This window comes from Cryptomeria japonica, chromosome 11 (assembly GCF_030272615.1).
Source record: "Cryptomeria japonica chromosome 11, Sugi_1.0, whole genome shotgun sequence".
NCBI lineage: Eukaryota > Viridiplantae > Streptophyta > Pinopsida > Cupressales > Cupressaceae > Cryptomeria > Cryptomeria japonica.
In genome coordinates this window covers 30,149,124-30,221,212 of record NC_081415.1, presented here as the reverse complement: position 1 = coordinate 30,221,212, position 72,089 = coordinate 30,149,124, and the positions used below count along the sequence as shown (strand labels likewise).

The 72,089-nt window shown below is 35.3% G+C and overlaps 1 protein-coding gene across 5 annotated transcripts; it reads right to left on the bottom strand.

Annotated features, from left to right (window-relative positions):
• Positions 1-14,780: 14,780 nt before the first annotated feature.
• On the bottom strand, positions 14,781-44,961 carry LOC131036341 (uncharacterized). Of its 5 annotated transcripts, XM_057968205.2 has the most exons (10): positions 44,811-44,947; positions 44,333-44,447; positions 43,915-44,014; positions 41,064-41,241; positions 40,733-40,805; positions 40,455-40,634; positions 16,010-16,107; positions 15,735-15,826; positions 15,398-15,574; positions 14,781-15,158 (listed from the first exon to the last, which is right to left on the bottom strand). In XM_057968205.2, coding segments are annotated over exons 2-10 (1,071 nt in total). In that variant the 5' UTR covers positions 44,334-44,447; positions 44,811-44,947; the 3' UTR covers positions 14,781-14,986. The 5 variants fall into 5 exon arrangements, with proteins under 5 accessions (XP_057824188.2, XP_057824186.2, XP_059069966.1 ...); XM_057968203.2 differs by lacking the exon at positions 44,333-44,447 and having other exon boundaries at positions 44,811-44,961; XM_059213983.1 differs by lacking the exons at positions 44,333-44,447; positions 44,811-44,947 and adding an exon at positions 44,772-44,802.
• Between the last annotated feature and the right edge of the window lie 27,128 nt (positions 44,962-72,089).

The following is a 72,089-nucleotide window of genomic DNA, read 5'->3' as shown; positions in this document are numbered from 1 at the left end:
TGGAAAATTGTTGAAAATCTCCTCCAAGGCAAGGAAAGTTGAGAAACTTCAAAAAAATACTTCCAAAGTCAGAGATTCTCCCTCTTAAAGTTTTCTCTCTCCAGGGTTTTTCTCGCCAAGTGGTAGCCGAGTCAACAGACGCTAAATTAATGAAGCATCTCTTTGCATGCACCATCACATTTATGGCATTATGACAGATTCCTTCTGCATGCAACCGTCACGTTCAGGAGATGATGGTGCATTTATGGCATCATGGGCGATTTTCGCATGAGGGTACATTCATTGTATAGTGGGCACTTTTTGAATGTAATGGTTAATTAATGCTTTATGGGTGGCATTTTTGGCAAGATTGTAATAAATTGTATATGGGCTTTATGGGGTATTTATTGCTGATTCCCACCTTGTTGCGTCTTGAGTGGAGAATCTTTTAGGGAAAACCCTAATTAGGGTTTTGGATTTAGCCAAGGCATCAAGCCTATATAAAGGGGTGACCCCCCCTCATTTGAAGAGGAGGGAGCTTTGTATGAAATTGTTGCGATAAGTTTTTGAGATAATAACAATGAAATATTGTTCTCTGATGGTGTCCACTTAAGTTATTTTTTCAAAACTTGCATGGTCCAGATTTGTGCTAAGTTTGATTGTGGATACTCATTTGGATTGTGTCGTGTTGGGTATTCAAATGCACTTTCTCGATTTGAAAATCCTTCAACATCCTCTGAAGATTGAACCGGTTCTTGCGGAGTTGTAGTTAAACTTGGCGAAGCAGAGCCTGGTTTATTTGGAATTTGTCCATCGAAGCATTAATTGTTGATATCATCGCCCTTAGGAGTAGATTTAGATCCTTCTAAACCATTTTCCCCTTTATTTTCAGTTCATTTTAGTCCATTTGAAGCAAAAGCATCGCAAAATTGCCATATTCGATGATGGAGTTCCAGCCACAGCAAAGAAGTGAAAGAATTATGCAAATGTAAGGCCCCTTGGATTACCAACAATCACATCAACCAAATGAATCACGTCTGTAGCATAAAGGAACCTTGGAGTCGATTGTTTGAACTTCTTGCAATCTTAGCATGCAATCGCACTTTGTTCAAGAGAGAGTGAAGTGACCATTAGGAAACTTTATTATGTGTTCGACATAGTCATAAAAAACACATCAACAATACCCAGCATGCAAAACATAACTCAACGGGTGTACCCTTTTATCCTTGTACATGTATGCCCAAATTTAAGTTGTTCATACGTTGAAGTTTGTAGGATAGTGAGAAGTCTAAAAAATTTAGTGTTCTTAATACAATAAAGATCGATTCTTTATATATATAAGAATGGGCCAATTTGATGTTGGAGTTATTCTTTCACATTGCAAAGATAAAAAGTTTGGTGTTTCATAATTTAATATTAAATTTATTTATCAGACTTGTGCAGATGGATCTTCATCCTGACAATGAGACAGAATTATATTAGCTTTATTAGTAATTGAAAGATTTAAATTTTGATGGATGGTACAGTGGAATTTGAAAGTTTGGTCATTTAAATGTCTTTTAATCGACATTTTAAGAAAAATATAAATTATCAAAAAAATTGTTCAAAAGACATCTATCAAAGATTTTAAAATGTATTTCACTTTTCAAATTCTAGAAATTATAGTTTAAGTATTTGTCAAAGAGTCTATAATGCAATTTTGAAGCTATAGGAAGGAAGAATGGCAAGGCAAGCATGTATGAATAAATACAACAAACACTACAACTTAACCATCAACTCAACCATCACAACATGCCAATGTGGGCATTTAAAACTAGTATTATCTCAATAATACGAACAAATCTCAAATTTGCTTTGTAAGAAATTCTATCAAATGCACTACCACAAAATAGAATTTCATATAAATTTTTATTAACAAAAAAATATTATTATTATTTTTCAATGATGTGGACAGACTTTTATACAGGAAACACTATTATATTCTCCATACAAAACAGTACCTCATCAAAAACACAAAATCTGTAAATCACAATAGAATTTTATGAGATTTCTACTGGTTCATTCCTTTTAATCTGTCTTCTCAATACTATAAAGATGCAAAAAAAACAGCAGAAAAACAATTATATTATACAATTTTATATTTTTGATACATAAAAATAATAAATAAATTATTTTTTAAGCTTTTGGGACTCAATCGAATAACTTTCCATTTTAAATTGTACTGATTTTTGAATCATCGAGCCTTTTGTACTGTAACAAGCTCCTGCAATGGTTTCAACTGGTTTGCAATTAGCTTTTATTATGAGTGTGTAAATTTTCCAGCGAAAAATGCATCAGAAGTGATCTTTCTTCAACTTTATCATTTTTCAGAGATGATCTCAAGACAATATTGAAGCAGCAAAGAGATGAAATTGATCAATTCGTAACAGTCGAGGTATTGTTTTGCAATGATCAATGTCAGCTCATGCTGGAGAAAATAGTTTGCCTTGCAGTGATAAATAGGGTTTCAAGAATTTGGAAGCAAATATTATTAATAAACATATTACAACATTGTAAAACAATATCTGAACCGTTGCGAATTGATCAATTTCATCTCTTTGAGATCATCTATGACAATGAGAGAGTTAGAAAGATCACTTCCGGATGCATTTTCTCCTTAAAACATTTACACGCTTATCTTGAAAGCTAAGTGACCAACATGTTGAAAAAGGATAATTCAAAAATCAGTACAATTAAAAAATAGAATGTTGCACTCCATTCAAAGAGCGTAACCGATGCAGTCGCTCCACTCGAATTTTGAGAGATATGCACTTCCCTTTTTTTCTTAGTGTGTGCTTTCAGTATTTCAAAGAAAATCTTGTCAATTATCAGATTCTACTAGGAGGCTCTTCCTCCTCTTACTATAGATGACGGGCTTAGGCAGGGGTCCCATGGGAGGGGCTTAAGCTCTATTTTTAAGGAAGAGGCAGTCCCATGCAGATTTTTTTGGGGGGCTAGAGGATTATTTGGAATCTACTCCTGAAGAATAGAAGCTCCTACTTTTTAGGCTTCCATTTTTAAGCAGGTGAAAATGGGGTGGGGCTAGAAATTGCCCCACCAGCTTAGGAATTCTATTTGCCACTTGGCAATCAGAAAAGAGTTGAGATGAGTTTCACCAAACATTTTAGAGGAAAATAGAAAAAACAAATTATTTCATTTTTCACTGCTGCTCATGGAAACACTAGCTTCCTTCAATTTAGGGGCTTAAATTTTTAAGCAGAACTGTGCTACACATTTTATGGGACCACCGCTTTAAAAAGAACCCTAAAAAATCTCTGCAACACCCTCTCTATTTTTTAGGAAGCCCCCCTCCATGGGACCCCAGCCTTAGTATCATATTTTGTGGTTTTTAATGATCTGCAAGAACTCTTTAGTATCATATTTGTGGTTTAATGATCTGCAAGAACTCTCTTAAGTATATCTCTGTAAAAAGTTATCCTTCTTATAATATAAATTTTGGCTTTGCCTTTATTGACCCAAAAAAAAAAAAAATAGAATGTTGCAAACCATAATATAGAAATCAGTTCACTTTAAAATGGAATGTTTCTCAAACTAGTGCCAGTTTTGAAGGAAGCTTAGAAAATATTTACTATTTTGAATTGTTTTGGGTTTCTTGACATTCACATATAATTAGAATGCCTCCTATCATAATAATATGTATTAGCAATTGTACTTTGGTGTGTAATAGGTACGTCGAAGAGGTGTGAAATATATATAAGCTCCATGGATCAGCCTCGCTCAACTGTATATGGAAAGCTTGGCAAATGGTTTCCCACAAGTTATCTTAGTTTGACCAATTTTTCAGCCATGGTCTCAGCTTTGCAAAATCATCAATTTGATGGAATCATCTCATTCAGGAAGATAACAACCCATTGGCTATGATCTCAAGGTTTAAAGCTAAGTGCCTTTTTAAGAAAGGCATTCAAACATTCGTAGATCTTTGGGACTCAATTAGCTTCTCATGGAAATCATGGCATCGGCTCAAAATATGCTTTAATTTAAACTATAGACATAAAGTTGCGATGATGGAAGTCCAAAATATTGTGCCTCCTAATCTTACTATTTTAATTTCTTCTAATTGTCACTCTTGCTTTCTCAAAGACTGAAGGTGGCCTAATGGTAGTAATCTTAGATCCTTTCCTCTTAGAACTCTTTATAAGTAGCTTATGCCTGACATGCCCATTTCACGTAGACTTAACTCTATTTGGAGATGCAAGCTTAAGCGAACCAACTGAAACAAACTCGGCCTTCAAATCTAAAAAGCTAGAGTTGATGCCCAATCCCAACTCGCTGCATGGAAACTTCTTCATGTGAAACTCCCTATTGGACCTCGCCTTAAATTCCTCAACCCCCCACCTTCTTGTCCTTTCTATGGCAAGCTCAAATCCTTCAAGCAATGCTTTTGGTTTTGTCCTCACGTTAAAGTGCTATGGTGTGAGTTGTTTGCTTCATTGCCTGCCCTTTTCCACTTTCCCTGGTCTTGGAAAGCTCCTCTCCTTGGATTCTCCAAGGAACACAACTTGATTTCTAGATCTTGTCAGTTAATCATAATCAAGCACATTTGAAAATTTGGATGCTTGGTTGCCCTTTCTCACTCCTTTCCTCCTGTGGAGATTGAAATCCAGACTATATGCTACAACCTCATAACTCAAATGATGTTCATACTGAGCTCTTCAAAGGACCAAGACAATGCTATCAAGTTACAGGCAGAAGCTCTTCTATCCGAGCTCGGGCATAAGGTTTCTCCTTGAGACTTTTTAGGCAGTCAGACATTGATGGAGACCGAAAGATATGGAAAGAGGAGTAGGGGAGTGATCTTCAAATCTTTTATGGACTATGGAGGCTGCTTAAGGGAAGACAAGAATTTGCTTATTCCATGGATGAGGACGTTCAACATCAAGGATAGCAGTGACTAGATTTAATTACACAAAGCACAATGTTTTTGTATCTGTTTCTCAGTCTCAAAGATTGTATATTTGTTGTTTCATGGATAGTATGTACTTTGTTTCAAGTGTAACTTTTGTATCTCAGACTTTGAGACTATTTATTTGTTGTGGGTATTTGTCCATTTAGAGTGGATTTACTATCTATTTGTTGGATGATCTTATGTTGTTAGACTGTGTGAAACCACCTCTATGGGCAGCAACCATGTCCTCGTGTGTTGTTGTTCTGTTGTAACTTGCTTTGGCTGATGTAAAACTTGATGCATTTTTTTGCAGTTTTCTTAATCCAATATAAAAAAAGAGGTGTGAAAATATCAATTAGGGAAAATTTTAGTCTATATTTCTGCAGCAGATGAGGTCAATTGGTTTGTTAATATGAAAAAGGTTTAAATGGAAAAGTGATAGCTTCAAATCAACTATGCATCCACTTATAAGGATCCATTACCAATAGACTCATGTTCTATTTACAATAGAGAGAGGGAGAGAGGGAGGAGAGAGAGGGATAGAAAGAGAGAGATAAAGAAGAGGTCGGAAGGTTGTGAGAGGGGATGAGGGAGGAAGCCAGATATAGGGGTAACATGTATAATACTATATTAGCAATCGACTTAAATTAAATTACAATCTATAATTATTAGATTTATTTTAATTATATAATCTCTAATAATATTGTTTAATGAAGGGTTGCATTTAGATTATTCAATTAATTGTCCTTAGATGGTAGTTATAAGCACATAAAATATTTAATACTTGCAACATATACTTACAAGTCATTTATTTAAATTTTATTTAAAATATATCAGTAATTAATAAAAAATATTCATAATTTTTTTAGTTACAACTTATTAGAACGTTTGGTCTATTTAATGAGATAGAACAATTTATTTTTATAATAAAGATAAGGACAACCAAATTATGTTTACAAATTGTGTTAATCTTCATATTAAATGTGGTTTGTTATCTTTGGTGTCATTTAAGAGAAGTATATAATGGTATTTGATTTAAGATTTTTATATATGAGTGGAGCACAATTCATTTTTAGATAATTAGTTCACCAAACCAAGTTTAATTTGATTTTGAATTTGAAGTATTAAATACCTTAAATACATGCATATTTTTAAACATGAAAATATGAATATACTTTTTATTTAACTTCAATTTTCTTTACCTAACATTATTATTATTTGAAAAATTAAATATTAAATCTATAATTTATTTTTAAAAAAAAATAACATAAATTTTAAAATATAAAAAATTTAATGTATAATTTTATATATTATATTAGAAAATTTAAATTAATATGATGATGAAAACATATAAACTTCATATAAGAGATCATATTTCAAACTAGAAGAGAAAATAATTATATACCTACATTTATTAATTGAATGATGATTAAAGAATCACAAATAGATGATATTTAAAAATAAATAAATTATAATTTTTTATAATAATATTAATTTTTTAAATTGACAATAGATTACTTTAAAAAGGGCCATTGACAGTTAGAAAATTAGCTCATAGAACATATGCAGTTCATAGTCATAGAACCCATGCAAGGCCATCATAAAACATAATACTACTTGGCAACTTACATATTACTACTTTCACTATAAACATCAAGGTTGTTCCATCCAATAGAAGGATCTATCTCAAAAGTTACTTCATTGAACCTTACTATTTCATAAGGTCTCTTGGGAGTACTTATTTAGTCTCTTCCAAATCTCCAAATAGTTCCTCATGAGCTCCTCATTATCTCTCTAACAAAAGGCCAATAGCTAGCAATTTTAATTTTGATTTGTTAAATGTGCCTTGACATTTGTTTATTAGCTCGTGGAACTTCTCTTTGGAGATTTTGATGGCAATGGTGACCTATACAACAAAAAGATGAAAGAGGAGTCTTTGGGAAGACTTAGTAAGCAACCTCTTCTTACATTTGAATCATCCCCATTCCTTGATTTCTAAAGAAACCAAAGGATTTCAATAGATAAAATAGGTCAAAATAGATTATAAGCTTTATTTAGACCATTAATAAAACCAAACAAAATTCAAGCTTGGACAAATTACCATTAATCCCCAAGTTCCCAACCTAAAGAAGAGGAGAGACTAGATTTCTTAGAAAAAAACATGTCCAATGCTTTCAAGAATCTTGCAAATAGGATTGATATTATTACAACTTGAAGAAGACACAGATAGGGGTAATTTATTCATGAGCAACAACCATTGGAAGCTTGATTTTTTAGGATCCAAGACCTTAGACCAAAGATGATCGAAGACTTTAGACCAATGGTTAGGACTAAGGTTAAGTTCCAGTACACATTGAGATGCCTTATCACTTCCTGGGAGTTAACAAGTGTGTTATAAATCGGCTTGGAACTCACTTTGTATAACACAAACCATCACACCATTTGGTTTCACTAATCATGACTAAATCAAATTCAAATTGAATAGGGAAGTGCAATATCCTACAAGATTCTCTACGCACAGAGCAGGTTCTCTAGTGGGTATAAGGGATCTCAAATTGTGCACATAAAAAAAACCAACATCTCAAATTCAATTATTTTCAAGAATGTTATTAAAGTCTTTAAGGTCTCTTTTGCTCCAAAGTTTTGATGAGAAACCTTGCAATAATGCCAAAGGTTTATCCTTATGAAACAAGTTCCACCAAATAGATCTAGAACAAAAGATCTTATTGTCATCCTTATTGCAAAAGTCATAACCAACAACCAATTTCTTAAGAAGCTCCCAAGCTCTTTAAATACTCTTAAATACATTAAAATTAGAGGGAGTGATTGACAATTTGTCAAATAAAGAGTCATAAAGGTGGACATCTTTCCAAAACTTGTCATGCTTTAGAAAAGCCAATTGAATGTTTTTCTCACCAATACTTTCCATGGTTCATTGCCATCTAAGGCCTTTGAAATCCATTCAATAGCCAAGGAGACATTATGGGGCTTCAAATCTTTCAAACCCATGCCACTTGTATTAAAAAAATATTATTTTATAAATCTAAAGTTAGTTATATTTGATTGAGGAGGTCATTCTCTATTAATTGATTTAAAATTTTTATAAAGATCCTAGAATTAATTTACCTTTAAATATGTAATGTTAATAAATTTTCACCTACTATTTTGTACTCAAGTGTGTAATACAATATTATACAAAAATTATTTTATAAATCATAGAAAGTCATAAAGAATCAATACCATAAGTATGTTTTAGATATAACATCTAATAAAAAGAGAAAAAAAAGTTGTAAGAACTTGAAAATTTCAAGATGGTAGAGCAAGAGTGTGTTTGAAGTGGACAAAGGTGCTAACAAAGATGTAGATGATGAGCCAAACTTGAATGAGTGGATTGTCGCTTACAAAGATGACAATGTTGAGAGCCTCGGGGCAATTTGGTTAGAGGCATAGAGGTTTGTGCAAGTGTGGTTGTCTTCTACGTTGCTAATTTCGTATTGTTCTAAGGTTGGTGACTGCAGGTATGCTCTTTCAAGCGTTTTTTGCTTCCCTATCCTAGAAATTCTTCTCATTTGGATGTGGAAGGTATACAATAAGTTATTATTGTTGCTTGTGTGATGGAGGTTCTTGAGTGACCTCTCTTTGTTATAGTGGCCATGGCATCCAAGGACACAAATGGCTTGAGTTTAAAAGATATAAAAGCCTATTAAGTGGTTATGGAGGCGAGTTGTTGATTGAGGAGGTCATTCTTTATTAATTTATCTTTTTGATTGAGGATTTTATTCTTGAAAGCCCTCCCTAGGTTCTAACTATTGTTGATGTTATTCCTACCCTGGCCATTGGGGTGGAGCTAATACACCAAATAATCATCTCTAACTCTCTCATTAATAGGTCATTTTCTTGGCTCAAGAGCTCACTTGTTGAGAGATTATGTGGTTCTCAATGCTACATTTGTATTGTTACAAGACGGGTGCTTAAAAAATGGAAACTATGGGGATAGGTTGAGTGGTTTCTTTATAGATTATTTATTTTTTAACTTTTCATTTACCAATCTAGGTGATTGCTCAAGGATCACTTTAGGAGGTCTTTGGCTCCTTGGTAGAATACCCTTTGTCTAAAAAAATGACCTCTAGATTTTAATCCAATGAAAGAGAGCATCATCAAGTTTCTAGTTTGGGTTTTATTGGGGTTTCTATTGGAATATTAAGATGAGATTTTTATGGATGTTACTAATACTTTTGGGTAGGATATTGCATTGGATGTGGTCTCAAAATTCAAGAAACATTTGTTTGCTAGATTTTGTGTTTTTGTGGAGGATAACAAGGTGCTCCCTTCATAGATTGCCTTATCATTCAAGCTAGTATAATAGATTGATTGTTGCTTCAAAGTGGGCCATGCTAATATTGTTTTCCTGAGCAACAAGAAATACTCTTTGATTTGGAGGAAAAATGAGCAAGTGCCAACTGTTGATGATGATTGCAACATCGCCATTGAGGATATGTAGAAGCAAGTAGGAGGAATGCTCCTAAAGACCATATTGTAATGGAGACCCCTTCGAATTGAAATGGAGCTTCAAGGGTAGGAGATGGGATTGCTTTACCCTTTAGATCTTCTTGGTTCTTCCAAATAAAAAGGTGGTTTGTGCGAAAAGATTTTGGCACTAAGAATAAGATGGTTGAGGTTAATCAAAGATCATTGAAACAATTTTGCATCAAACCAGTTTGACTTTGGGCAGTCATTTATCAAGTATTATATTGCCCCTTTGTTAGCTGTTTTAAGTTTTGGTATCATTGCTTTGTTGTTGGTTTCTCATGCTTGCCTTCTATTGTTTTAATGAGATTTATTGCTTTATCCTCCTTATTGTACAAGGGTTTGGACCCTTTGCAAATCCCTATTTATCTTAATCAAAAACATTTAATTAAAATATTTTACATTATTACTTAATTCAAATATTTTTTAGTTACTTTTATGTTATTTATATTTGGAGTTAAATTAAGATATAATAGTTCTTAATTATTATAAGCATTTTGTTGTTGGAGTGACGAAAAATATAGTAACATGGAATATAATATATTTGATATAGATGATTAAATAAATGAGAAAATGAGATATAATAATATATAGAACTTCTTGCTTGGGTGGGAGTGAATTTTTTATTTTTATGTTTAAATCATAGGCTAATATTAGTAATAAAAGTAGATTTACACCATCATTTCATTGCTCCATATAAATGTTTAGTATTTGATTTTTTTAAAATATTATCAATATAGCACAAAGAATTCATGTAATGGTTAACAATAAATATTAGTAAGCAAATCAAACCTATTTTTAGTATTGCGATGGAAGTCTATACATGGTTCAACACGAGTGTTTGCTCACAAGTGCAATCCCACAAAGAAGGTTTATGTCCATATTTATCAATTGAAATGAAATAGACAGCCAATGAGTTGTTCTAGAATTATTAAAAACAAGATATGCACAACCCTACAATGGGAGGTGGGATACATCAAATGCTTCTTTAGATTCAAATTGAATGAAAAGAAGAGGAAAATTAAGAATAGATTTCAAGAGTTCTATTTCTAATAAAATAAGATAAGTAAGATTTAACATTGTCAAGTGGAATGAGATTAAGAGATTAGTTATCAAAGCTTTCGTCATGGAGGCCTATGTTTAAATCTTCAAGAAACATGTTACATGCTAGAAAACATGCAAATTTAAAATATTTATTAGGTAAACTACCACATTCAATTTTAAGTGTTGCAAATGAATTTAATGGAAGGTATACCCCCTGGTCATAGTATTTAAGCTACAAGTCACCTTATAAAGAGATAAAGCCTAATACAAATGTAAAGTGGAAAATTGGATCCTAGTGACTCCCCACCTAGGAGAGAGAAAGGAAGCCACTAGGATGATTTTCACTTGGGAGGAACTCTACATTCAAAAGAGGGTTTGAATCCACTAAATCCAAATCTGAGGGAAACAAGGATGTGAATATTGAGTGGATTGCAAGGGTTGAAGTGTGATTTACCCACTTTTGTAAATGAGAAGGTTGACTTGTTGACTATGTGGAAAAGAGAAAGGAAATGAGTGAAATGTGAGGCTACCAATTCAAGATCACGTTGTAACTTCGGATCTGAGCTAATTAGACTAATATGGATCTGCCCTACGAATTTGGAGAAAAGTCATCGGGACAGTGGCAAGAATGTACATGGTCCTCCACAATCCGCGAAACGAAAAGGGTTCTTCCGTCTCTGCAAATGAAGTCTAAACCTGCAATTGCAGCTACGCACCTGCAACCTACACAAAAAAAAGAGAGGGAGAATGGTTGTGGATAGGGGTTTGTCTCAATCAAACCCCGGTTGAACAATCAACCTTGAAAGAAAGTAATTGCAAATGCTTGAATGTAAACAATGGAAATGTATACCCTGTAAACTTGTTGATGATGATTGTTTTTCTTCTTGAATGTAATAACAAATGTTGTATGAAATGGCATGTAACATGACAAAAACCCTAACACACACACATGCTTGCAAATGAATGTTGTAATGTTGCTCCAAAGGATGAACAAAGAAGACTTGAATGCTTGAATGCTTGATGATGACCTTGAAATCTTGTATCTTCACCTTATGCTTCTTATCCCTTATCATCCGTCCATCCGTCCATCCATCCTTGAATGAGGGAATTGAATTCCTTTTTATACATGCCTCAAGGATTAAGTTTTAACCACCGAAGGCCGACAAAGAGGAATTACAAACCCCGAAGACAAGTAATGCATAGGAGACCGGGCAGACCGAACATAGGGCCACCCTAAGGGGGGGGACAAGGGTGCCACGCCCCTGTCCTGCCCTATTTTAGGCCTCGGACAAGATATAGAGCAACCACGGGTCTTGAAGGAGAAAGGGTGAAGGGATAAAAATGCAGAAATAGGCCTTGGTTAAGAAGGAGATGACGTCGCCAATGTGAGGACCTAAAATGTGGTTAAAATTGCAGGAGGCGCAATTTTATGACACTACAACAAAATTTAAAATAGGCTTCATCATTGTTGAACATTGTTCTCAAACATCATTGGTCAAAAACTTTGAGAATAGTCAATTTTAATGTGCAAAATAATTGATGAAGCTTTCTTGCATGAGAAAAACATAGGACAAAAGAAACCAATCAAGATTAAAAAATACAAGGTTATGTAAACCACAAGATCATGACCCTCAAGAAGAGCATGGAAGAGAACCCGAAGAAATATGCAAGAAAGAATTTGGAGAGCATAATAAAGACATGAGACCTTGTGGAACAAACTAGAAAGACAAGAGTCAAATAAATAGAAGAAGAAGCAAGATAAGTGAAATAAGATGCTAAGCCAAAAATTTTGAGAACCATCAATTTTAATGTGCAAAATAATTGAAGTTGGTTGTCTGAACCACAAGATAATGAATCTCAAGAAAAGCATGGAAGAGAACCTAAGAATCCAAAGAAGTGGGCAAAAAAGAATTTGGAGTGCATAAGTGGAAGAAACTCAAAAGACAAGGAAGAGCAGTCAAAAGAAATATAACACGAAGCAAGATAAGTGATATAAGATGCGGAGTCACTGAAGGTTATGACATATTACCATCCACGTCACAATGAGGCAACAATCATGAAGATATAGTGCAAAACATTATAAGAAAACATTGCATGCATATTTAGATCTAGAAGATAACAATTATATGTCTACTTAGAATTAATGATGCAACAACTATAAAAAGTTGTGCCAATGTAAAAGTAGGTACATTTGTAGACATACATGGAATTGTGGATTAGAAGCACAAAATATTTCACCATCAAGTTCATTACTAATGAAGTAGATTTACTTTGTTTGGCACTAAATATCTATCATTCTTAGCAAGCTATTATTTAGCTTCTTCTCATGTTTTTGGGACAAAAATTGGTAAAGAGGGACCACAGGTTAAGTCATTCTAGGTAGCAGTCTCTCAATAATGTAAGGAGTCAATAACCAAGGAGCATGGATCAAATATTTTTGAGCAGCTTTCCTTAGATTATGCGAGAGGTCCTAATTTGCTAATGTGATTTAGAGTAAGTGAAGGGTCACACTATGCTGATGTGATTCATATGTTTATGTTCTTATAGGCCTCATACTTTTCTTTTCCTTTTCTGGAAGTGAGATATATTCTATTATCTAGTTATATTTTTATACACATCATAGTCATAATCTGAACAAGTCATGATAGTAAACCATTATTTTAACCAATGTTGTTCTTAAGCTTCATTTCTTTATTGCCTATGAAACCATGTGATAGTGACATACCATTGTTATATGACTATTTCATGATTCTATCAACCATACATCCTACATATTCTGAATTCAATAATTGTTGGGAGCAAGATATTTGTGATGTTTAATAATGTTACTTGAAGGGTGACGTTTGGTAAAGTAAGCATTCCCTCACAAAATATTTTCCAAAGTTTTTCCATGGTAGAGAAGCATATAAGCTAACAGAATAAGGATGTCACTAACATCATGTTCCCATGCGGCTGCTTAACTCTATTTTCTGCTTAAATTTAAGTAGTTAAGTGTTCCCATGCAACTTAAAAATTGTCAAAAAAGGGATAATTTGGAATCTTTCCCTATTTTGGTGGAACAGCTATTGTTTAGGAATTAGAAATAAGCTATGGAACAAAAGGGGGGGCTGGAAATAAGCAGTGGCTGCTTATTAACAAAAATACCACATGGCTCCACAATTTTCTTTCCCTTTTTTTTAAAAGATTTTATTTCTCTTTTCTTTCCAAATTTTAAGTGCACAAATTAGTATTAATGCTATTAATACAAATTTAAGATGTTTTGCTTAAAAATAAGCAGCAAAGATAAATATTCATAAATATTCATGGGTCAGCTGCTTCACAAATAATCCCTAAAAATATTGAGCAGTGGCTGCTAGTCAAAATAAGCTAAGCAGCCGCATGGGAACATGCCCTATTATTTTCTCTAAGGTACAATACGAAATTCCAGGTTCTCTATAAGTTTTCTGTTGCTAGCAGCTTTGCAGAGCATATGAATCTGTGTGTAGCAATGAGAAGAATTGTCTGCTACCTGCCTATTAAGACACTATCTGCAACCTACATTGTAAATGGATTTTTTAATGCTTTCTAATCTCAACTCCGGTGGAAGCACACTAATTCACTCTTGCCACTTAAGGCTCTCTTAGGTCTTTATGTGTACTTGCTGATTAACTATGGAAGCAAACCAAACCTTCATTATGGAACTATAATCAAAGGGCTCTTCAAAAAAGAAAAGATAGAGAATTCTTCTGATTGATGCAAAAAACAGAAAGAGTGAAAGTTTCTACGCAACATGTATGTAAGACAACAGTGGATGAAGAGGAACTTGTCAAAGCTTCTTTAAACTATCCTATTATTTGATAAAAACTGCAAGCAAGCTGCTTTACAGATTTAGGCTAGATTGTTTAAACTTTATAATGCTTGTAATTATTTGTCATATCCACTGGGTATCACTAGCACCACAATTAAAAAATTAATTAGCACGACATTTATTACAGAGCACTGCAATGAGTTCTACGGGCTCTGTGGAATGTAGAGTTCAGTGGGATGTGGCTGCAAAGCCCTTGGCTTGTAATATACACACTTTATTTATGCTTTAGTATAAATAGGACCAAGTCTTTTGTTTATAAATGAATATTTGGGTTAAACACCAGAGGATCATACAATGATAGTTACTTAGTACTTACCCTTCTGGAAGACCCATGTACAAGAAACAAGCTAAATTTTATTTTCAGTTTTGTAAGGAAATAATCGACAGCTGAATTTCAAGTTTTCCTTTCAATTCTATAAAATAAAAGAACACCAAACAAAAAAGCAGTAATATTTTTGTGATTTTGACAAACCTAAAAAATTGAGAATTCAATATTGTTAAGAGTTTCCCAGCATTTTCAAGCTTCTAGCAGTTTATAGTTCAAATTTTTTATTATAACCTGTCAAGAGGATTAATTTTTGCTGTAAAATGTTATTTTTGAGGCATTCCGTGTTAGGAAAATGTATGTTTTGATTGAGTTACAGCTACAGAGAACCACGGATCTGTAATAATTTTGAAGCTGCAGCAAGTCCACTTAATATGGCACCTTCAACATCTGGAGCAACACAAAAGTCGCCACAAACTACCAGTCTCTTGTTCTCAATCCATAGGCACTTGTCATTATTTGCTAGTATTGATGTTGGCAAGGCACTGCCCCTGCCAATTGTTGGAAAAGCTTTAAAAAACAAGAGAAATTCATGGTCTTTTTACTTTTTTGTTATTTCAAAAAAGGTCAAACAGTTAATAGACATTTATAATCACTGATGTCTTCAAACTACAAAGCATTTATGAACATTTACTGGGGTGAAATTGATCAACAATAAGAGTTTGATACTTGGAGCCAAAATTAGTTATGAAAAATGGTAGAGATTGCAGTTACAGAAATCTATACTCACCATCGGTGTACTTTCATGAAAAATGGTGAAGGTATATCGGGGGCTGTTTTCTGAAATTCCTGAAACAACTCATTTTTCACATTGGTCAGGATATCATCTGAAGGTGGCTTCTCTAGGCCAGTCTTGCTAATGATCTCATTAGCATACTCGGCTGTTGAATGTAAAACCCAGCACTCACTGAGAAAAAACAAACTCAGGCTATGTCACTATGGCAATTATAATTAATGAGATCAATCCTATTCAACTTATATTTTGATAGATATTAGAACTAAAATGGTGATTCCGCTGCTACCTACATGTTCTAGTGCTAATAAAAAAAGTAGTCATACTCCCAAACCTGCCACTCTTGAAACGCCCTGGCTTTCTACTATCACAGGCTGCCCAGCTTAAAACCTTAGAACCTACTATGGTATAACCATTTACAGGAATCTGCAAAAATAGTAAGTTTAATACGTTCAAAAGGGCATTTCGATTGCTTATCAACCAGCATACCAATAGGGAATAATAGACAAAATATTATGGACATCTAATCATTTGTTCATAAGATGCAGAATGAAAGTTCTTTTGCATATAATATGCAACTGTAATAATAGAAGTGCATCAAAAGCTCACTGATGTCAGGGGATTGGAAAATGCCAACATCACTGCAAAACAGGAACTTGCCAAAACTGTTTGCAATTTTGGTACTAATTCTGATATCTCAGCACTTTCTGTGAATTCAACAAGCGAAAAATATTTTGTAAGAATACTGCCATTAATATATGAGATAGCTGCTACAGATGATTGTGTAGTATCCATAAATTGATTTTTTGCTCAAATCTAAAAATTATTTATTTTATACCAAAGCTTAAACAGATAAATCGGATGAAACAAACAATTCACCATTATTAGAATAATGTTTTGTTTCTTTAATGGTCATCTAGTTGTCTTAGTTAGTTTAGGAAAGTTTCCTTTTGTGCATTCTGTTAACGATTGTTTCTTTTAGAAACATCATCTCTTATAAATTCTTTATACAAAGCTTTCGTCTCTATTGTTTATTATAACATCAATTTATCATAACATGGTATCAGAGCGTGTCTATGGGGTTTTTCAGAATTTGGCAAAAATTTTAAAATAAAAATGTGGCCTCTTGCTTTTTGGCGAATTTTTTTTAAAAAAATTCATGGGGTCTTGTTTTCTGAAATTTGAGGGTTTTTCAGCCCATTTTTCATCTTCTGAAGATTTTTGAGTTTTATTCTGCAATTTGTTCGAAGAGCTTCTATTCGAGGGTTTTCGTGCATTTATCTGCGTGTGTCAAGCCCTGTTCTTCTTCCCAAGATTGGTTGCAATGTTTCCGTGACTAGTTGCAGTGATTTTTCTTTCCCCACGAAAGATTTTTTTTGGTGCGATTTGCATTTTCTCAGCGGATTTTTAAAGAGCTTCTGCGGTTTTCCAGCGGCCAGACTGCGTCGTTTTTCTTAGGGGCCGCGATTTCCTACAACTTCGGGGCTTCTTTTGTGACTTCCGTCTGTATTTTTTTCCGGCAGCTCGTGTGCGGATTTTTGCCTGCGTTTTGTTCTCTGCGACCTGCGAAAAGGGAGCAATGGGCGTGTTCTTTTTCTGGGCATTTTTGTGTTCGCGATCTCTGGCTTCCGCAAAGGTTTTCAGCAATGGATCTCGATGTCTGGTTTTATACCGTGCTTTGTGGGTTTCTGCTCTTCCTGTCAGCTAGGGTTTGCAGATTTTTTTGGTTATCAGAGTTTCTTTATAATTTTTTCCGCAAAAATTATTTTGGGGGTTTTTTAATTTGTCCCTTCAAAAAATTAATAGGGTTTATATTTTTTATCATTAAAAAATATTTGTGGGTTTTATAATTTTTATCCTAAAAAAATTATTTTATTGGGTTTTATAATTTTTTACCTTAAAAATTATTCTGTAAAGTTTATAATTTTCTCCTCAAAAATTATTGTAAGGGTTATTTTTTTTCTTCAAAAATCATGTTGAGTTTTACCTTATTTTATCTTCAAAAATCACTGGGTGTTCCTGTTTTTAGGGTTTTACCGTTTTTCCTCAAAAACCAAATTTTGTATGCTGATCCGTGTCTCGGATTTTGTGCTAGCTACTTGCTAATGTTTCAGTGTTTGGGTTTTGATCGATTTTTCTCCTCAAAAATCATGTCTTGTTTTGATCGGTTTTTCTCTTCAAAAATTGTGTCTGATTTCTTGCAGTTGTTTTGGATTGCACCTAGAGTTGCTAGGGCAATGGTTTGCACAAGGGTGTGTCGATTTGGATTTGCTGATTTTCCTTGAAAATCGTGGTTTGGGTTTGAGAAGTTGTTCTCAATGTCTCTAGCTACAAGGAGGGGCAGTATTTTTTTTTCGCAACATCAGGTTGGAAGCTAGTTATCTTGATCATTAACATTCTGCAGATCTAGGGAGGGTCTCGACAGCTGCAAATTGTTCTGAAGAGAAGGGGCAACCTTCTTTGTGTTTGTGATCAAAAGACTGCAGATTGTCTTTTGTAGGGTTGTTAGGACGATAAGGGAAGGTATTAGAATAATGTTTTGTTTCTTTAATGTTCATCTAGTTGTCTTAGTTTAGGAAAGTTTCCTTTTCTGTGTCCTATTAATGATTGTTTCTTTTAGAAACATTGTCTCTTGTAAATTCTTTATATAGAGCTTTCATCTATATTGTTCATTATAACATTGATTTACCATAACAACCAATAATCATCAAATACAAACCAGATTCTTGTGCAACCCAAAAGGAAAGTTATTGCAGACTTAAAATAAGTTTTGGAAAACATTCTTTCTGCTTCATACATCAGTAAATAGACACAATGTCTGCTACTAATTATCTTGCACTAAGACCACCTTTCCTGTGACTCAAAATGTGAAGAAATTACACTATTTTCTCATAAACTTGCTCCCAAACCTCACACCAATGTACACAACAACGAAAAGCATTTATTATTACTTCAGCTAAAGCAAATAACCCTCTACAAATGTTGTTATTAACAGCAACACAATCTGAAAACTCAAATCTACTCTATGCACACCAAATTGCACAACTCCTACAAACTATTCAACAAAATGCTCACAATTACTAAGAGCTTTCAGTGCCATTGCAACTTCTGTATGAAATTGCCACTGTAAACCCTCTGAACCATTGTCTTTGAGTCTTCAATCCCCTTGGTTTGTCAGCCTTGGATATTCATTCTTCTTTGGTTTTCCAGCCTTTGAAGAATAGCAACAATTTGTTCAAAATGATTAGAAAGAATGAATCCAAATGGAGCCAATTCCATGCATATATGAAATCACTTTCAAAAATTAAATTCAAACCAAAATGAGCGCCTAGAATCCAACTCCCAAGGAAAGGAAACTTCTTTCCTAGTGTCGGAACTCGTATAGCTCCAAAGGAAATTTGCAATTTGCCAACAAAAGTCAAACAGGGAATGAAATTCAAAATGTTGCTAAAACAAGGCTTTCCAAAAACCCATGCCATCGCTTGAGTAGAAAATTTAAATAATACCTTTGCTAATTAACTAAAATATTTGATTTAATAAAATCATCAAAATTGATATTATTTTTCAGGCTTATTTATATGGCTGTAGCTAATCTGGCTCCAAAAACGCCACGATTTCCGCATAACATGAGGGTAAGTTGAAAATTACAAATCTCAGCCGTGCTCGGCAAAACTAGCTGCTTCTTTTATTTTTCAGCTGTGTATAACACGAAGGTTAGTCGGCCGTTTTGGAGCTAGATTAGCAGCATCCTATTTATATGTCCTGACTTAATATTTTTGGAAATCGGACTTACTATAAATAGTAAGTGCTATTTTGGGAAAAGGCTATTTTTAGAAAAAGGGGACATGACAGATTAACGTAAATTAACACAATAGGCACCATTGTAACTAGTAAAAAAGATGCCACATACCATGCATAAATGTGTAGTTATAGAAATGGACAAAATGGATGGCTTTCATCAAAAATGGAGAAAATTGAAGAATGGTTAGATGCATGATAATAATTCATAGTGCACAAGGAAGAAGAAAGAGGTTTCTGAATATTGAAAATGGCTTCCAAAAATAAAATGTAATGTCCCTTTTTCTACATACTCTAGTTTTTGCCCTAAAATCATAAATCAAGTTCAGATCAACAAGAATTATTATTTCACCTCAAATCACAGTTGTAATACTAATATCTGTATGCCTGAATCTGATTATACCAGGTCTGCCCCTGTTCGATCTCTTGCTGCTCATAAAGTCGGAAATTAACTTCTCCTGAAGTCTGAAATAATCTGCTCATAGTCTTCACACATTTCTGCTCATAAATATTCCTTACATCTGCTCTAGAGTCTGTTTATTATACCTTGAGTAGATATGATATTCAATGGAATGCTTATAATCTGTTGGATTAATATATTTATATGTTGGATGTAATAGGCCTGCTCTGATTTGTAAAATCCTTCTTCTACTTTTAGCTGGTCTGATCTGATTCAATTCTTTCTTTGATGACCTACCTTAGGGAAATTGTTCTACTTTTATATCTATAATGTCCCCTACTAGGAAGCAGCCAATTCCTATAGCTTAAATAACAGTTCTGATCTGATCGATGGTCCTGTCACTGGATGCTTTTGATTCCTTTTCTTTATATCTCTCAATGTGAAGGAGAGGTCACACCTCTTCATTATGGATGCCCTTTGGCAAGAGACACGCCCTTTCACCATTAGCACCCTTTGAAAAAGTGCAACTCTTAATTATTTCTGCCCGTTGAAAGGGACACAGCCTGTCACAATCAGATCTGATTTAATAATCAGATCTGCATTCCTTATTAAATCAGATCTGCACTTCTGATTCCTATCCCCCTCAAATGAGGTTCTCTTCTCGTTTTTATATCTCATGTTTGAGGGAGTCACAACTTTTCATTCATGCCTTTTGACCATTCATTAACTTAATTAAAATTTAATTATATTCTTTTATATTTTTATTTTTATTTTTATTTTATTATTACCATTTTATCATTAAATTGTATTTCAAATTGGGGACATTACATAAAACTAAATGGCAGTACTAAACCATGTATAACCATAAATAAAATCCATCTTTCTCCGTTTCCACTGATTTCCATTTGCTTCCCTAGCACTTGATGACCTTGTGACTTGCTGCCCACTGTTTCTCCCCCTTAGCAATTGTGAACTTGATTCTACCATGAGATCTTTCATCTGATTTTAGCTACTCTTACTGTGGTTCAACACCACTCAAACTTGGCATTCACAATATGTCGCCATCTCCTCAATGTAGTATGATTCCAGACATGCATTGCTGGCTTCAACCAGTTGCCTCACATGTATATCAACACATATGGACCTAACATTTTTTGCCAATGGCAGCACTTTATCTGTCACAGGGTAGTTATTGATTCTTCAAGCTCAACCCTACCTCATGTAAGAAATTTTGAAGCCAGAAAATTTATATGCTTGGGTTGTTTCCATATGTGCAGCCTTTATACTTGATAATGCAATTGTCGGTCATTTTTTGCTGCATCGGCTAATTGCTCCAAATCCAAGTTCAAAGAATAGCTACTTCTTGATTCCCTGCTCTATATGTTACCTGTCTAATTGATGGCATTGAACCTTACAATGTTCCAGAAGCCCTGCCTACTCCCATTGTAGGTGATTCCAAAATATGTGTGGTATGCACATATTTAAGCATATGTTCCACTGTTGCTTAATATTGTATCCTGGATCACTAATGTACATCTCATATGCAAATATGTCCTTGTTGAAGCCAATGCATACATGACACTTCCAATCGTACTCTAATAATGAATGTTTTTCATCTGCTAAGAATTTGCATCTGTCAGTGCCTCTCTACAATTTGCAGCTAGACAGTCTGACCTTCTATGAGATAGTTTTTGTATATTTCTGTTAATTTAGATCAGACTATTAAATATAGATAGCAATAACAAAGAACCAAAATAATGAACAGAAATAACACCAAAATACCCTGGGAAAACCTCCCTCTTGGAGGTGAAAAACCCAGCAATAATCTCAGATCTTATTATGCAATAATCAGTAGGTATCTTTACAAATCTGCTTCAACACTTGAAGCACTTAGAACAGCAGTATATGCACAGATGAATCCAAACTAGGGCACAGCAGTACAATGTGCTTACCTGCAATATGCTTCAATGCTGATCAAGAAAGACAGATCATAAACACCATTCGCTGATAATGGAGAAGTTCGCTGCCTCTAAATGGATTCGCTGTTGGAAGTAGTTCACTGTCTCTAAAAGGTAGTTCGCTGTCCTTGAGAGATGATTCGCTGACCTTAGATGATATTCGCTGACCTTAGGATATGATGCTGATCACTGCTGGAGGAGATTGTTGTGTAAGTGAATGTGTGATATGCATGATGGATGCTTTGTATATATATGTGTCTTAGCCTTCCAATACACCCTAGGTCGGCTTTCAACGAGAGCAATTTAATTACAACATAATATTTTAAGTTTGGCACCCAATATAGGGTCAGCCCCACACGTTGCAAGTTATATTGTATTTATTGCATATAAGGCGTGACTAAGGCCAACGGCCAATTAGTCACATACATGTGCTAGGTCGGATTCCTTCTATCAAATCAACAATTTCTTCTAACTAAAGAAAATCTTCTCGGCTTTTTCTGTCTCTAGTCACTCTGTAGCCAAATATTGGGGAATGCACATGAAGATCTTTCGTCTTGAACTCGGATGAGAGTTGCCACATTGTCTTCGACTCTTAATGGTTAAGTCTCATCTTGAACTCAGATGACAGTTGTCACATTGTCTTTGACTTTATCATCAAGTCTCCACTAGAAGTCGTGACTAATTAACAATATATAATGAACATAAAGAGCAATAACCTGAATTGCTCCCTATAAATACATTATTTTCCCTAGGCACTTCCGGCTTCATTATACCAATCATGTTTGCCTTAGCTGGTACAAAAATTTAAGGGAATGCACAGTGGATGTTCTCCGCCAATCTACTGGTACGAGGTAGCCTTTAGACAATTCTGTGTGAATTCAATTATTGCTATTCACTGTATTGAAATCCATTTGCTGCAGCTCCAAATTATATGTTGTATGCTGCTGTAATAGCAAATAGAAATCTAATTGAAGTACCTTTTTCCAGAAGTGGGAAAAGTTTCTTTGTAGTTGATGCAACCAATCTATAAGTATTCCCCTGCTAGCAGTCTGATTTTGACAACCTATTTGCACCCAATATCCTTTTGACTAGTAGGTAGAGGTTCAAGCTACCATTTACTATATACATTGGTACTCCTCCAAGGCCTGATGTTGTCTGCATCGTCGTTTTCTCAAGCTTTCTACACATTCCACAGTTCATCAATACATGCAACCAATATAAACCTCTCAATCTTTTGCACAACTGACACTGCCTATCAATCTTCTTGTTGCGAGTGTTTCTCTTTCTGTGGGCTTACCTCAGTGTCACTCACATAAACCTCAAACTTCATTTTTTCAATTTCTCCTCGATCAACCTCTTCAACATCAAACTATGCTTTGTTACACTGAGATTAAGGTTTTTCTATTTAGGTTTTCATCTTTGTGGTCTGCCTGTTGTCTTATTGTGACGACAGTTTCCTTGATTTTCATCCTTGGTTGGTTCATCAAATACATACCTTCCATTGTTTTCAATTATATCAATTGTACTTAAACTGTTGGATAATTGTAGTCAATAGAAACATCACCGTTCTCATCTCTATTCAAAAACCATAGCCTAAAGCTCAAACTTTCACTTCATAGTGCTGTTCAATGACCACTAAGGAATAAAGAATTTAAGATTGTACAGTCTATACCTAATTATCACTTTACTGTATGAGAAGAAGCATTTTGGAAAAAGTTGTATATGATATTTTGAACATCAAAATTTTGGATCACACTCCATTATCCTTCATCAAAATGAAAAAGATTTGAAACTTTATTGTCTGCCATGCGTTCCCCTGACTGACTCCAATTTACATTTTTTCTGCTTCACAACATGTGAATATGTATCACAGGAAAACACTCTAAGATGAGCCATAGTCAAATTTATCCCGTTCAGTCTTTCCTCTGGAGTTATATGTTGCCGGAACCATTGCAACGGTTGTCTCTCATTCAGATGGTTGGCTGTAATCACAACCTGGAAGGAATCATCAAATTGTTTTAACATGCTATTGGCTTTCTCCGTCAATATTCCATTTCTTTCATTTTTATTGATAAGAACTGTTCTTTCAAACATTTTTTTTAATAATAAGAACTGTTCTTTCATTCATAGTACTTCTTCCTTCCAGAAGCATAAATGTGCAGAACTTCAGATAAAAACTGCAAGCTCTTAAGTTATGGTCCCATGGAGAGAATTTTTATGTCATTGATAATTAGGTGGTCCTGTAAATTTTACGGAAGCAAGCAATGCTAAAAATTTAAGGTGAGAACTTTAAGGAAGCTGGTATTCCATGGATTTTTTTAGCAACAACTAATGCTAAAAACTGGCAAATGTCTTCTAATGATACCAGGTAGCGGGATAAGATTCCAATTTATCATTTAGCTGTTATTTTCTCATCTCATAGGACGTTCAACTCCATAAAAATAGATTTTTAAGCGCCCTCCATGGCACAGCTTATTTTTAAGTGTTTTCTCCTTTTCTTTAAATTGAAATTTGGAGGGTTGGTAACTCTGGAAAAGGGTACATTAATTTAGTATTGGTGGCCACGGATAGCAATGACTCCAAACATTGTTGAAAGCCCAAGGGCACACTTTTACTATTTAGGTATGCCTACCTATCCTAGCTTTTGCCATAGGAATGTCCCACTGAAATTTAACTATCTTGTGTGCTAGGGTAGATTTCAGAATTAAATAAATAAATAATTATGCCCATTGGCTTAAGGTAACATGAGTTTGTTATCTGATTTTATCAATTTTATTATAAATGATTCAATGTTATTTTTTCTCAAACGTGAATTGAAGGATGACTATTAGCTTCTTAAAATTATAAAGAATTGTAAAAGTCATCTTTCTTTTCCATGGCCTTCAAACTCCACATCGTTCTTGCTGAGAGTCTCTAGATTTTGAAGGGCATGCATGTCTCAGGCTTCTTAGGGCCCAAGTTAATCACAGAAAACTTGGTTTTAATTTTGATAAAAATATTGGGCACACCATTTAGTTGACTTAGGGTTTATGTGACATTCCTTGGGGTTATATTTAAACTTGAAAGTATTTGAGTAGCGACCGTAAAATTACAAATTACCAGCAACAAGACTAGACTTTGCAGTTTATGATACCACAAATATTTTGATTTTTCTTCCCCTGATAGGATTGCGATAACTAACAATCAGTTCAAGGAGCCCAACCACAGAAAGGGCTAAATTTGTGTCACGGATTTGACAACCCATTTTTCTAAGTCTAGATATTTTTGGTAAGATTTTACTTTTATTGAGTCAACGAGGCTGCAAATTTGTTTATTTGATTATCAATTTCCTCATTTACAATTGTTTTTATTTGGGTAAGTGCAAGGCCAACCACTACAATTCGTTATATTTAATGTTGAATAACAAGCTTATAGTCTACACCCAAAGGTATGAAATTGAGGGTAGATTCCATTGCACTTGTCTAATACACATGAATATTTGAATTCACATTTTGTTTTGACTTTGCATTTTGCACCATTTTGTAGTGTTATTCATATGCAAAGAACTGATACACAGAAGTCAGTTTTGATTGGACAGGCTGTCCCATAGGCTATCCTTAGCCTCATGGACGTTAAAATTGTCTTCTTCTTCTTCTTCTTCTTCTTCTTCTTCTTCTTCTTCTATGCTCACTTCTTCTTCTTCTTCTTCTTCTATGCTCACTTCTTCTTCTTCTTCTTCTTCTTCTTCTATGCTCACCTGGAAATATGTAAGAAATATATAGTGAAGAGGACCAGACCTGAAGTCCTGATTGAAAGCTCAGTTAGAAGAAACCCAGCTCACTGTAGATGAGTCATAGTAGTCTTATAACGATAGGCTTTTATGTCAGCATAGGATGAAATCCATGCAACCCACGATAGCTCTGCATCAAGCATCTTTAATTGCAATTCTTTCTTCTATGTTATTTTTGGTATTACTTGTGGATCAATGGATGTTGTTACGTTGAAGCTCAAAGCCTCTTTGAGAAACAACTTAGGGCTAGCAAGACTTATGCAGTACTAAAATTCAATAATTGGCTGAATTGCCCCAAATTAAGGAAGTTCTTTATTGTAATAATGCCATGGAGATGGGTGCTGCAGTCAGATTTATTTGGAGTGGGAGATATTGTAGTTGGTATGAGATTCTTACTCAGAAGAATGGTGAAGATGAAAAGATTTGCTAACGTGTATCATATTATCAAGATGCAAACTTTAGTGAACAAGTCATACGCCCTTAAAATTGGACACACAAAAGCAGTATGTGGGTCACAAGTTCAAGGATTTTGATATCAAGTAGTGAGTAGCCACCAAGGCTAGCAACTAAGGGGAATTGCACAATGAATGTTTTCTAAATATTTTCATACAACAATACTATTACATTTCCACACTAAGATGATTCATAATACACTTAAATGATATTAACACGACTGCCAAGACGAAGGGTAAAAGTCTTGACCTCTCGAAAGGAGCAGCAAGTAGAAATAGCATATGCTTGAAAGAAGACACACCTAACATGTGGAAGTTAAAACACATTGTTACTGCCTGAAATTTCTAGCACTACTTTACACATACTTCACAATGGTTAACTTTGATTCTAAAATACGGAGCATAACATGTGTTTGAAGTTGAACAGATGAACTTTCCACATATATCATTCATGAGGAGGAAGTACATCCCTGTTGTGATGTATTCACACATCGCCCCATTGCAAATGGGGACCCCTACTTTTTGCTTTCTGGGGTTTGTTTTCTAGGTCTTTTAGGGTTTTGTCTATTAGCCTCTACATGATGAGTGTTGCCAGAGGGATCAATGGATGGCAGGCTCTGCTCGAGCTTAAGATGAGTCAGTAGATGGGTTTCTTTCCAAGTCTTCTTTAAGCTTGGTTTTGCTGGTGGTGTCCAATTTGAGTTCGAGGAACTCAGTGAGTGGTTGAGCAAATTTGGCTAAGACAAGGAAGGAATGAATCAAGGATCTAGCCTAGAACAAAGTCAAGCCAGTTTGAGGGTGAATCGAGCCAAGAATGTAAATTTCGCTTCTGACCCTTCCAAAGGGTCCAGAGCGAAATTCATATTTCCTCTATTTTGCTTCTTAGCTTGACCAAGTTAGGAACTTCTAAGGCATGGTTTGGTAGGTTTTGATACATATTTTCCTAGAAGAAGAATTTTTGGACCTCAAGATGATGAAAGCTAGCTTCAAATGAGGATTTCGCTCCTGACTCTTCCAAAGGGTCCAGAGCGAAATCCTCCCTTTTTGCCTTACTTTGGCCTTAAAACCTAGTCTGACCTTGCCTGGACCCAGTTGAGTGATGGAATATCTTGATAGTGAAAGGTGGAGGTTGATTTGATCAAGTTTGGTGGAGAATGAAGTGAACCTAAGTAAGAAGCTAGCCAAGAGTGGGATTTTCGCTCCTGACTCTTCCAAAGGGTCCAGAGCGAAAATCCCCTTACACATCAAATTCTCACTTGTCAAGGCTAGGACCATAGCTTCCTTAGGCATGGTAAGGGCAATTTGATACATTCTAGCCCTAGGGAGTGATTGATGGTGGATGAGATGAAGGATTTTGGTCAAAAATTGAATTTCACTCCTGACCCTTCCAGAGGGTCCAGAGCGAAATTCTTGAAAACTCTCATTTTTCCTTGGCTAAAGTCAGGATCTTGATGGAGATGCGTGAAGAAGGATCTATGTTTGCCTCTCAAAGAGAATTGGAGTTGAAAAGGTCAAGAGTCAAGCCCAAAACATGATTTTCACTCCTGACCCTTCCAAAGGGTCCAGAGCGAAAATCTTGGTAGCTCTCATTTCCTTCCCAATTTTGGCTAAGTGTTGGTTTCTAGGGCATGTTGGGGGATGAATTGGTATGTTCTTGCCTTCAGATGGAGTTGATTGATTTTGAAGAACAAGATTTTGGCCTAAAGGAGAATTTCGCTCCTGACCCTTCCAAAGGGTCCAAAGCGAAATTCATCATAAACTTCATTTGCTACCTTGTTTGACCATGAAACCTTCTTCCTCAGGTGGAAAATGATCTAAGTTTGCTTCTTGAAGTGATTTGAAGTTTGAAAAGTGAGTAATCTAGCCTAGAATGAGATTTTCGCTCCTGACCCATCCAAAGGGTCCAGAGCAAAAATCCTCTTAAAGCTCATTTCCTCCTAAGTTTGACCAAATTTTGATTTGCAGGGCATCTTGAAGGGAAGGATGGACATCTTGTGGCCTTCGGAAATGTTTGAAAGCATTGAAATGTAAAGGATTTTGGACCAAAAGATGAATTTCGCTCCTGACCCTTCCAAAGGGTCCAGAGCGAAATTCCTAAAAACACATATTTTTCCATTGAAGGAGGTTTAGTCCTTGGTTTTTTATGGCGTGGATGGAAGTGAGATAGCATGTCTTTGCCTCTTGAGGTTGTTTTGAATTGGAGAAATGAAGAATTTAGCCCAAAATCTTGATTTTCGCTCCTGACCCTTCCAAAGGGTCCAAAGCGAAAATCTCTCTAAGATGCATTTCCTTCCTTATTTGACTAAAACTTGATGTCCAAGGCATGATGAGAAGGAGAATGAACATGATCTTGCCTTTAAGAGTGTTTGGTAGCTATGAAACTGAAGGATTTTAGCGAAGAAAGGAAATTTCACTCCTGACCCTTCCAAAGGGTCCAGAGCGAAATTCCTTACAAGCCTACCTTTTGACCTTTCTCAGGCTTAAAACCTTGTTCCTAGGGCAAAGAAAGGTGAGATTCTACCTTGCAATGAAGTTTCAAGTTGAAAGAATGATGATTTTTGGTCCAGAATGAGATTTTCGCTCCTGACCCTTCCAAAGGGTCCAGAGCAAATTTTCTCAAAACCTCTCTTTGCTATCAATTTTGTGCTAGATGAGTGAGGGCTAAGGTAAAATCAAGAAGGAGATGTCCCTAAGATTGACTTCAAGTTGCTAGAAATCATTGAAACTAAAGGAATTGAACCAAAACAAGATTTTCGCTCCTGACCCTTCCAAAGGGTCCAGAGCAAAAATCTTAAAATCACCTTGTTTTCCTTACAAAATCAAGTCAACTTTGACTCTTTATGGTTTGGATGAGTGTGAGGAGAGGTGTTCTTGCCCTGTTGAAGTTGATTGAGGACAATGAAATGATGAAGGAGTAAGCTCAAGTCAAGATTTTCGCTCCTAACCCTTCCAAAGGGTCCAGAGCGAAAATCCCAAGTCCACCTACTTTCTTTGCAAGGCAAGATTAAAATTTTGATTTTTATGGCCTAGAGAGGAGTGAGGCGAGGTGTCCTAAGTCTTGGAGGTGATTTGAAGTTGAAAGGATGGAGAAATAACCCTAAAACAAGATTTTTGCTCCTGACCCTTCCAAAGGGTCCAGAGCGAAAATCCCAAATCTACATATTCCTTTCAAATTTGTGCCAAACCATGCCTAGACCAAGGTGAAAAATGCCCTTGAGATTGCCCTTGAGTTGATTGTTGTCTCCAAAAAATGATGATTTTGGGCTAGAGGAAGAAATTCGCTCCTGACCCTTCTAAAGGGTCCAGGGCGAAAATTCTTTAATCACCATTTCTCCTTGCAAAATCAAGTCAAACTTGGGTTGGATGAGAGAAGAGAGGTGTTTCCTTGCCTTGTGAGGTGAATTCAAGATGAAATGATGGATGAACATGCTAGAAAACTTGAAAATCGCTCCTGACCCTTCCAAAGGGTCCAGGGCGAAATTGTGCAAAACCTATATCTTTTCCCTCAATTTTATGCCAAATCTAGTGTGGGTCAGGATCAAAGAAGGCCTTAGGAATGACTTTGACTTATCAATGATTATCAAATTTGAAGGAATTGAGCCAAAAAGTGATTTTCGCTCCTGACCCTTCCAAAGGGTCCAGAGCGAAAATCTTAAAACCACCTATTTTCCTTGCAAGTCTAGTCAAACGTTAGGTTTTCATGGCTTGGATGGGTGCGAGGAGACATGCTCTTACCTTTTGAAGTTAATTAGTGTTGAAAAATGATGGAAATTGGCCCAAACCAAGGATTTCGCTCCTGACCCTTCCAAAGGGTCCAGAGCGAAAATCCTAGGATCACCTACTTTCTTTGCAAGACAAGTTAAAATTTTGATTTTTATGGCCTAGATAGGAGTGAGGCAATGTGTCCTTAGTCTTGGAGGTGAGTTCAAGTTGAAATGATGGAGGAATGAGTATAAAACAAGATTTTTGCTCTTGACCCTTCCAAAGGGTCCAGAGCGAAAATCCTAAAACCCATCATTTTCTCCAAAATTTGTGCCAAGCTAAAGCCTAGACCTAGGTAAGATAAGCCTTAAGATTGCCCTTGAATGGATTTTGGTCACCAAAAATGTAAATTTTGAGCTAAAACAAGGATTTTGCTCCTGACCCTTCCAAAGGGTCCAAAGCGAAATCCTAGATAGGTCCTATCCCTGGCCATGATTTTGAGCGAATTTTCCCTTTTAGGCCTTCCGGGGATCAAGCAAATGTTGTCAAGTTGAAAGATAGATCCAATTGAGGGATTCAAGGGGAGACAGAGTGAGAAGAATGGAATTGAGTGAGGGAAGACAAGCTAGGAATGAATTTCGCTCCTGACCCTTCCAAAGGATCCAGAGCGAAATTCTTCAAATCAACTATTTTTCCCTTGTGTGAGGCCAAGACTTTGATTCTTAGGGCATGGTTGAGGATGGAAGGATGTTATTTAGCCTTGCAAGATAGATTGGAGTGAAGAAGATGAAGGATCAAGCTTAAAACTTGAATTTCGCTCCTGACCCTTCCAAAGGGTCTAGAGCGAAAAACACTAAAACCATCCTTTTCTTTAAATTTTGTGCTAAGACAGGCCTGGACTAGGGTGAGAAAAACTATTTGGAATGCCTTGGAAAGATGTTTGACCTTCAAAAGTGTGAATTTTGAGCTAAAATGAGAATTTCGCTCCTGACCCTTCCAAAGGGTCCAGAGCGAAATTTTGGATAGGTCCTGTCCCTAGGGAGAACCTTGAGCTTACTTCATTTTAATATCTTTTGTTGATGATTTAAGGTGTGAAATACTATGTTGAAATGAATTTATTATGTGTCCTTAATCATCTTTTGATTTGTTTTTGCAGATGAAAGAAAATCAAGCCAAGACAAGAACGACCTTCTCCAGTCCGGCATCAACAAGGACGACCTTCTCCAGTCCAGCATCATCAGGGACAACATCTTCCAGTCCAGCATTCCAAGGAAAGGTACATCATCCATCCTGCACATCAAAGACAAAGGAGGTTAGAGCAAGGGTCCGTTGGATAAGCAGGCAGTTTCAGAAGAGTTAACTAAAGTTAGCTTCTCAGCATCACCAAATTGAACATCAATCAAGTGTCGGACAAGGTGGCGTCCCAATCATCACTCCTCCATGTCGGATTGGTCCACCCCAGTGTGTCCAGATTCAATGTACCTGGCTCATCAAAATGGCACAAACTTCGATGTACCTACCTGTTGTGACCATTTCACACATCGCCCCATTGCAAATGGGGACCCCTTTTTTTTTTTTTGCTTTCTAGGGTTTGTTTTCTAGGTCTTTTAGGGTTTTGTTAGTTAGCCTTTGCATTTTGAGTGTCGCCAAGGGGATCACCTGGATAGCAGGTTCTGCTTGAGTGAGGTCAAGTTGGTGAGTGATGAAGTCTGGAAAGTCCTGAAATTTGGCTAAGTCTGGAAAGTCCTGATCCTGAAATTTGGTTAAGTCTGGAATGTCCTGATCCTGAAATTTGACTAAGTCTGGAAACTGAAAAACCTCCAAAAACTAGATTTTGCAATATAACTCCTGGAGGTTTGAAACCACTCTCAAACATCCTGAAAGTATATATGGAATATAACTTAAAGTATAAGAAAGAAGAAATGTTATATTCCATAAAATTATCCTGTCGGAAAGTTCAAAAAAGTCGGATTTCGCTCCTGACCCTCTCAAGAGGTCCAAAGCGAATCTCGTTCCTGACCCTCTCCGAGGGTCCAGGGCGAAAATCAATCTAGGACTCATTTCTTGCCTTATTTGACCAAATGTTGACTTGCAAGGCATTTTGAAAGGGAAATTGGAAATATTTGTAAACTTTGAAATGATGATTTTTTTTCCAAGATTAGAAATTTCGCTCCTGACCCTTGCTGAGGGTCCAGAGCGAAATTCATTATAGACATCATATGCCAACTCGCTTGAATTTGAAACCTTGTTCCTGGCCTTGAAAATGATCTTACGTTGCCTTGTGAAGTGATTTGAAACTTGAAGATTGAGCAATTTAGCCTAGATTGTAAATTTCGCTCCTGACCTTTGCTGAGGGTCCAAGGCGAAAATGTTGTTCGAGTTTATTTCTCGCTAATTTTGGCTAACTCGTTTTGTGCAGGGTTTTCCGGAGAGAAGATTGGACGTTACTGGATGCATTTGAAAGTTTGAAAGTTTGAAAAATGGTGAATTTTGGGCAACAAAGACAAAAATCGCTCCTGGCCTTCACTAAAGGTCCAAAGTGAAAATTTCAAAGGCACAATTTTCTTGCAAGGACAAAGCGATTTTATGATTGAAATGAATGAGGGAAGGTGTGTTTTGCCCATTGAAGATAATTTGGAGGGCTAACAAAAGATGGATAAGCTTGAATTTGCAAAATCGCTCCTGACCCTCACTAAGGGCCCAGGGCGAAAAACCTAATATCCAACCTTTTTCTCCAAAATTGAGCAAAGCTAAGCCTAGGCACAAGTTAGAAACGGTGTTTGAAATGCCTTGAAGTGGAATTGAGATGCTGAGAGTGCAAATTTTGATGACAATAGGGAAAATCGCTCCTGACCCTCTCCAAGGGTCCAGGGCGAAATTTCCAAGAATTCTCACTTCCCTTGTATTTCGAGATGGTATTTTTGTTTCCAAGACTCAAAAGGGAGTGAAGAATGATATTCTACGCCTTGAAGGTATTTTGAAGTTGAAGTGATCAAGAATTTGTGCAAAAAGACTCAAAATCGCTCCTGACCCTCACTGAAGGCCCAGGGCGAAATTTGCAAAACCAACAACTTCCCTTCAAGATTGCGCTAAGGCAAGGTTGTGCTAAGGTGGAAAGGTCCTCCAAAGCGTGATGAACATGGATTTACCTCCAAAACTTGATGATCCTAGTCTAAATTGCAAAAGTCGCTCCTGACCCTCACTGGAGGCCCAGAGTGAAAATCTTTGAAGCCCCTATTTTGCATTGCAAAAGCAAATCAAGCATGCATGGAACGAGTAAAGGAGATCATTGCTTACCCCACAAGGAGAATTGACAATTAAAAGATGAAGGATTAAGAGCAAAATTGAAAAATCGCTCCTAACCCTCTCTGAGGGTCCAGGGCGAGATTAGTGATATCCTTCATTTTTACATTATTTGAGCGTGATATTCTTAAAAATTCACCAAATTTACTCACTTCGAAGCCTTTGGAAGATTAAATCAAATTCACATTAAATTAAAGGCATTTCAATTTAATAAATTAATTTTGTACGTTGAAATAATCAAAATAAACATCTTAGAGGTATTAAAATTAATTTAAATAGTTAAAAGATTAAAGGTTGAGCGCACAAGGCATTATTTTGTCTTTATTTATCAAGTCGGCCTTCTTCTTGGTGGTTTTTTATTTTATTTTAAAGCTTAATTGCTAGGTCGGCCTCAACAAGAATCAAGGTAAGTGCTCTATATAAAGGGAGAGGTTCTTTAGCTAATTCAAATCATTCTTGCATTATCTCTCATGCGAACTTGAAGAGCAGAAGATTGAAGGCGAAATCCAGAAGATTGAAGGTGAATTTCCAGATTTTGGAGAAGCTAGTGGAAGGTGAAGCTCTTTTGAAGGCTAAAGGAAGCGTACTTCATCCAAGGGAGGGCTATAAATCTTGCCCAACAAAATCCGGTCTTCTTCCTCCATTTTTCAAGGTTTTGTACTTAAATACTCAAGGGAAGGTATGAAGAATTACTTTTTTGAAGATCTCATTCAAGACTTATTGTGATCCCATTGCAATTTTGTAAAATCTAAGTCTTGAAAATCCAATTTCCATTCATGATTAATTTGAAAATGTATAGTTCTTGATTTATCATGACTTTTTTCAAATTAATATCTTAAGTTTTACCTTTGAAAGGTCTTAAATTTCATGCTTTGAGGTTTGATGCTCAAAAGACTAACTTTAATATTTTGTGTAGGCATCAAATGGAGATCCCGGAGTTGGAAAATCAAGCCAGATCAAAGACGGTCTCCTCCAAGAAGATCAAGCAAGGACAAGGGAGACCTCCTCCAGTCTAGCATTGACAAAGACGGCCTTCTTCGGACTAACATCATCGAAGGCGACCTCTTCCAATCCAGCGTTCCAAGGCGAGATACATCAATCATCCTACACATCAAAGACAAGAGAAGTTAGAGCAAGGGTTCGTTGAAGAAGCAGATAGTTCCAGAAGAGTTAATTAAAGCTAATTTCTCAACATTACCAAATTGGCATCAACCGAGTGTCAGACGAGGTGGCATCCCAGTCATCACTTCTCCAATTGGATTGGTCCACCTCAGCATGTCCAGATTCAATGTACCTAACTCATAGGAGGTGGCACAAACTTCGATGTACCTACCCCAGCTATCTATTGGTTGAATTTTCCAAAAAAGACATGTGTCCTTAAAATGTAATTTTATCATTGGTCAAGCATTAAATGTTATGTAATGGTTGTAACAAACCCTAATTAGGGTTTTCATTGTTGAATCTTGGCCATTGATCTCAAATTCATCTGAGCCATCGAATTGTATTGTGGACACTATATAAGCCCCAACTCTTCATTTTGTAAAGGCAATAGTTAGAAATAGTTAGAAAGGAGTTAGTGAATAGAGAGTAGCTAGAGAGTGAGTAGTTAGTTGATAGAATAGCAATTAGAGTAGAGTAGAGAGAGAAGGCAAAGATTGTTGCCAAGGTGTTGTTGTAAAAGACTTGTAAAACTTCATTGAAGAAATGGTGAAATTTATGGGTCGATTCAACAATTTGCATGGTCTCTATACTTCTCATGTTTGATTTCATGTTATTAGATGAGTGGAAGAAATGTGTTTGCTTGATGGTGAAATTCGTATATCCATACTACTAGCAGTTTGTTGATTGCAGACTTGCCTTGTGTAGTCAACTGGAATCATTCAGCTCAAGCTTAATTTCAATTGTCGCTTCTTCATTGATATGCATCAGCCTGATGGTGTCTATGCCTGTAGTGATGATTTGAACATCATAAAGCTTTCCTTCGAAGATCGCACTAACCTTGTGGAGATGGTCCTGTGATGTCAAAACAAGACTTAGTTAGAATTTCATCAAAGATCGTTCATTGCTCCTACATTCTTAGTTTTAGGATTAGATTCTTTCCTCACCCTCATCTTTTTTCCTTTTTTCAAGTCAAAGTTAGTAAGACTTGTGATTCCAGCAAATCAGACGTTCAGTCATCAAGTGTAAGTCCCCTTGTGATTCCAGCAAATCACATCATACCACAGAGAGCTTATCCACACGTAGAGATCCTACAACGAAGAACCTTGAAGTCACCCTGATTGATCCTTTTCGCGATATCTTCAGCATTCAAAGACTTTACTCAAGAGAGGATAAGGTACCCTTGGGTATTTTATTCTGTGTTTGAGAGTGTACAAAATACACGTCAACACTACCCTGGTTATCCATTGGTCGATTATTCCAGAGAAGACATGTGTCCAAATAATGCAATTATTTCATTGGTCGGAATTGAGTTTGTTGTAACAAACCCTAATTAGGGTTTTCATTGTAAAATCTCGGCCATTGATCTCAATTTGATCTTCGCCATTGAATTGTATTAAGGGTGCTATATAAGCCCTGGCTCCTCATTTTGTAAAGGCTAATAGTTAGTCATTAATAGCTAGAAGGTTAATAGTTAGTTCATAGAGGTTAGAATAGCTAATGATTAATAGCAAATAGAATAGCAGTTAGAGTAGAATAGGAAGAGAAGGCAAAGATTGTTGCCAAGATGTTGTTGTAAAAGACTTGTAAACTTTATTGAAGAAATGGTGAAATCTATGGGTCGATTCAACAATTTGCATGGTCTCTATACTTCTCAGATTTGATTTCATGTTATTAGATGAGTGGAAGAAATGTGTTTGATTGATGGTGAAATTTGTATATCCATACTACTAGCAATTTGTTGATTGCAGACTTGCCTTGTGTAGTCAACTGGAATCATTCAGCTTGAGCTTAACCTCAATTGTCGCTTCTTCATTGACATGCATCAGCCTGATGGTGTCTATGCCTGTAGTGATGATTTGAACATCATAAAGTTTTCCTCCGAAGATCGCACTAACCTTGTGGAGATGGTCCTGGGATGTCAAACAAGACTTAGTTAGAATTTCATCAAAGGTCATTCATTGCTCTTACATTCTTAGTGTCAGAATTAGATCCTTTCCTCGCCCTCATCCTTTTTCCTTTTTTCAAAATCTAGGCTGGTGAAATCCTGTGTTCCAGTAATATTCAAAGCAAATTAGACGTTTAGGTCGTCAAGTGTAAGTCCCCTTGTGATTCCAGCAAAATCACATCATACCACAGAGAGCTTATCCACGAGTAGAGAACCTACATACAAGAACCTTGGAGTTGCCTCGACTGATCCTTCGGCGAGATCTTTAGCAGTCGGGAAACTTTGCTCAAGAGAGGATAAGGTACCTTTAGGTATTTTATTCTGTGTTTGGCCGTGTACAAAATACACCTCAACAATCCCCTAGATTTAGGAGTTAAGGTGTTTGTAGAATCAACAAATTGATCTTTCATGCAAATCACCAATATCATTTAAGTAGAGAAAGAATATCTTCTTTACTTAGAATTTGCCATGTTTTTATATTCCACGACTAATGTTGATTGACTTACTTCATGACACAGTTTCTAGCTTATTTGGTGACTTGCATGCCATTTGTCAACAATTAACAATTTGTCATATTCTTATACAAGGAAAGTATTGCATGTCATGATTCATCAAGTTATACTGACTTCATAGTTGTAGAAAGCCAAAAACAATGTGATGCATCAGGTTGAAAAAATTATAAGCAAGGATAAATTTTGAGTATCATTGGTCTTGGAATATAAAGGTCCTTTAAGTGGGTTTGAATACCTAACTAGTTCACAATTCACATGTTAATTTTACTTAGGTCCTAGGGAACCTTTCTAAAACTCTTGGTTGTTGACTAAATCTTATCTTTTGGCATTTAATTATTGAGTCCTAGTTCATTTAATATTTATCAAGTTAGTTGTCTCAATATATAGGATTAAGACACATGTCACAATCTTGTGTAATCCTCTCTATCAACCTTTCCTTTATAACATCATATGTACATTTTGTAATGTAGTATCCAATTCAATCTAATCCATTGTGCCCGTAACCATGCATTATTTTTCTCTTGCTGCTCTCTTGTGGAAGGCATCTTTTTGGTTTTGTAGGTGATCTTGGAGGCTTGAGTCCATTGATGACTCTAACATGGCATCAGAGCTTCCATCAAGCCTCCTCAAATCTAAGAGGTAATCAAGCTTGAGTTTTCTACTAGATGCACTTTGGTGTAAATTTGACCTCACCATTGGTTGATCTTGAAAACTTGAGTATACTCTTCTCTTGCATCATATGATGACTTGGAAATTAGAAAAACTTGATAGAAATACCAGATTTGGGATTTTTTCTTTGTGGGTTCATTTTAGAGCATGTTGGTGCAAATCTAAGCTCATCATTAAGTTTAGAGCATCGAAGAAAGTCAAATCTAGCTTTTATTTCACTCAATTCGACCACTATATGATACAATTGCAAACTATGGTTTGAAGCTCAAATTTGCTGAACAACTTTTTAATGGAGCTTTTTTTGTCCAAATGGACGTTTTCATTGCATTTATGAGGCCTAAAAACCCCTATTTTCAAATAAAATATGTCCATTTTGGACAAATATGATTTTTGGCAAATTTTTATTTTGCCCAGGGGTCATCACTGCATGCTACTTCAACCCTTTATTTGAAAATTCATCTTTTGATCTAGAAGTCATTTTTTTACAAACAAGATATCATTGGAAATATGGCTTTGTGTACTTTCAAATGTTATAGATGTCATAATCATATCTATTTGTTGATGAAAGTTATTGCTGTTTGAAATTAGATCTTCATTTTTGGCTCCTAGGCTCATAACTTTTTGCCTAGATATCCAATTTTTGTGATTCTTGTGTTGTTGGAAAGGTATGCGGATCTCTATCAAGCTATCTATGCAAATTTTTCAGATTTAACCCCAAGTGCATTTTATTCAGTTTTTGTCATATTTGCATTCTAGAGGATTACTTGGACATGCTAGGACTTAAAAAGGTGCTTTGTTGATCAAATCACTTCACTACAGGCCCATTTTATGTATTGATCTCTGATTTAATCACATGAGGAGTCTACATTGTGATCATGGGTTATCCAATTCATCCTTCATAATCATTTTAAGGACAATTATGAGTCTTGGCAAAAAGGCATCCTGACACATTGCAGAAGGCTCAATTTTTTGCCTCATCTTTAAGGACTCATCTCTAAGCTAGAAACAAATATGGAAGAAATCAGTTTGGGGTAATAAAAATGATCACATCATAGGATTGATTGGTACAATAATCAGTGCTAGCATCTTTAGAGAGACCTACAATCATATCTCAAGAATCAGGTGCCCATGCACAATTAGGACCAAGATTTTAGAGAGCTATGGAGATCCACAGAATTCTCCATTCCCACGTGATCCTACATCATATTGTCTCGTTCCACTTGATGATGTTGATAAATATTCCCTTTGATGATGTTACCTTAGAGGAGCTTGAATATGATGCAACACTTGAGTGACCTCTCCTACAACTCCTACTTCTGCAATTAAGATCACACATCCATCTTAGTGTTGTTGATTCAATGAGGACTTGGTGACACATGAGCAGATTCCAAAGACAATCATCATACATTTGGATTCTTCTTCCTATCAAATTGTATCGAAAATGGCAAGCATTCCTGAAATTTTACTTGGTCTATCTTCTTTCCAAAGTGAGAAATGTTTTTTAGGCATTGGATATTGTTTTGTGTTCAAGTGTTTACCATTTATGCAGGACATTATACATTGTGGTGGGGGGGGCACATAGTCTCTCTCTTTCCTTCCTATGGAGGGATAATTGATTGTATATTTGTGATGGTTGTAGTACTTGGGGGGTATAATTGAATCCTCTAGCTTTCATCACCTGCATTCTTTTTTCTCTCTTTTGGAGAGGAGTTTTGCTTCCACTAGGTTTTCTCCTTTACTTTGTTTATGAGAGATTGCATTGCAAATAGGTAACATGGTCTAGTTGGGACCCATAATCATCTTCATATTTTGCATCATTTGCATGATAATCTGCTACTCCCTAAGTTGCACTTAAGGTGGGGTATTGGCGTGAATAAGGAATTTTATCTAACTAGTTCACTAGTAGGTCCTATTCACATATTAAGTTTACTTAGGTCCTAGGTGATCTTTCTAGAAGTCTTAGTTGTCAATTAGATCTTATCTTATCTTCTGACATTTATTTCTTGAGTCCTAGATCATTAAATATTTATCAAGTTATGTCTCATTGTATAGGGTTAAGACACATGTCACAATCTTGTCTAATCCTATCTATCAACCTTGTCTTTGTAAGCAAGGCATCGTATGTACATTTTGCGATGCGGTATCCAATTCAATCTAATCCATTGTGCCCATATCAGACATTATTTTGCCCTTGCTTCTGTCTAATCCTATCTATCAACCTTGCCTTTATAAGCAAGGCATCATATGTAAATTTTGTGATATAGTATCCAATTCAATCTAAACCTTTATGCCCATAATCAGACATTATTTTGCCCTTGCTACTCTCTTGTGGAAGGCATCTTTTTGGTTTTTTAGGTGATCCTAGAGGATTGAGTCCATTGGTGACTCTAACATTAAGAAGATAGTAAAAAGAAAGGACTCAGTTTGATCTTTTGCAATTTAACTTTGAAAGTTTGTTAAAATCCTCTAAAATTGCCCTACTATGATCATTGTTGACAATTTGAATGTTGCATGTTATGAGCTTAAATACATACCCTAAGCCTCAGATTGTAGCATGACAAGGGTTCATGTGTTCAGATATGGTGAAAATATGGCTCAAAATCACTGCTCAATGAAAGGTGATGTTACTACCCAAGCAATATAAAAATTATACGATGGCTAGGAAAGCTGCAAGAAAAAACAAAATAAGATAGGACTTAATATACAGATCCATCAATGGCCTGACTACGCAACAAAATATCTCATAGCTCAAATCTTGAAAGTGAAGCAAAATGCAGCTAAATGCAGCTAAGTGTGCATGGTTTACATGAAGTTTATTAAGGTTCAAATTGAACAAACATTGGATATTTGTAGTCAAAGAAAATCACAGCCATTGTCTTTTAATTCAAAAATTTGGTGAGAAGTTAGAAGCTTATTAAGGTGGTTTCAAAGTAGCTAGATGAAATGTTGGAATAAGATGTTGGTCATGAGCATACGAAAAAATTTCAAATGGGGGTGTTAAATATTTCTACAAAGAAATTTCAAAACAGTATCGTAGATGAAAAATCACATTTATAAGGCACAGCTTTCTTCCAATACAATTGGTTAAGTGGAATATAAACCCTTATTTGCAATATAAAGATCAAATTTTACCTCCAAGCTATCTTTGGAACCAAGTGATGAGATCAATACTTTCTATAGTTGATTTTATTGTCTTACTGCAGAATTCAGTGCCTGCTTTATACTATAAGGAAAACTTGGAATCCTTTAAAGTTTTTGTCAATTGCAAATAGAACCTTTTAACAGGCATTCACGTCTTCAACAGATTTATCTGTTAAAGATGAATGAGAATATGTCCAGGCAAAACATATATCTTTGGATGTTGGATAAGGAGAGACAAGCATACCTAAAGGGGGTGGAAAGGCATTCTGAACTGTGAACCTTGGATATGCTAGATACTTGTCTGATGCAACCACCGCATCAAACTTCCCAATGCTTGCAAGATGTAAATCTCTCAAATCCCAGAATCCTTCCTTCTTGCCCCACTGTAATTTTACAACAGTCACTCCGAACTTAGCTTCTACCCCTGCCCAAGATGTCCATCATAATTATTACAAACTGTGCAATAACAGGTTTTCAGACTCCGTAAAAAATAAAAATACAGGCTTAAACTGAATATGTTACCAGGCTGACTGCAAATATATTCACAAATAGAGTTCATTCCTGGAACACCCACATATCTCTTCAATGAATTCCCCTGTTACAAATTACCGAAAGAGAAAACAAAAATACTTAGATCCATTTAAATTATTAAAATTGTGCCGAAGGGCTATGACTATCCAGGGGTTACACTGTAAACAATTCATTGAAATTTAGCCATATACAACTTGAATATGGTCACAAACACTTCTACCAATCAAAATCACTTGCACATACAAGGTTGTATATGGGCACCCTCATGTGCATTAATGTAGTTCAGTGCATTGGATAGTCATTGGGATATGCAGTTACTAACCAACTCTGCGATCAATTTTCCAGAGCTTACATCAAAACTTCCAAATGGTCCTTTCCATTCAGCAACCAGACCAGCAGCTTCCCATTTATCAACTAAATCATGGACACTATGATCATTCACCGTAAAATAGGAAGCGCCATGATCGAAATAGAGTTCCTTACCATCTTCTGTTTTCTCTCTAACAAGCAACAATAGTGCTCAGTTGTTCCAGGTTCAATGTCCACAAATATAAAAGAAAATAAGTAAAGACTAACCACTGCACATATCATACATATGCCATTGTAGATAATACACATGGAATAAGAGAAATATATGCCTATAGCCTAATAAGAAAATATAGCAAGTATTTGTAAGTTCAAAGAGCTATTTATGGTAGCATAAAGCTGGATGCCTTGACGGCCCTTATTCATACTCAAAAACAATCAATATTAATAACCATGCATTTGCTCCTCAATCGTGGAGGTAGCAGCTGAAAGCCTTAATAGTAATGGGGGTCAAACCTCCGCAACGTGCACCCTAAGGAAAACTAAAGATAGGGAATGTTATGTACAAACCATGATGCTACTAGTTTGGAATACATTGTTAAGGTATTAACCTATGTGGAAGAAATATTCAATTGTTAAGTTGAGTGGAATGAATATGACTTAAGTATTTATACAGAGACATTGAATGAGATGAGCACCTCATTATCATAGTTGAACTTAATACTGGGTTTAGTTTTCCTTAGGGTGCACGTTGCAGAGGTTTGACTCCCATTACTATTAAGGCTTTCAGCTGCTACCTCCACGATTGAGGAGCAAATGCATGGTTATTAATATTGATTGTTTTTGAGTATGAATAAGGGCCGTCAAGGCATCCAGCTTTATGCTACCATAAATAGCTCTTTGAACTTACAAATACTTGCTATATTTTCTTATTAGGCTATAGGCAATGGTAAAGTTGAAAAAGAAATTTTAGTGGAGAATATTTGCCAATTGGCTATTTTGGTCTGTTTATTTTTCAATTCTTTTCCATTTGAAAAAATATATTTTTCCTAACTTCTATGGAGCATACGAAATCTTCAAGAGATTGCAAAATATTTTTAGATTATCACCACACTTAATGAAACTAAGAATTTATTATTGACAAAGATTATCTGAGATTAAAAAAAAAAGTGTGCTTGCTTATAATATACTCCAGACAATGTTTTTTTGTCTGATGAGTTTTTGTGACTTAAGCCTTTGCCTCCACCTGGACCCGTATTAGCATAATGTGAAAGGATTGAGTTTTGATCCAAAAAGAATGAGCTAAAGTGGTAAAGTGTTAGTGTTTTAACAATAGAACCCAAGGTTCATACCTTAAGGACATTAATAAGTATTCAAAAAAATCTTTAAAATGTCACATCAAACTTGCTAGGTGCAGCATGTGCAACGGACAAGGATGGTTTAAGTCCTGGTGGTTTTGATGGAAGTGATCCCTGTAGATCATGACAACTAAAGCTGATAGTTATCCTAAAGAAAAATTTGCAAATCAAAGAAGCAGAAGGTTAAGATATCGCTAGAGCATGGCTCTAAGACAAAGGTTTCTCCTCAAGACAAAATCATCGAATGAAAGAAGCTAGAGGTTGAGATGTCTCTAGATTGTGGCATCTAAGCCAAAGACTACCCATCAAGACAATTTCACCAAAAAAGAAACCGAGAAAAATGTAATAAATTGTCACATCCAACTCACTGGGTTCAGCATATGCAATGGACAAGGATCTAATTCCAAGGTGGCTTTGATGAAAATAATGCCTATAGATCATAGCATCGAAGCTAATGGTTATCTTGGGTTGAGATACCTCTAGAACAATGGCATTTAAGCCAAAGGTCACCCCTTGAAACAAAATCATCAAATTAACTAAGTTGGAGATTGAGCTATCTCTAGATTGTGGCATCTAAGCCAAAGGATACCCATCAAGATGAATTCACCAAAAACAAAACCAGAAAAAAATTAATAAAATATCACATCCAACTCATAGCGGGTAGTGTACATCATACACAAGGATGGTCTAAGTGGCTTTGATGGAAGTGAAGCCTTTAGATCACAACATCTCAGCTGATGGTTATCCTGCAAGACATATTTGCCAAATCAAAGAAGTACGAGCTTGAGATACCTCTAGAAAATGGCATCTAAGCCGAAGGTTACTTCTCAAGACAAAATCACCAAATCAAAGAAGCTGGGGATTGAGATATCTCGAGTGTGTGGCATCTAAGCCAAAGTTTCCTATCAAGACAAATTTGCTATAAAACAAACTGAATGTTGAGATACTTGCAGATCATAGGATAGACGCCAAAGGTTACTCTTCAAGACAGATTCACCAAATCAAAGAAGCCAGATGTGAAGATGACCATGGATTGTGGTTCATAAGCTGAAGGTCACCCCTCAAGACAAATTCATCAAATCAAAGAAGCTGAAGGTCTCAAAACAAGTTCATCACATCAGAGAAATTGAAGGTTTCGAGATAAATTCGTAACCATAGCATTTCAGATGAAGGTTAATCGCAATGAAGATTACCAAGTCAAAGAATCTGAAGGCTATGGATCAAGAAAAATTTACCAAATGAAACAAAAATATTATTAATAAAAAAAGAAAAGAAAAAATGACCATGTTTTGGACCATAAACTGATGCAGTTATGCTATTTTTTTTAATTAATAAATGTGAATTTCTTTATATGGCAAAAAGAACTCTTGTATTTGGTGACTGCATTGCATCTACAAGCTATTAATTAAATACTGTTACACATATACATGTAGATGTACATGCATGTGTATATATATGTTTATATAGAGACACAGAGAGATTTTAAGAGAGATATTTCCATGTATGTACCGGCGCTGAGACATACGGCCTCCTGGGCCTCGAGCACTTTCAAAGACTGTGACCGAAACTCCTTTTTCTGCCAGTGTGGATGCACACACTAGTCCAGACACTGTCAACATAAGAAATTATTCAAAAAATTAGAATACCATAGTTAAACACATTGTATATTTAATTTGAAAATATATAGGGGATTTATCTTGAACTGGATGAGCTCACGGTGTAAAAGTGTCAGAGCTTCAGAAACATAGCCCCAAGTTCAAATCTACGGGAAATGATATAGAGTTGAAATTGGATAAGATACAGCACACGCCATTAAACTTAAGTAAATAACAGATTTAACTCAACATTTTGAACTTAGATTAAACATCACATCCATCTGTAAAAATATGCAAAATACTCTTTACAATAGAAAAATGGTAAATGTTACTTGCAAAGTTTCAACTCTCAACCGCATGTTGCATCCAAATTAATGAAGCTGGATGCAAATCCCCTCTGAATTTGTCACAAGAGACATCTCAAGGCAGTGGCGTCTAAGCTTTAACCTAAAAGAGAGAATTTACGTAACTATGTAATAAAATAAGAGATATATATCAAATGGGATTTGAACAACAGGTAAAGCGTCAGAGTTTCCCTAACAGAGCTACCAGTTAAAAACCCCCAGGAAAAGTCGGAATGCCTTGTTGAATCAACCACATCCATAATTCAATGAATTGTTAAAAAACAAATTCTGTCAATTCTACATCTGATTCTTGGGCGTGGCGTGCCCAAAAGATGAAATTTTGTGAAATTCAGCACCCAATTCGTTGGGTTGAGTGTACTCAAGCTACACTGAAGGTTCGAACATATGGGAGGCTTGCCAAACTTACTCAAAAATATATACATTAAAATGATTGGTTAAGCTCTACCTCCAGCTCCGATCACTGCAACCCTCATTTTGAAGAGATTTGTTTTTCAGTTGCAGGCATAACTTTGGTTTATTCCCAGTACAAATCAGGGCTTCTCTACTTGTTAGAGAAAATTATATTTTAGCTTTCTGCTGACAATCCGGTTTGTATTACAGTTAATTCTGTTTATTATTTGGTAATAGTTATGAACTAAACTTGCTTAACAGGTATTGCTCCTTTTTGCTGATTATGATTTGTTTTTGTTCTCTTTTGGATCGGATTCTTATTAAAAGCTTTTTGATGGGGAGCTTTTAAATTGAAGCTATGGCTCTCCCTCGGTCCTCGAATTTCACGGTCACCCTAATTTTATGTTAAGAAAAATAAAAATTGTCATATATATAAAGAATTTTATAATAAAATATTTTTATTGATTTTATTAATCATTTATATGTTCTATTGTTATTGATGTTTCCTTTTTACTAAATCGTGTATTTGCAATAATGTTATGCATGTTTGTGTATGTTTCTGGATTTAATTGTGTGAGTGTTTTTTGCATCAACATTTCAGATCACACAATATGATCCATCATTAGGATGATAGAGAGCATAAGGAGAAAAAATGGACCATCTTGATGATGGATCGCAGAGTGTGATTTGAAACGTTGATGCAAAAAAACACTCACACAATCAAATCCAAAAGCATACACAAACAATTGAATGGATTGTGGAAGTCTACTGACATTGAATGTTATGCTTGTTGGAGGTGGATCACATCTAGGAGTTTCTCAACCATTGGGGTAATGCCCCTTGCACAGTGGCCTAGGTTCCTCCGAACAACTCTATCTCCCACGATCGTTCAATACCTCATGATCACAGGTGTGGCCGAAGTTCTTCAACTCAACGTTCGCAAACCCTGTAGTCCTATGATCCTGACCACCACTTTGGTAGTGGGAGTGGTTCAACTCGATGGCACTTTGCCTCTCCTTCGCGTGGAGGCTTTACCTCTAGGTGGGGTTCTGGAGGTGTGGGGCAAGTTTCTAGTGGTGGTAGTGATTAGCTGTGATGAAAATAGGGTAGACAACTAAGAGGGGGGGGAGGGGGGTGAATCAGTTGTCACCAAATTTTACAACAACTTACTTTAATCTCAGATCTAATAATTAATAGCGAAATTATAAATCAACAACACAACATGAACACACACAACACCAAGATTTTTGACGTGGAAAACCCGATCAAGGTAAAAACCACGATGGGAACCTACCCACAATATGATGATACCATGTTAGAAGTATATGAAGTATTACAATGGGGAATGCACATGCATTCAGACACACTGCCTAGAGCTCACTGCTCAAAAACAACAAAGGGAAACAACCCTGGGAAGGCTCACTACCTTCCAAATAGTTTCGGATCACTTCCGGAAAATCATGAACTGAGAAATAGCATCCTCAATGCCTAGTTACAGTTCTGATTAAGCACATAACATCTCTCACACTTCTCCACACTTTTGCTTTGCTTTCGAATGATTAATACAATAGTCACGCACACACACCTCCCACAATGATTATTACATTTATTTATACATGACATTAACCTTGGAACAATATCATCAAGGTTGGCTCAACACATATCACCTAATTACAAAAATATAACCATTCACGCTACAATATCACATGCAGACCAAAACAATATCGACTAAGACATATCATGGACCTAAATAACCACCTCGAATTAATGAAACACCTTCAAGAATTATGCACCAAATATCCACAACAAGCTACATGCATTTTGATGGCTAAGAACATGAAGAACACCACCGGATCAAAGAAAATCATCAATAACATGCTCACCGATCAATGCGGACCACCAACACGAATAGCACATGATCTAGAAACATCCATAAGCATCATGAATTACAACAGCAACATCTGCACCAACTCCAATTACTAGAATCAACATTATCATCAAACTGAACTTCAAGAACATTAACTAAACTGATTGTCAACCTGAAAAAATTACTTGCAGAGCTCCAAACCATGAACCACTTAAGTTGAGGATACACGTCAACATCCCAAATATAATCCCAAATCCACAAATCAAAGTATTACAATGCGGAGCAATGCAGATCAAAATATTGAACACTGACAGTATTGAACAACGGAAAAACTGGCCACAACACAGATACTCATAACTCACTCAAATCTTCATGTGGACCCCTGAAACTTGCACTGAACCAACTAGAGATATCACTCTACAAACCCTTTAATCCGCAAACACTGATCATCAATATACAGCATAAACCAACTAACTGAACTTCACTGCAACACTGCACTAGACAAAGAAAATATGTTGACAGCAATGACAACACATCTCTCACATATCATTAAGGCACATATTTCCAGCAATCACCCAAACATCCAACAAGTTGGCTCCTAGTGATGGTGGTAGTTGGCCAAATAGTTCTAAATGCTTTCCCAGACTAGCTTTGGCCATTTCGCTTGTTTGTGATGGTAAAGACGAGGAGGGTGAAGATGTTGTTGACAAGGGATTGTCCTTGGTTGATGTCACTTTGAACCCTACTAATGTATGGGGCTAACCTAGTGATTGAAACCCCCTTTTGTCTCCTTCTAGGATTGCTCTCGCCACTTAAGTAGCTTTTTTTTCATGTTTTTAAGCTCTCTAGGCTCTACCCATATGCTATTATATTACTCTCCGAGCTTGGGCCATGTAGTTTTTATTTTGCTTTCCAGGCTCTACCCGCATGACTGTTTCTACTTTCTGGGCACTATCCATGTGACTTCGAGGAGTGACCTTGTGTCCTCCTACCTTTTTTTGTTTATATATGTACTTTTATTTAATTAATTAATATTAACACACTTATACATCAAAATATATACAAATATATAATTAAAAAACTATGATAATCATTAATAGTAAATATAAATAAATGTAGCATGTTAATGGGCCTCATAGGGTTGATCCTATCTCTCACAAAACAAAGGAAATAAAATGGTAGAAACCATAACGTGGTTGGACTAAAATTAATTTTGATGGGGCATCAAGGGGAACATTGAGGCCTTCAGGTGCAGGATGCATAGTTAGAGATGAGTTAGGTAAGAGTTTAGCAGTAGGAGCACAAAGATTGGATGATGGTACAAATAACGAAGCTTAAGCGCAGGCGACAGTTTTGCTTGTTAATCTGGGAATACAAAATTCAACTTAGAATGTACACCTTGAAGTTGATTCCCAAATTATTGTAAATGCAATCGCAAAAGGGGAGGTTGGAAATTGAATAAATTCATTCGCCTTGTTTCCAAATTAAACCTTTTTTAAAATCTCAAAATCTCCCATATTAGGAGGGAAGGCAATGAGGAGGCAGATAAAATGTCAAGTTGGGGTGGGGAGAGAGAGAAGGGCTTGCGCTTCTAAGGGGAAAATATCCAAGGTTTAGAGAAGGTGGTTAGTCTTTGTGTCAAGTGAGGTGAAGGATATGTTTCAGTGGCGATGCTGAGTTGGATTTCAAATTACAAATGATCAGCTACCCCCAAAGTTTGTTAGGTCAAAATGTGATAAGATGGTATACTGGGGCAAGTGAGATAGGATGTTTTACCTGCAAAGGCTATCTACATCTATCCACCCATACAACTTGTCAGAAAGAAATGTGGGGACTTCTCTTCACTCGAAGTAGAGTGTGAGGGATGCCCTAACAATAGAGTTAAGGATGTCATCACTGCAAATGACTACATATGGCTATGTGAGGGATGCTCTTACAATAGAACTAAGGACATCGTCGCTACATATGACCGCCAAGCTCTTCAAATCAAATGATAAATCAGTGTAGAGATGTTTGAGGGACTTTTTTTTAAATATTGATGACTTCCTTATTTGATATATTCCTATTCACAAGTTAGAGTTGCATGTTGGTTTATTTAGGGGTTTTTGAGAGAGAATATAGTGTAGATTCGAGCCACAATGGAGGCAAATTTCTCTTTGAGTACAAGGAAGCAGCAAGGGGCCTTCAAACAAATTATCATATAGGAAAGAATGTGCAATATCTTCAAGATAGAAGATCCTTGGTTCTTGCAGATGATGGATATGTTTCTTGGTGAAGCTTACATGAAGTCCACTTTGAGGTCTCGCACAAATACAAACATTGCTTCCTTCTTTCTAGCTCAGTGTTTGGAACTGGGAACGAAGGAAGATGTGAAGTGGGTTATGAGGGAGTGTGTTATGGAGGAGTGGAAAGAGGGGTTGAATACATTCCTTGCAATGCCTTGTCCTAGAGAATTTTTCATCACCAAGAGTGGTGAATGGGTACATGTTGTTGAGTTTGAACCCCCTCTAAGGTCATTTCTGGTATGGGGAGCAGATAATGATTGTGAGGTTCAAAGAGCTTGAGCTCGAAAAGGATGGAGCCACATAAAAAATTATCTAAGGAATAGGGAAGTTACTATAGGAGTTGAGAAAATACAACACCACAGGAGCCTGAAGATCTTCTGCAAGCCAAATAACCTGTTACAAGGAGAAGCAATGAAGCAAAAATCTGAAGAACATACAAAACACAGAGAATATGCTCAAAAAGAGAGAGCTCAATATTCACAAAAATATGTAATGTGATTCTTACAATGAAAAGGAAGAACTCAACCTTTAATAGGTCAAGAAACCCTAAAAAGGGAAAAACTAAGTTTGCACATAATAATTAATTAAAATAATTAATTATATGCACCTAAAGTTAGCTTAAGTGTAAAAGAGATAAAGGGAACTTAAATAATTAAACAAAGAATGTTTAATTAATCAAGTAAATACCCGAATACTCTAACACCCCCCCTTAAGCTAGACTTAGGGAGAAGCTAAAACCTAGAACAACTACTGAAAGCAATAAAGATGGGTCCCGGCAACAAGGCCTGATCAGGTACCCAAATACAATGAAATCTCTATGAACTGGAGAAATAGAGAAAACCACGTGGGAACAAAACTCTACTCCAAAAAGAGATGGAAAAAAATATCACTGAAGCATGAAGACCCTGCAAACTCTGTCAAAGAATAACTGCTGATCTGAAGAACATCCACTGAACTAGAACATGACCAGGTAGAGAAGACTGTAATCTGCATGAGTGCCCTCATATGACACTTCTCGAATCAGGAGGCAAACAAGGCAAAACAACTGAAATCGAAGATACAGATGGCATGAGAAACCAAAGCCTGAAGAGCTGATCAATCGAACCACAGAAGCATTAGAACCAACAGGATAAACCTCCCCATAATGCGGAAGTGGGAGAGGGACAGGAACACTGAAAAGGACAGCCAAAAACAACTGCATGACAAAGAACCAAGAACATCAAAGGTGTTGAGACACATCATCATGAGGCGAATGTTGTGGAAGGAACACTCACTTGACAAAGGAAGATGGCAAACAACAGGCAAACATCAACCCCCTCATGGCACTTGATCAATAGTGCATGTACAACAAGACACAAGCTATGCAAGATTCCAAGTAAACAATGCATGATGGAACTTTATCTCAGTGCATTTGCATAATTACAAGCTACAATGATAAGAAGACTGGAAATAGAAACGAGAATCAAAACAGAGACACCCTACTCAGAAAAGAGATCCCAGGACCTAAAACAACCACGATATCCACCAGAGTGCTGAAAAGCAAAAAACTGAATAAAATATGCATGGAGTAGAATCTAGAAAAAAAATCATATTTCTAGAAATTACACAGAACACGATTTTCGAAAATATAATTTTTTCGAAAAACGGAGGTCGGATGCTCATTCTACGTCTCCCGGAGTGCAAAAAAGAGACCTCATTTTGACTGTAAAAAACAATAGTCAAACAACAAAATTGGAAAAAATTACCAACACCATGAGTTCAGCCTCGGAACCAGCTTTCCGACGCCTATTCGTTCGCCAAAATCCGACTCCATATGCCCAAGATAGGGCCAAAAAACCAAAACCCCCCTGAAAAAACCAAAAAAGGGGGTATGGTTGCTTGTTGGTGGTCCGGTGGCCAGGGAGCGGAGCTCCGGTGGCGCACCGGTGGCAGCCGGGTGGCAGGGCGGCGAGCTGGGGCCGCAAGTAGGTGGGGGCCGTAGGCAGCGGCGGAAGGCGGCGGGCACAGGGAGATGCGGCAGCCGAGGAGATGAGCTGCGGGCAGTGGCCGGCGGGGAGAAGCGGCAGCCGGCGGGGAGAAGCGACCGACGGAAACGGAAGCCGGGGACTTGTAGCGGCCGACGAGGAGAAGCGGCGGCGGGGATCAGAGACTGGGCCGACAGCGATCGGAGAAACAGCAGCAGCGGCCGGAGGGGGCCGCAAGGGCCGGACTGACAAGTCTGACAGGCCTGTCAGTCCGGTACCCACACAAAATGTGCCAAAAAAAAAAAAAAAATCTTAAAAAGAAACAAACCCCTCCTTTTTTTTTTTCACCTTTTTTTTAAAAAAAAGAAAATTTCGGCCTGCATGCCGTAAAAAGGCAAAAAAAAAAAAAATTTTGAAATTGTTTTCTCGATCTGCATGCCAGGGCCGTACGACCTGGATCTGAGAAAAAAATTGCTCCCAGAGGCTCAGGAACCAAAATAGGTCAAATTTTATATGACCATAGGGGTTTTCGGGCCTTCTAAGCACAATGGTGAGGTCCGTTTAGGCCCAAAGTGCTCAGAAAAAAGCTCAAACCCTAGGTACATAAAAAATTCCTGAAACCCCAGATCTGCTTCCAAAGCCAAAAATCTCAAAACAAGAACAGGTAGCTGCAGATATGATGCTCTGATACCATATAGGAGTTGAGAAAATACAACACCACAAGAGCCTGAAGATCTTCTGCAAGCCGAATAACCTGTTACAAGGAGAAGCAATGAAGCAAAAATCTGAAGAACATACAAAACACAGAGAATATGCTCAAAAAGAGAGAGCTCAATATTCACAAAAATATGTAATGTGATTCTTACAATGAAAAGAAATAACTCAACCTTTAATAGGTCAAGAAACCCTAAAAAGGGAAAAAACTAAGTTTGCACATAATAATTAATTAAAATAATTAATTATATGCACCTAAAGTTAGCTTAAGTGTAAAAGAGATAAAGGGAACTGAAATAATTAAACAAAGAATGTTTAATTAATCAAGTAAATACCCGAATACTCTAACAGTTACCCTTCAAGATCAGGAAATTGGGGAAAGGAAGAAGAGCAAAAAGAAATAGGTCTTCAGAAAAAAGACTATTGGGTGAGCAGAGGAAGGCCACAGGGTGAATCTTCTAACTAGTAGAAGAAGTGTTGCTAGTGAGTCGGTTGTTATGACTGGTTTATTGTTTTTGTATAGATGTTTCTCATAGTAGAAATATGTTAGTATTTTTTGGTGAAGGGTAGGGGTTGAGAGTTATAATTAGTTGATAAGAGTTTATATGGCACACTGGTATGTAAGATCTTAGATGTTGGGATAGTTTGGTGGTGGTATGGCTATGCCTTTTATGTAATCAGTTTATGTAAATCCTTTTATTATAAATATAAATACGTTTATTGATAAAAATATATATATAAATAAATGTAAAAGCTAGTCTTGTTCTAAAATTAAAAAAAAATTATATTATTTTTTGAAAAGCTTATAAATGAACATATTTTTGTATGATTTAAAGATTAAAAAATCATAAATATTTATGTAAAATATAAATTTCAAAATCTTAAATTTATTCTTACAAAATAACAATAAATAAATGTCAAAAGTCTTAAATTCATAGAATAATTTTTTTATTATTATTAAAAATTAGTAATCATGATCTAAATTTAAAAATAATTATATTAGATTTTTATAAAAGATTATAAATTTCAAAAACTTAAAATGTGTTATATCTAAGAACTAAATCATAAAAAAAATGGCTCACAAGGAGTAGAAAATAAGTGAGGGGCTGCACAAAAAGCATCCAAAAGAAAAAATCTCATGTGAAAGATAGGAAGATTGCGATAGAGTCAAAACCCTAAACAATGGCAATGAGGATACCATAACCAAATCAGGAGAAAGTAGTTAGAAGGGAAATTTGGAAGAGGCAACATGCTCAGAATACGACCATAAAGATATGCAGACTATAGATCTTTTAGAGGAGACAAAGGTTGATATGAATCTTCTTGAAGATCTGGCGATATTCTATAGAACCATTGGGTCAAAGTTTGATTGAAAAATAATTAAGAATTGGATTCAATAAAGTTGGAACACGTAAGAAATAACTAAAATTCTTCCAAAGGTATTTTTGTGATTTCACAAATGACGAAGAAAGAGAAAAAGTTTTACAAGGTGGATTGTGGACAATAGACTGACACCCTATGTACATGCAAAAATGGTTTCCAAGTTTTGATCTAGAATCATTAGCTCCATATGACAAACCTATTGGGCTTAGATTTTATAATATACCTATTGAATATTGGTCAAATGGTAGTTAATCAGGAGAAAGTAGTTAGAAGGGAAATTTGGAAGAGGCAACATGCTCAGAATACGACCATAAAGATATGCAGACTATAGATCTTTTAGAGGAGACAAAGGTTGATATGAATCTTCTTTGAAGATCTGGCGATATTCTATAGAACCATTGGGTCAAAGTTTGATTGAAAAATAATTAAGAATTGGATTCAATAAAGTTGGAACACGTAAGAAATAACTAAAATTCTTCCAAAGGTATTTTTGTGATTTCACAAATGAGGAAGAAAGAGAAAAAGTTTTACAAGGTGGATTGTGGACAATAGACGGACACCCTATGTACATGCAAAAATGGTTTCCAAGTTTTGATCTAGAATCATTAGCTCCATATGACAAACCTATTGGGCTTAGATTCTATAATATACCTATTGAATATTGGTCAAATGGTAGTTTATAGAAGATTGGAAGGTCACTTGGAACCCTAATTGAGATTGATTCAGATTTGGTTAATAATGATGCATATATGTATGTAAGTATAAAAATTGAAGCGGTTAGGGTTGTCCCAAAATAAATCAAGCTTTGTGTGTACGAAATACATTGGTTCCAACAAGTTGAAATAGAGGAGGATTTTTTTTTTTGTTTAAGATGTAGGAAGAGAGATCAAAGGTAAGCTAATTGTAGAATAAAACCTAAAACTACAACAAAGTGGGTGCCCAAAGAAACATCTAAAAGGAAACAAGAAAAATAGAAAATAATAAGGAGCAAAGTAGAAAATAAGAAGCAAAAGGATAATCAAACAATGAATATATTAACCCCCACATAAAGCCAAAGGAACATCACTTAGGAACGAAGATCAGAGGAAGAGGAAAGGTATATTTAGGAGGAAGCACAACATGTCAATGGAAAAAAATGAACAGAAGGTGCTGGCAAGGAAGTTAAATCATTCAGAGGCAAAGGGTTGCACTAATAATGAATCAGAAGATGAATGGGAATTAGAAGGGGAGGAATGCAATGATGGGGAAATTGGCATCATGGACACCAAATGCATTAGTTAGTCAGCCAATATGTTACTAGGAAGAGCAAAAAAAGGAAGAGGTGGGAAATCTAACAAGGAAAAATGGGAAGACATGACAAAAGAAAAAGGAACAGTTAGTGTGACCAATTCTATGAAAATGACCAAGGGAGCAAAGTTCTCCCTTAGGGACCAATAAATATGCTAACGTGGAATGTCAGGGGCCTACCAACCCTTGACAAAAGTCATTTAGTCAAGTGCTATCTAGACAAAAGTATGGTTGATATTAATTAGGAGAATGGAAGTAAGTTCTTAAAAGTACTATAGAAAGTGGGATGGTCTCTTCCAAGATTCGAATGGTGCTTCAGGAGGACTGGGAATCCTATGGAACCCAAACACAGTTGATGTCAGATTAGTAGAAGCAAATTCTCAATGGATGACATGTCATAACAGGTGGCACAAGACAAACAAAGAATATTTTATTATTAATATATACGGTCCTACGCGGATGGAAGACAAGGCAGTGCTTTGGAGTTGCTTGAAAGAAAAGTTAGAAAGGATAGGTAACCTAGATTTTATAATTGGTGAGGATTTTAATGCAATTCTAAATACAAATGAAAAGAACGGTGGTATTACAAAACCAAATATCAAAAGTTCATGGAAGATAACGATTTAATTGACGTGGTACCAAAGAATGGGTAATATATGTGGACCAATAGGAGATTAGGGTTCACCAACATCTCCGAAAGACTGAACTGTTTTCATCTCGGACATTCCTAGATGAACAGTGACAAGATGTTCAAGACATAGATTCTTCCAATCACAATATCTGACCAATTCTTGGTACAAATAGAGTTGAACAGGAGTGAAAGACCCAACAATGAATATTTCAAATTTGAAAGCATGTGGTGGCATGACCGCTACTTTGAACTACTTGGAAGACCGGTGGAAGGAGAGCAATATTTATGAAGGTAAGCTCAATTTTTGTTTTATGAAAAGATTGTAATTTATTAAAAGTAAATTAAAAGTATGGAATAATGAGTCCTTAAAAAACATATTCAATGAAAAAGAAGTAATGGAAAGAAAATTGTCTGGCTTAAACAAAAATAATAATTAAACAAGGCATATTTAAGGAAGATAATCTAAAAGAAAAAGAATTAAAAGAAAAACTATCAGAAAACTTGGCAAGAGAGGAGATGTTCTAGATAGATGAGGCTAGAGAATCTCGAGTAGCGGTAGGAGATTCAAACACCAAATTATTCTTTGTGTCTATCGCGACAAAAAGAACAACAAACAAGATAGATGGGTTGAGTTACCTGATGGGAATTAATGATGCGACCAAGCGAGAATTAGCAAAGTGGCTTGATACAATACTTTCAAGAACTATTGGGCAGAGGAAGTAACAAAGGCACTAATATAGAGGGCAAGGCTTTGGATGTCATCCCCAAAATACTCATGACAAAAGATAACACATAGCTATCAAAGCCTTTTTCGTTAGAAGAGATAAAAGTTGCTACCTTTCAATTAAACCCGGACAAGGCTCCTAGGCCAAACGGTTTATTGGCCAAGTTTTTTCTAGAAGAGTTGGCATTTTATGGGGGAAGATATTCATAGATTGGCCGAGGACATAAGGAAAAATAAGAAAATTTTAAAAGATATGAACGATACAATCATTGTGCTCATCCCTAAGAAAGCTAGTTGTGAAACCATGGTAGATTACAGATCGATCTCTTTATGCAATACTATATATAAAATAATGACTAATGGCAATTAAATTGGTAATGCAAAGATTGATTGCACAAAAAAAAATGGCTTTACACCTGGACGTGAGATCTCAGACAATATTATATTGGCATTAGAGATAATACACACCATCAAGATAAATAAAATAAATGGAATGACCATAAAAGTTGATGTTTACAAGGCATACAATAATGTTGATTGGGAATTTTTATTAGAGGTGCTAAGTAGATTTGGACTTGATAACAACTAGATTGAGGTCATCCGATTATGCGTCTCATCATTGAGATACTCAATATTGGTCAGTGGCACCATTAATGGTTTCTTTGAGGCAACTAACTAGCTCAAACAAGGCAACCCTTTGTTGCCTTTCCTTTTTGTGCTCATGGCAGAAGTACTGAGTAGATAGATAAGGAAAAAGAGGGAGTAGTTGTTATGGAAAGGGGTGATCATAGACAAAGAGTTGGAACTAATAACCCACTTACAATTCACATATGACACAATTTTGTTTGGCGAGGCCTCAATAGGTGAAGCAAAGATTATAAAATCTACTTTGGATGAATATGAGGTTGTTTCAAGAGACGAATATGAGGATGTTTCAGGACAAAAGATGAACACATCCAAATTAGAGATACTCTTCATTAATACCAACAAGAGAACACGAAAACTTTTTTTTTATGTCTTAGGGTATAAAATATCATAACTACCATCAAAATACTTGGGAGCACCTTAATTTGCAGGAAGAAATAATTAACAAATGTCAAGCAAAAGTATTGGCCTGGACAAGTAGCTTTTGAAGCACACAAAATTCTTATGATAAAGTTGGTCCTCTTCGTTGTCCCTATTTATGTCATGTCCTATTTCAAATTTCCTTGCAAAGCTATTTATATTATTGAAAGCATCTTGAAAAAATTCACGTGGGAGGAGCCAACGAAGAGAAAAAGATCCCTCTAATCAATTGCGATATAGCGTGCCTAATTAAGGAGGATACTAGTGCTAGCCTCAAGAAGATGGAGCTACAAAACCTTGTGTTAGGGGCTAAGTTGATATAGAAAATGTACAAGCAACCCAACAAAGTGTGGTGCATAATAATGCAAAAGATATATTTAGATTCAAATGACCCGACCAAAATTCTTACTATGGATGAAATGGGTGGGGGTTATGAACTATGGATATTTATGTGAGAAAGTAGAAGCATTATCACTAATCATTTGACATGAAAAATTAGGGATAGAAGAAAGGCATTTTTGTGGAGACTCGTGGAATGGGGAAAATGTAATTGAAAACTTGATAGATAATAAATAATAAAGAATGGATTCATATAGTGGAAGGCAAAATGGGAATCTATGTAGCATATTACCTGATTATTGATGATAGTGATCCCGAGTGTGCAAAATGGAGACAAATCAAGGAATTCTTCCCCTCCACTCGAGGATGTTAGAGATATCCTAATCTAAGTCTTGAAAAATAGACAAGCAATATCATCAACATACGAGGATGAGGGCATTTAATGTGCCTCAAAATTTATGGAGTACAAGGTGAATTTGAGGCATGCGATCCATTGTAAAAATCTGAACAAAACTGATTAGCCCACCGCACAAAAGTGTGGCCCCACAAGTAGGGGTATTTCTATGGATTGTTTTACATGGATGTATTCTACTTGGAGGCTGATTCACAAACACGATAATCAATGTCATGATTAGGGATGAGGTGATTGTTGTTGCTTACAAGGTTAATGAAAATCTAAAAAAGAGGTTTATTTTTGGGGTGTTTGATGCAGAGGTAGTTGAAAGGAAGATGAAGGTGGACGAAGCTCCATCTCTGAATATGGTTTGGCTGATTTTGATATGAAACCCTTTGGTAACTATGTAGGTTTGTATGGAGATTTATTTTTTTGCCTCTCACCTTAGAGAATGAATGTATTGGCTGAAGGAATCATCACCTTAGCCCACTAGATGTACTAAGGTTTTTTTTCAAGTAATATGTGGGATCTACCCCCTAGGGTAGAAACTTACCACCCCCAAAAAATTTTAAAAAAAAAAATTCTAAACAAATATATATATATATATATATATAATGAAATTATGTATATTAATATAGATGTTAAAATCTTAAATTTACTCTTATAATAAGTTTCTAAATTCATATTAAAAAATTTCCTTGTTAAAAATATTGTAAAAAAAAAAACTAGTTATATTCAAAATATTCTAAATTAAAATGGATTTTTTGAATTTTTTTATAAAATGATATATATGAATATCAAATAATAATAATTCTAACTAGCATAGACATTATAAATATATATATTTAAAGTAATGTTGAGAGATATCAATTGGAACTATTTTCTTTATCTTAAAATTAATTTATTTAATTTAAGTTACATTTACTACATATAAAGACATTTAAATTTTATTATATTTACATTATTTTTCTTCCCCAATACAAATTTTTTATTATAATTTCTAAAATTTGATTATTTACATTTATTTTTTTACATTTAAATTTTAAACTTGTTATCATTATTTTAAAATATGTTTTGTTATACATTGCAACTATGAAATGGCAGACATATTTTTAAAAATATATTAAATTTTATTTATATGTATATAAATCTTATAATTTTGATGAGAGCATATCTTTGTTTTTTATGTGGTGTTATTGTGAGAATATTATGTTATATTAATTATGTCAAAGGCATTCCCTCTTTGAGATTGAACAACCTACTTTGTTAGATCAACGACTCAAGTAGTCTAGAGAGGATGCAAGATAATTATAAGAAACTTGACCTTTAAAATCAAATTTTACGTTAAAAACAAGTGTTTGTCCAAAAAGCAAAATGGAGACCAAAAGTCTAAGGAATGAATAAGGATCTATGGTTTTTTTCGCTTTTGATTGGCAACTTCCCAAATTCACGTGCTAAGAGACCATTTAGTTAGTAGCATATCTTAATGTATATTTTTTACCAACTAAAATTTTTAGAAGCAAGTTTTTATATAAATTGTAAATCAGATAATGACTCATATTTTGAATTCTATTTAAAATATATTAGAGGCAAGTTTCTATATAAATCGCAACTCTAATAATGGTTCATGTAAGACGTAACATGAAATTCTTCTACAAAATCTAATCTTATTCAGTGAGCTTGTCTTTGAGGAGATTTTGTAAGAAAAATCCAAAAGCCTTAATAACACAAATGTAAGGTACCCAAGTACTTGGAATGATAAATACATATAAAAAATATGATATGTATTAGTATAAATGATTGTACATGTTTTAAAAATTATTTTGAAATCAAAAAAAGATGAATGAATAAAGGAGTATATATCTGAAAGGATAAATGCATATTAAAAATATGATATTTATTAGTATAAAAGATTAAATATGTTTTAGAAGTGATGCTGAAATCAAGAAAGATGAATGAATGCAGGGGTATAATTCAAAGGATATACTCTGAGAAATTTTTCTTGACATGAAGAAGGTTGCTACCTTTTAAGTGTATAGAACTTCATTAACACATTTGACTACGTGACAATACTTTCCAAATCTTCTTAGTTGGCCCACACTAAAACTTCTTTCAATAACCTATATTTTCGTTGAACTGTGAGATTCTAATGGATTGTAAACATTTACCATTCTAAAAGTACATATATATTTTCAACATTCTTTGCATCCCTCCTTGATTTCCTTTTACTTGATTCCCTTATGGTTGAATTTATAATTTTATGAGATCTCTTTTTGCATTTAGTTTTTTTGAATTTTTTTATCTCATCATCAAATGTTGTGTGTTGATTAGTATTTGGGAAATTAGTTTTTTGTTGTTCACTATTATATGTAAGCAAACTCTATTAATATTCGTTATAGGACATCAAATCTATGCTTTTACCTATCCAAGTTAGTAGAATAAATTATTGTCATATATTTATGAAACTTAATCAATCTAAATACTATCTTATTGTTTTAAAAGTTTTTTGTGTCAAATTCTAATCTCAAAACTACCTATTATGTCTTGTTTCGATATCTTCTCTCTAATGAAAGAATCAATATCATTGTTCTCATCCAAAGGCAACTCTTTATTACATAGGTATTTAAAATAAATGTTTCTTCATCTATTATTATATTTTAGACTAGTCAAATGCCACTCAAAATCTATTAGACAAAAAGACATAAGTGAAAATAAACTTAGTTCCTAGTCTTATATATCATAGTTCGTTTCCCTTTTTTATATGTGAAACACCTTGAATTCAAATATTAGAGCATTGCCATTTTTATTTGTTTGCATCAAATTTATTTATTTACTGTTATAGTGGGTTAATTTTTTTGCAACAATTATATAGAGGGTTGGTGTTTTAAAGTTTTGGCTTTAGACTAGAATTGAAATGGTAGACCTCACTATTCATATACATTTTAGCTTTAGATACTCAAACTTGTAAAATTAAAATAGAAAGCCTCCCAACTCTTCTATTAACCTTGATTTAAGGTGAGTAATTAACACTAGTATCACAATTCAATACATGATAGAACCAAAATAAATTAACAATTTTTTTATAGCATTAAGTAGAGACTGAAATATATTTACTTTTAATTTTTAAACTACCTACAATATATGATATTATGAACAGTTGCATGGTGTCACATCCCATCCATTTAATTACTTGAATAATGCAATAAACTAGATTAAATTTTTTAAATGCAAATGAAAGATGAATTAATTATGATGTCATCATTTTCTCATTATGTTTTGACTATGGTTTTTGGATTGACCTATTAATGTGTGAATGAATTTGAATGAGTGTAGGTTTTGTCAAATATGGAAACATGGTCAAGGAGAGGAGTCTAGCCATTCGGTAAAGAATGGACATGACAGAAACTTATCGCACACACACCATGTAGTTTAATCTAGTAATTACATTTGAATGATATAATGGATGTTTTTTGAATGATTGATGATTGTTATTTAATTATTTTAATTAATATAAAAATTAAATTAAATTTGCATACCATGTTTATAACTATGTATTCACACTTGTATACCTTTGCTTTGATGATAGGAATATGTCAACTCTCTTGAACATGGATATTATTATTTTTATCACGTCGAAATGTCCATGCTTCATATCCACATAGTTGTACAAGTACTAATGTTTATATGATTATTAAGCCAATATAGTTGTGAAGACTGATTATTAGAAAAATTGAGCCAACATGGATGAGAGTCACAATGCCCCCCAACACTTTGCAACATTAAGAGATTGGAAGGGGTTGTTTGTATTGCTAGAGATTGGAAGGGGTGTACGTTAGCATGGAGTATACAGAGACTTGGATATGTTTCTCACAATTTACTGAACGAAGAAATTATCGGTGTTCATGGTCTATTGGAAGGGGATTTTGGACACCCAAGACAAGATTGGCCACCACGAGGCCATAATGAAGATTTATGAGATAATTAAGTCTATGAGGTTAAAATGACCATTTGATATTTTAAACATGGATAATAATGCCATTTGGAGTCATCAAACTCATGTAATGAGTCATTTTGTAATAAGTTGTCAAATTGCCATGTTGGGCAAATAATGTCAAAATGAGTAATGTAGTGGGGTTCAATGGGTAGAATAGGTTTTTAATGAGAATTTTAAGTTTCACAAGGTCTTGTGTGACCATATTAATGTAATAAAGTTGATTAGAAAGTGTCAAGATGCAAAAAGGTTAAAAATTTGTCAATTGACAACTAAAAGTGTCAATTTGACAATAAATTAAAATTGTACACACCCAAAAGTGGTTGTATGGGTGGTTAAGAGTTGGTTTTCGGTTTCTATGAAGGGAATAGGTTTAAATATGTTTGTAATGATCCAAAATTAAGAGGTTGAGGGTTGGATTTGCTTGGCATTGTAAGAGTTTGGGGTTTGGCAAGAAAAATGCAAGGTTTTCCTTGCAATTTTTGTCTAAAATCTGCATTTTATTGGTCTGAAACTCTTCTTATTTGCTTCATTTTTTTATTGGAAATGGATTTGGAAATTTAGAGGAGTGTTTGTACTATCATTTGATATTGTTATTGAAGGTTTTACATTCAAATCTGATACACTTCTATTTGTTGTCCTAAAATATGTTGTAGGTGATTGTTTTGGGGGAGTTTTGAGAGACACAATGCAAATGTGACCCGTTCCACTTTATGTGGTTGATGTTTCTTGTGTAATAGGTCATAAATAACGTATCTCTAACTTTACATGTGAAGGGAATAATGTGGAGATGAAGTGTTGATACCCTAGGGTAAGAGATTGAGTGAAGAAAATCATGAAAATGGAGGCATGAGTATAGCAAAAAAAGATTTACCTTAAGGAGGTAGTTTTTTTATGTGAAAAAGTGTTAGGGGATGGTAAATTCATGGTGAATACCAAGTTTCAAGATCTAGAAGTGAGTTTTGGGGTTTGCACAAGGAGGCCCTAGTTTTTTAGGCCTAAAAAGGGGGGTTCAGTATCTAACCTATCAAATGAGTGTCTTGTCTTGAAACCTAGAAAATATATTGTTTTAAAACATTTTTCAAGACTTTTTTGTTTTGTTTTGGTGTTGTGGTTGTACCATTTGTTGGTACTTGCTTTGGAAAAGAGGGCTAATTGGGCCTAGTTGGTGTGTAGCAGGGTGTTGGTCCGAGTATTTCGTTCAAAAGACCCATAGTTTATTTTCACACATGTTGTGTAACTTCCAAAAGGGTATCCATATATATAATTTTATTTTCAATTTTTTAGGGATTATTTTGAGTAAAGGTTAGATCACCCGCTGAACAGGGCTACTAGGGAATTGGCCTATTTGGGAACCCTGGGTAAGGGTTTGTGAGAAAACCAGTTGATAGGGTGAATGAAGCCTATTGGTTAAAGTGGAATAGGGTATTTAGATACCATAGGAAGTGTTGGAACAATTTGGTGAGGTTGAAAGATCTATTTGGGCATCTTGGTGAAGCCTTGTGAAGGAAGGTGAAACAAGAAGAGTTGAGTTTTCAAGAAGAAAGAGTGATGAGTTGCAATGTGATTGTGGGAGGGTACATGATGCTCTACATCAGATTTGAAGATCATTACTAATGTCATTGTGAAAGGGGGTGTTGAGGATTGGAAAATTGACAAGGTGGTGAAGATCGTTAGGAAGCATTTATTTTCCTTTGATAAATTCAAAATTTCTCATGTGTGACATTTGGGCAACATGGAGGCAGATGACCTATCAAAGCAACCTGTTGCATTAAAGTCAGAGTTAGAAGAGGAGATTTGGAAAGATTTCCATGCAGAAAAAGTTGGTTGATGGAGTGGTTGATTAGGAAGGTATATTGAGAGTAATGTTGGTATTTATTTTGTCTCGTTGGAATATTGCCACTGGTTCATGTTGGGAAGGGTGAGGGTAGTCTTGACTGCAATGCCTAAGTCGAGCATTTATTTAGCTTGCTTGGCAATTTAATTTATTTAATTTTTCATCGTTAAGGAGTAGTGGCTCTCTGTTGGAGATTTTTTAGCTTCAAACTCTGAAGACCATGGTGGTGTTTGGGGTCACAAGACTCCTGAGTAACTAAAGTGAGTGTTTAAGTTTGAGAAGGATGAGTTCATTCATTGGGTGTCCATAGTATTAGGGGATTCTTTTCTTGACACAGTTTTCAAATACCAGACTAATGCTAACATTGCCTCATTGTTTTTGGCATGGTGCCTAGAATTGTGCTCAAAGGATGATGCCTTCTAGATTGTGTTTGTAGTGTGTTAGGGAGAAGTGGTGCTTGGGTTTGGCATCTTTCACATCACTTGCTAGGATTGGGGAGGACTTCCTAGTGTTGGGAGGTGATTGGTTGCATGTGGGTGAAGTCATTCCTCCTTTGGGCCCTTTCTTCATCTAGGGTGTTGATCAAGAGAAGAAAATTTGTTGAGTGGCGACCTAGATTGGGCTAGGAGAAATAAAAAATCTATGATGTACTTAAGAGAATCAAGCTCAACATTTGGCATTGAAGGAGAAGTCACAAAGTGGAGATGTGAAACATGAAGGTCAGAAAAGGAAGAGGGGTTGTCCTCCAAGTTCAAAGAGTGATAAGTAGTTGAAGTCTAATGAAGAGGCGAGAGCTTCTTCTAGTAGAGGGAAGCGAGTGGTGGATAGTGATTCTTGTTCTTAGGTTGTGGATGCAGGTGGTGGAAGTGGTTGTGACTAGCGGGTGATGGTGATGTTGCAAGTGGAATCAGGTGGCTCCTTGGTAACAATTTTGTGTGTGTTGTGCTTCTGGTTGGCGTTGCAGCTAGCATGTTTGATGGGTACTTCGGACCTATGGCCTCTATGCTTTGTTCAATTTAATTTTGATGGTGGGTTTGTAAATTTTGTATTTTTTCTCTTGTTTCAAGGGTCAGGGGTGGTGTTGCAAGTGTGCATATGTGCAAGCTTGGGTTTTCGAGGTTTTTTAGAGTGGTGTTTTTCATCATAGCTACTTTTTTATGTGAGATTCATACTTTGATTATTAATAAAACAAATCCTTTACCTATAAAAAAAAATATTTATATAAAAATATTATACAATAATTATGATTAGATGTTATATGATTCTTAATGGAGGCACGTTGAATAAATTTATTAAAAGGATAATCTGTTAAGATTTGAAATCTAATATAATATTAGAAGCCTATTACTATAGATATAATATAATATTATATATTTTAAGAAAGTATAAACCACTAATGATAGCTTTTCAATGATTTATTACTTATGTGTTCTTTATATTTTACACATGAGATATGGCCAGACACACAGATAATTGTGACATCATTGAACTCTCTAGTATAGATACCAATAAAAGCATGCAAATCTCCTTTGTAAATAAATCAAAATGAATCACAACTGACGTGCAACATCTTGCATTAGTTGTGTTGAAAATTTGCAAAGAGATTATTTCTAAATAAAAAAAATGAATGTTAGACAACACCTCTTGTGGAAGAATTGGTTGTTGAAAAAGTTGAGGAAACACTGTCAATGGTCCATGATAGTTGCACTACATTAGAGGGTCTCTAAACTTTTATTAGAGAGCTATTCTATGATCATCATTATAGAAGTGGTGCAACTCCATCAATTACAAGGGCATATGACATGTGCTTGAAAAATATGTGATCACATACTTAAAAATTTTTATCACATAAACCACTTACATTCATCTATGTATAAAATCTAAAATAAATAAAGAACCTTTTATTTCACTACTGTGAGATCTAGATGCACCTATCCATTTATGTTCACTTTACAATAAATGAAGATGCTTCGTTTCCCAAGTTGTTGACATAATAAATTTAAATGATTCAATTCCCTATCTGTTAACTTTAATTTTGTGTTACTTACAAAATTGCATGATAATGTATAATACTTTTACATGTTATAATATATGTGTTATTTGTAATTCTATTAATTTAAATTACATTACATATGAATACAAAGGAGTTTTCCATGCCCCATGGTCTAATTTTGATGTGCTTGATCCTATAAAAAATAGGAACCATATATGTCATGACAAAATAGGTAGAAAAGCACATTTTAAAGTTCCTTTCTAGGTACAAAACCACATTGCAAATATTATTTCTATATTGAAAAATTGAAACTTAAGAAATTATAATATATAATTAAGGGTAAAAGTACAAACTTGTGTCATGTATTTTAGGCTAACTAAATACTTTTGATCGAACCGTTTCCTGTTGGAAAGCTTCAGACCATGGGGGTTTCGAACATAACCACATGGCATGGGTGTGCCCTCATGGTAACACTATTTCAGTCAGATAGGTTTTGGATGAAACGTTATCTGATCAAATGTTTCAAAAATAAATATTGAAAAAAAATGCTCATGCCTCACAACAAGAAAAATCTTTGTCTAAAGCTCTCCCACCACCTGTTCTCCAACAACAGCAAGAAGCTCTCCCAATACAATTATTCTTCAATGTCTACAACCTCTCGCTCCAAGTATGAATTTTTGTTTTGTTTTCTAGTATGCATTTTCTTTATTTTTAAAATATTTTTTGGGATATTTTTTACATTTCAGGGTTTTAAAAGCATTATTAGGATTTTTTTATTTTTTTTCTTCAATATGGTCCTCCAACAACAATGGCCATTTTCTCCTCATTTTTTGGACTTTTGATGATAATTGCAACTTTTTGTTTGTGATTTCTTTTAATTAGGCTTCTTAAATCATATATAGAAATTCAATCCCAACTTGGTAGATACTTGAAGGCATGTCTCTCCTCATGAAATGAAAACCTCTGGACAAGATTGCACTAGGGATCAAATGATAAATCCTTACACCACACCATCTTAAGGCAAAATATCACAAACAAGTGAATAAAATACAAAGATGGATTTTAACCAAATTGATGGCTCCACTACCTTATTCATACCAAATATACATAATAGAGAATACAAGAGAAAAAATGCATATATGCAGAGTGTGCACAAGTAGGACATTGCTAAGAAAGATGGTACTAACATATGCATCCACATGTAGAAGTTTTGTAAAGTATGCACAAGGCAAGCAAAAAAATTATTAACCATGTATAAGTGTGCACAAGAACAAGCATTAAATTTATCGTAGCATGGAGAAGAATGCACAACATGCTTAAATCTCGTAAATATTGAAATATAAAATGAAATAATAGTAAAAAACTAAATAAGAATAATGTATCACGTAGTGCAGGCACGTGATGACTATTTCAAACATTTAAATATCCAATAAGAGATTGTATGTACAAACATATTAATTGAATATACAAGTTGGTGCATGGTCATTATTGCATTATAAAACTATATGCTTGTGAAAAAAATGGTTTATTACATAGAACAAGAAAACTACAAATTCATGATTAATTTATTTAGTAATTACTATGTTTGTAATTTATCCTTTTGTGTACCATACATGTTTAATTAAATTATGGTTAGTTAGATGAGATCAATTTTTATGAAGATCTTGTACAAAAGTGATTGTGTAACCAAGATTCTATTGTTGAATGGTAGTTGGGTTGCTTATACTACCATTATTTAACAAGGATGGTTAGTTTCTTCTCTACTTTGTCATTGAACAAAATGTGCATGACTAGAAACATCAAAACTTCAATTTGGTGCTTCCCATGATAGCCTTCTATACCTACGAGAGAAAACTTTCTTTTGAGATATCTAACATCTCCAATATTGACTAAGCAATGGTGTTTGAAAAAAAAAATAGAGAAGTGGGACATAATTGAAATGCAACTTGTAGCCACCTAAAATTGTCCTAGCCCAATTAAATAGATTAATTATTTTATCCCAAGCATTCTATTAATTAAATATATTTTTATTTATTTAATTAATTCATTTATCATTTTCTAGTCTTTCCTCATTTAAATAAATATTTTTATCAATTTAAATTATCCTTTCCCTAAATTAAATAAATATTTTATTTATTTAATTATCCCCGCTCCCTCTACTAATTAAAAAAATCTTTATTTACTTAATTAATTCATTAGCTTTTTCCCTCCATGACACTTGATATTTATCTCTTAATTTTATCCTTAACTACCTCCTTCATATTTTATTATTTCCTCTACCTACCCTTCAATCCTAGTCGACCATTTACCCTTTCACCTCTTAATCCTATCTCTCCATTTTCTAAGATGTCTTCTATATAAGTGGATTTCTTCATCCTTATCAACCCTACCTAGCTAACTAACAAGCGAAATCAAACTTTCAAGTGATCAAGCAATCAAGCATCTACAAAACCACAATCCGTTCTTTGTTGAGCTCTTGTGCACAATACAAAATCTGAAAGCAATCAAATCAAGCAAGATCAATGGAGATAGGAAACAATAGAGATCAAACCCTACTAAGCATGTGAATGGTATAATCTTTCATGTTTTGTTGTGATTTTCATATTTTAGGTTCTTCATTGGTGTATGGTGCATTCTTAATTGTAGAACTAGGTTTTTATGTGGTTGGATCTTTATTGGTTTTACAATAGTTAATCATCTCATTTTCACTGTATACATTTTGGCACGCCCAGTGGGACCTTAGTCCCTTTTTCTAACATCATTTTGCACTTTAAGCTCTTTTGTTGAGTTGTAGATCAGATTTGCAATGATTTTAGGTTAAAATCGCATCTACGAAATCCTTCGTCACATTTGTGTTTTGTTTGAATTTGGTGTTTTTTGCAGGTTTAACTGAATTGTGTCTGCAACTTATCTTTCTCTGTATGTGATTGATCTTTTTGCATTTGCATATCCTTTTTCAGCGTCTGGGTTTTTCGAATCTAGTTTCATTTTTGCATTTTATTTTGCGTCTATGTCTAATGTTTTTGCATTTGTGTTCACTAGAGTTGCGTATTTGATCTTTTATATTGCATTTGTGGTAGTTCATGCCACGTATCTGATAATTATGATCACGTATGAGATCTATTTTGTCGTGTATTTGGTTTCCGTGATTTTGCAGGTTACACTTTTTTTGGTCAAAGTCTTTCCGTGTCTATGTCAGGTATAATTGTGTTTGTGTTTTGTTTCATTTGTTTTTGGTATTAGGGGTAGATTTTAAATTTTATTTTATTTTGTCCTAACCCCTTGTGGCCTAACAAAGTGGTGCAATTGTCTATATTGTCTTGTTGAAGGCCCCTTTTCACATTTCATTTTGTATTTTCTAAAATTAATCTAACAAGTGTGCTTGCAACTTGGGTTAATTGGGTAAGTGCACCAAGATGGTGAACAAAGAGTGGGGTATAAGTGACCACTTTTTTTCTTTTGAAAATAGGTAAACCTGAACTTCAAAGAGATATTTGAAGGTCATGCACTAAAAAATAGGAGTTGAGAAAAGAATAAGAATTGTAGTGCTCTGAATCTAGTTTGTAAACTACTAAAGTTTTTTAAAATTGGATAAGATTAAGAGGGTCAAACCTCTCGTGCATGAAAAATTGTTTCTGATTTTTTTGAAAAATATAACATAGTTGTTTTTGTGCGTTACACAAAATATATAGTTAGATTTACTAGTTTGTAAAACTCTTTGGTAGGATGATAGGTAAGAGTGAGATCTAGAAGTTATGTAAATTTTTTTGTAATTTTCCGTTAAGTTTTTTTTTTAATGATTTTTTGAAGTGACCACGTCCTGAAAATTTGATACCTATTCATGCGTTGGGCATAACTTGCATCAAAATAATCGAAAATGCAAACTTTTTTTTTTTGAAGTGTATAAAATCTAGTGTAGAACAATAATATATAATTTATTTTGAATTTGGTCAAGTATATCAAAAGTTATTAAAAAAATGGTAGACATATGTCTGTGAGGATTGTCAAGGCACTGGTAAAGAAAATTAAAGTTTACTATGCTAATGTTGTCCAAAAATAGAAAAAAATATATGGTCAGAAAACTGAGAAGATGTGTGAGATTATGGTGGTAATTTTAGAGATACCCACTTGATCGTTTGTAAAAATGTGTAAAGGGACAAAAATGGGGGGGAAATGTGCTTGCAAGCCTTAGGGTCATTTTCCAACCCTCTTACCAAGCCAAAACCCGCATGGGTTTTGAAAAACAAAAAGTACTATTCACAGTTCTTCATAACCCGCACGGGGCTTGAAAAACAAAAAGTACTAATCACAGTTCTACATAACCCGTACGGGTATGTAGAATTAAAACCATTATTTTGTGTTTCACAAAACCCGTACGGGTTATGAAGACATAATAATGTATGCTTGTAAACTTAGCATTTACTACACATATGTACAGATATACATATATAATATGTGTTTATGTATGCCTATATGCATATCTATAGTTATATATATAGAGAGAGATATATATGTATATATGTTTGTATGCATGCATGTCTTTCTTCCCCCATCACCGTATTTGTCTATTATGAGCCCTAATTATCCTCCTTGAGTTCTATCTCATCTCTCTCCCCCTCACACTTCTCTCTCTCTATCGAGTCTCTCGCCCTTTTCTCCTTCTCGTTCTCTCTCTACCTCATCTCTCTCTCTCTCTCTCTCTCTCTCTCTCTCTCTCTCTCTCTCTCTCTCTCTCTCTCTCTCTCCCAATCTCCCTCCCTCCCCCTCTCCTTATCCTACTCTCTCTCTCTCTCTCTCTCTCTCTCTCTCTCTCTCTCTCTCTCTCTCTCTCTCTCTCTCCTTTTTATAATCTCCTTCTCTCTCCCTCTCCCCCTCTCCTTTTCCTAATCTCCCTCTCTCTCCCTCTCCCCTCTCATTTTCCTAATCTCCCTCCACCTCTCTCTCTCTCTCTCTCTCTCTCTCTCTCTCTCTCTCTCTCTATCTTTTTCTCTCATTTTCCCAATCCCCCTCTCTCTCCCTCTCCTCCTCTCCTTTTCCCAATCTCTCTCTCTCTCTCTCTCTCTCTCTCTCTCTCTCTCTCTCTCTCTCTCTCTCTCTCTCTCTCTCTCTCTCTCTCTCTCCCTCCTTATCCTATTCTATCCCTCTCTTCCTACTCCCTACTCTCTCTCTCTCTCTACACTTCCTATTTGGTTCCTAGTTCTATATAACTCGTACGAGTTATGCAGAACTAAGGCCAAAACTTCTAGTTCTGCATAACCCACAAATTTCTAAAAAGTATAATGTTAATCAAAACTCGTACGGGTTTTGAGGAACTTTTGATTTTTTATTATAAAATATAATGTTCCTCAAAACCCATACGGGTTTTGAGGAACTTTTTGCTTTTTTAATTGTTTTTGGCTAGGCTTGGGGTTTTGAGGAACATTTTGCTTTTTTAATTGTTTTTGGTTAGGCTTGGTAACACCAAGCCTAGCATGTTTTTAAATTTCCAGAACATGCACGGGTTATGAAAAAAGATGTTTTTGTTTTGCATGTGGCCACTTTTCTGTTCACCATTTTGGTGCACTTACCCAATTATTGAAACTACTAATCATTTGCTTGCAGGGGTAATTTAGGTGTGTTCCTTTTTCCAGTTTAATTAGGGTCACATCATTTTCATTTGGGGAAAATTAACTTGTTTGAATTGTCTTGTTCTTTTGGCACACTGTGTTTAGATCCCCAAGGTGATAACAAAAGTATCATTTCCCCTCGCCTTCCATTGGACCTTGGGTGTAAGAGAAATTGTTATTATCTTATTTTTTAGGTAGAATGGCTTGCCTCCCGAGTAGCCCATAAGGCCAAGTGAGAGGGAATGACCCAAGTGGTACTTCTTCAACTCGCTATATAAATTAATTAGTTAGGCAAAATCCATGACTACTTGGTGAAATTGGGCTACCCGACATGTTACCTCAGTATCCATACTTATGTGAGATGCGTAAAAATCCTCTTACAAGGATTGGGATAGGCTCTTAAGTGAGTCATCGTCGCATGGTAGACACCAAGTTTCATTGGAGTTCCCCCACTATACACCTTAGATTAGAGGCCCTCCCTTATTTTTGTCTGAACATCGCGATAGCTTCAATGCAAGGGGATAGTTGGTTTTCTCCCCAAGATACTCACCACAAGGCTCCCATGAGATGAGACAATAATCCTTGGCTTAGCATAATCTACTTATAGATTTATGGGGAGAGGGTGATTCGGGTCATCCTTCCAATCCTGGAGGCCCCTAGTTGTCCTCTCACACAAAGACAAAATAGTGTATACACGCCTTAAGGTTTCCCTACATTTGAGTTGTTGGAGATTCCAAGTCGTGGGCTAAGGTTATTGCCATGAGACCTTGACCTTAGGCTAAGAAGTGTTTGAAGTGTTTTCAATTGTATTTAGACCCGTGGAAATTGGGTTGTTTCAGCTTATTGAACATACACATTGGACTCAATTTTTTGACAAAAACACCTTCAAACATTGTGTCTTCTTGTTTGTTGTGTCTTCTTGCCACAAAACAATCAACATTGAGATCTGGTCACTTTCAACATTTGCAAAATTTGAACAGAAAATAAAACTTCACTAGAGTCATGTCTATGTTGCTTTCTGACGTATACAACATATTTTGCCACGTCTGTGTATTTGTTTGATGCATTTCTAATTAAAATTGAAAATATTGCCAACAGTTAAAATCGCGTATTTGATCATTATTTTTGCGTCTATGCAGTATTCTAGCACATATCTGAGCAAAACTAAGATCTGCGTATCAACTATTAAAATGCGTATATGGACTCTAAAACTAGGTATTTATGGATTATTGGCACATTTGTGAACTCGTAGCG

Coding starts and splice junctions, on each gene's coding strand:
- LOC131036341 (XM_057968203.2), bottom strand. CDS start 44,838: ATGAGGGTTGCAGTGATCGGAGCTGGAG. Junction 44,015..44,810: donor TGCAGTGATCGGAGCTGGAG/GTAGAGCTTAAC, acceptor TTATGTTGACAG/TGTCTGGACTAGTGTGTGCA. Junction 15,575..15,734: donor GGGCGTTTCAAGAGTGGCAG/GTTTGGGAGTAT, acceptor GTTTTTTCTCAG/TGAGTGCTGGGTTTTACATT.